Source organism: Tasmannia lanceolata, unplaced genomic scaffold, assembly GCF_043159265.1.
Source record: "Tasmannia lanceolata isolate RefF3 unplaced genomic scaffold, GAP_Taslan_0.1 ptg000006l, whole genome shotgun sequence".
Taxonomy (NCBI): domain Eukaryota; kingdom Viridiplantae; phylum Streptophyta; class Magnoliopsida; order Canellales; family Winteraceae; genus Tasmannia; species Tasmannia lanceolata.
This window is the reverse complement of record NW_027518683.1, coordinates 26,969,981-27,042,069: the sequence shown is the minus strand read 5'-3', so window position 1 is coordinate 27,042,069 and position 72,089 is coordinate 26,969,981. Positions and strand designations below refer to the sequence as shown.

The following is a 72,089-nucleotide window of genomic DNA, read 5'->3' as shown; positions in this document are numbered from 1 at the left end:
TGAAGCCCGAACTCTAATTTGGGCTGAGCTTGATTAAGGGTCGTCCAACCCGTTATAGGCCCGGACCCGATAATATATTTACTATATAATTTTTCAAGATTTTTTATGCCCTTAAAAATCAGTAGATATTAATTAAATAGGTTACTTAAACATTAATATCCTATAGGCTATAATTCGACATTAAATAGGTTTTTTTTTTTCTTTATTTTGCCCTTCAGCCCACTCCATATGAACGGTTTGGATAATCATATCCTATAGGCTATAGTTCGACCTCAGATTTATTAAATGAATAAGACAAAATCTGGCAAAAAATCAATCGGTGTGGCTTTTCTCACATGCCAAAGCCAACAAGTTTAATGGCTTTCTATGAAATTGGCTTTTCTGTGCTTGACTTAGTCTTTTCTCGTGCAGAAAATAAGAGGTGATGGGCAAGCCTGAACTCGGCCCGAAGCCCGTTGTGGAGTCTGGGCTGAGTTTGGGCACGCAAATTTTCTAATTTAGTCAGGCCCGAACTCGGCTTGAAGCTCGTTGTATAGACATGGGCTGAGCTTGAGCACCTCAGGCCCGCCCAAGCTCGGCCCGATTGACAGTCCTAATCACCTTTGGATAATCTAATATTCCAGGAAACAAATTCAGGATACCCAAACATGCCTTAAAAGTAAACTCTTGAAGCTTGAAGATGTCTATGGAACATTTAAATATAGTGCTTGCAACGCCTCCAATAACTTGTTTTTCCCATTGAATTTTTTCTTGGGATCTCCAATTATATTTGTCGTTACTGATGCATGAGGCTTTAGCCTGATCCCTCATTGATTACTACCCAAATATAAGCCCTGCAATATTTTTTTGTTACACAACGCATGTCAATGAGTTAGACCTGTAAGAACTTTTAGATTTTGACGTCTAATCTTGTCCGGGTAGTAGCACTCACAAATATCCAATGCAATCCATTCTCGGGTGGTGTTCAGAAGCATTAGCTGTTAGGCCTATAAAGGCTTCTCCAGTCATGTGGGGCAGATCGATCCAGCCAACCGTAATTCGCAAAAGTCTTTGGATCAAAAGCCTTATTGGAAGAGGGGGAGGGTGGGTAAGGGTGAGTGAACAACATGTTTTGCTAATAAAATTTTGGGGAAAAAGATACAAAATCCCCCAGGAACTCACTAAAATTAGTAATAGATTGAGAATTTTTTTGGGAAAAAAATGCAAAACTCATTAATACATATTGGTTCATATGTCATCTGATACCACATCTGTTAGGCCTACGTAGATTAAGGAGAGCCTTACTTATTGGGGGAGTGTTTAATACCTTAAACCTCCTCGTATACGTATTAAATGACACCAACTAGATACCTGTCCGCCTTTCTCTAATCAAAATTTAGAAAATGAAGCATCTTGGTATATTAAACTCCTCACCAATGGATTATACTTACCCACCTCCTTCACATGGACTAATGTCACACCCCTAACCCGATCGTTTGGGCATTTGCTTGTGGTGGTACCTTGCATCCTTGCCAATAGCCAAGAGGGCATATAGAGATATGCCAAAGAGAAGGCAAGGTGGGAGAAAGACCATGCCATGCGGCCATGGGAAAAGTCCATGTGTGGAAGGGCATGGCAACGAGGCATAGTGAAGACCTCGGCAAAACTGCGCATGTGTGCGAGGCAAAACACAATCAATAGTGGGCAGTGGCATCAAGCATAGCCATGGGTAGGACATGGCTAAGAGGGTTGGCATGCAAGGCATGCACGCAAGGGCTGGTGGACTTGCGAACAATGGTGGGAAAACAACAAATGGTGGGCTTGGGCATTGGTGGGAGCGGTTTTGAGTGCAGCGTGGCTGGGCGGTTTCAAGTAGTGGTGCCACATGCTGGCTTATGAATGTAAGTGCATGAGCACATGGCCCTATTGGCAGATGTAAATTAGCCAATGGCCTATGAGTAGTTGCCGTAGTTTCAGACCTCTATAGATTGGACGGCTAGGATCATCCTGTGGAAATGATTTTTGGGGCACAACCTATTTACATTGTGGCCAATCAAATGGACGGTTTGGTTCATCCTATTGTGTGGGCTGTACCGTCCATTTTGAAAAATAGGGGGTGGATATTGTAATAGAAGAGGGTGAATTTATCACTGCCCTTGGAGAAGTGTTAAATAAAGTGAGGAGTGCCTTTATAAAAAATAGAATTATGGATATCAATTGGTTGTGTTTCTCATCGTTATATACATATGAATTAGTTCGACAATCTAATGGATGTAGTTCATTTAGCTAATTCGAAATTATCATAGATAATATTGCATGTAATTTACAAATCCGTGGAAATATCAAACCAGGCATACTCGAAATTAAAAAGAGATATTAGTGGAAGAGACACATTACTGATTTAAAACTAGAGGAATGCTAGACTCACAGGAGCCCTTGCAAAAAAACAGGGAAAGGGCGCCCTCAGGTCAAAACTGCTTTATGGCAGTTATGACCGTAATTTTCTGCGCATCCTAAATTGGTTTTGACCAATGAGGGCGCCCTTTCCCTATTGTTTTGCAAGGGCTCATGTGAGTCTAGCATTCCTCTTAAAACTATCCTTAAAGATATATTATCGCCTCCACCTAGGGGTGCTACTTGGGTCGGGCTCAACCCGAACCCGACAGGTTCAACCCGATTTTGGCTCGGGTTGGGTTGGCATTTTCTCAGGTTGGGTTAGGAAAAGCCAACTTGATTTATTTTCGGGTTGGGTTAGGGTTGAGGCCTTGGCAACCCGACCTCCCTCCTCTATTTTTCATGATTTTCTTAGGATTATGTTTTTTTCCTTTTATTTTTTTGTTTGGCCCTAGATGAACCCGAACCCATCCCAACCCGATTTGGAGGCGGGTTAGGTTAGGGTTGACAAACCTCAACCCGAGGCTCGGGTTGGGTCGGGTTAGGGTTGAGGAAATGCTATCTTGGGTTGGGTTAGGGTTGGCCTCAACCCGACCCAATCCGACCCAAGTTGCACCCCTACCTCCACCACTGTTGTATGCAATCAGTTCCGTGCGACCTAACTACATGATACAACATCACTTGAGGACATCTTTGAAGTTGTGCACCCAGTAGCTCGGACATTATGAATGCGATCACACCGAACAATTTGCTACATTAAAATACTTATAATTATGTACTTTGCTTAGAGCAGAGCTTTTCTCCATATAGTTACAATCAACAATTACCTGCGCTCCAACGCAAAATATAGTGTGGGCCCATATTTTTGGCGTGATCCAAAGCATTCATGTGGAAGGCCCTTCCATAGATAGGGTGTGTACCAAAAATCAGATCCATAGGATCATCCTAACCCATACAGAAGTGAAGGGGAAAATGGACAAACATTGTTTGTCCACAAATCTGCCCTTTTTTTCCCTCAACTTTTGTATGGATTACGATGATCCTATGGATCTGATTTTTTGTGGACACCCTATCTATGTAAGGGCCTTCCAAATGAATACTTTGGATCATCCCAAAGATATGGGCCCACATGATTTTTTTGCACTCGAGCATAGATAAGCTATCTGCGCTCGAGCGTAGGAACACTTTTATGTACATATTTATATATCTTAGGGAGAGACCTAGAGAAATCATTCGGTCTCTTGAACATTTAAATATAGTGATTGCAGCGATCACTCAAGTAACTTGTTTTTCCCATTGAAATTAATTATTGACATCTCTAATCATATTTGTCGTCATAGTTGATTTTTTGTGATAGGCTTTAGCCTGATCCCTCATTGATTACCCAAATATGTAGGCCCTGTAATATTTTTTGTTACACTATGCATACCAATGAGTTACTAACGCAGGGGCAGATAGGGTTGCGGAAGCAAAACGGAGGGGTTGTGGAAAATTTGAAAAAAAAAAAAAAAACTTGTATTGGGAACATTCAACAGTAGGTGGTTGAATTGGGCGGCATGCACAAGCAACAGGTGGCTTGCGGATACGCGGTGCGGCGATGGCACCAGCAGATGGCTTGTTTATTGGGCAACAATTCTGGCAATAGCAACGGAAAAATCCGAGGGACTCAATAATTTTTTATTAATCAAAAGCTTGTGAAATAGTTACAATGGTGTTGTATTTATAGACTTTTGCATAAGTAATCCTAATCATACTAAAACTTCTATCCTAATTTCAACTAAAACTAGAAAATAAAAGAAACTCCTAAAACTTCTCCTCACCTTTGGACGTTCAAGAGTGAAAAGCCCAATTTAAAATCCTAAAATATCTCCTAAATCTTCTCTAATTTTCGTCCAACATATAAAACTCCTAAACAAACTCAAAGTCCCTAAAAACTCTAGATATGGATGACCAAGCAAATCTCTAAAATCTGCAAACTTAAAATACAATCTACTTTAGGACTTTTCAAAAGTTGTAATCAACGTGAGCCGTTGATCGAGATGCCGTCTTATATCTTCCGATCTGATGGTATTGGACAATCTAATTAAGGTTTTGACGATCTCGACCGTCGATCTTCGTGAGCGTGTAAGATGCAGGTGTTTGGAGTACCAATTGATTCCGTCAAATCCGTTCTGTGTTTTGCTCCAACTTCAAATTGGAGGCCTTTCCAACGAATTAGATACTTACACGGCAATTATTCTAGCATTCTTCGACTGGAGGTGGTATTTGATTCGGTTGGAAAGTAGGACCTCGAAGTAGTCTTCGAATTTTGGTGGCGAAGGCAGAAAGTAGCTTTCACTTCGATCAGGATCAAGGGCTTCGTATTCATCGAGGCGGGATGGAACTTCTTTCATCTCCGTGGCAAGATCTCTTGGTGCCACTTCTACTTGACACGTTGTCGGCATCTTCATCAATTTTCTCTTCTTCTTCGAGGGAATTCTCAATGAGGACTTTTTCTAGAATCCACGAATTTTCAATAACAGATGGAGAAAAAGCTTTGCTCAAGCTATGTTCCTCAACATGCCGGTTTAATCCATCATTACTCGCCTTGATTTGCTCGGTGAGGGCATTGATCTGAGCTTGGATTCATTCATCGCGAATTCGTTATTGTTCTTACATCTCACTTATAATCTTCAACATCTCGCCAATTAGATCCTCTCGTAATAGAAACACGGTGACGGCTCTTTTTTTTTTAACCCAAGATTACAAGAGAGTTAGGATCTCTTGTTCCCTATGCTCTGATACCAAATAACGTAGGGGCGGATAGGGTTGCGGAAGCAAAACGGAGGGGTTGTGGAAAATTTGAAAGAAAAAACACTTGTATTGGGAACATTCAACAGCAAGTGGTTGAATTGGGTGGCATGCACAAGCAACAGGTGGCTTGCGGATACGCGGTGCGGTGATGGCACACAAGCAGCAGATGGCTTGTTTATCCGGCAACAATTCTGGCAATAGCAACGGGACAAATCCGAGGGACTCAACAAATTTTTATTAATCAAAAGCTTGTGAAATAGTTACAATGGTGTTGTATTTATAGACTTTTGCATGAGTAATCCTAATCATACTAAAACTTCTACCCTAATTTCAACTAAAACTAGGAAATAAAAGAAACTCCAAAAACTTCTCCTCACCTTGGACGTTCAAGAGTGAAAAGCCTAACTTAAAATCCTAAAATATCTCCTAAATCTTCTCTAATTTTCGTCCAACATATAAGACTCCTAAACAAACTCAAAATCCCTAGAAACTCTAGATATGGATGACCAAGCCAATCTCTAAATTCTGCAAACTTAAAATACAATCTACGTTAGGACTCTTCAAAAGTAGTACTCAACGTGGGCCGTTGATGGAGATGCCGTCTTATATCTTCTGATCCGATGGTATTGGACGATCTAATTAAGGTTCTGACGATCTCGACCGTCGATCTTCGTGAGCGTGCAAGATGCACCTGCATCAGTTACACATATAAGAACTCTCATATTTTGAAGAATATGAGTTAGAGGATAGTGTGTTTACTATTGACATATTGCCAAAGTAAACGGATAATCATCTGGAGTCAGAGGCTAGTGTGCAAGGTTACTGTGCTTGCCGAGATTATTTCAGTGGAGGCCTAGGAGACTCTTTTTCAGAATGATCAGGAGACTTTGGCATTTACAGGCATCATTCTGATTGGGCCAGATGAGGAGGACACCATTGAGACTTTTTGCAGAGCACTGTCAGAGGACATCTTTACCGAGGATGACCATTTTGAGCATGATTCTGGATTCGAGCTGCCCATTGTTATCATGCCCATCCAAGATGAGTACATTGATATTTTCCCATCTTCCTTGTTATTCAGGACATATTTGCCTTAATTTGACTTTACATTGATGATACTTGTATCAATGACCCGCCCTTCTATCCGATCATATTCATGGGTGCCTATACCATCAGGCGGTATGGACGATTACGACGACATTGTGATTCTGAATTGAGCAGGGGTCATTTACATCTTTGACCCCGATGGACACTTTTACTTGATGGGAGGGTGGGAAACTCAAGGACGAGTTCTTTCAAGAAGGGGAGTTTGATGCAAGAACATCCCCTCACTTTACATCAGCCCATTGATTGCTCGTTAGTTTAGGATTAATGTTCATTTTTCCAGTTTTTTCCCATGTCTCTTATTGTCCTTCTATCTTAGTAGCGGCATTTTGGTTATTTTCTTAGAGGAAGTGGCATTTTGGTTATTTTATTAGAGGTAGTGGCATTTTTGTCATTATAGAGTAGCTAGGGGTGTTTGTCATTTCATTTTGTAATTAGCTATAAATAGCCCTTCCCTCTCATTTTTTCTGAGGAACTTTAGAGTTGTAAACTTTCAAATTTAATTTGAGTTTGAGTTAGATCTAAGATATAGTTTTTGAAATTTGGAGGGAATTTCTCCTTTGGAGAACTTTCTAGTTGAAATTTTCAAAAGCAAGAGGATTATAGACTTAGATCACAAGCTTCCTCCGATCTTCAGTTCGTATCATTGTATTTGCAAGGTCCAATTTCAATTGCAGCTTGAAGATAGGGTATCCCCTTGCCCAATCAAGTCATTCATTGCATGTTCTTCCAAGAAAGAGAAGTTTCTGCCGTTTCAATTTGTGCTTATTTTCTGCTATTGCTGAAGGTTGATTTCAACATTCTTGCACCAGAATTACTTGTAGATCTATAGAAATGATCGGCTAAGATCATCCTTTGATCAAGTGAATTTGATTTTGACAAGGCAAAGAAGTTGTATCACTTCTAGTTTCTGTTCGTGTTTTCCTTGTATGCATATTGTTGAACTCATCAGAAATTACTTCTAATTTGTGACGGATCTTGATATCTGGTAAGAATCTTCCTCTTTTGAATGTTAATTCTTGAGTTACATGATCTATGAGATTGACATTCAATAGAAAAGATCGAGTACGGGCATTGGAACTATTCTCGGCTCTGATCTGTCAGTTGTTGGCAGCAATGAAACAGATCTGAAAGTTCAGATTCGCACCTCATCTGATCGTTTATTTGATTTTCTCTGTTCGAGTGAACTGGAAAGTGGAATTGTGAAACCTTGAATTAGCATTAGCTAAATTTTGATCCTTTTCAACTAGTAACATTAATGAGATACCTTGTTGAATTTTTATTCCTTTACACTTGGAATGCTCGTAGTAATTTCCAGATTTGAAAAGAAATGAAGCAGCTTTGATTCAGTGCTATCTCCTCTGTCATTTGCTCCATTATAGCTACCAACTTCTTGCCTATAACACTGAAACCATCCAATCACTAACAGACATGCTATACACATGCTATATTCCAATTTGATACACCTGTCTATGCATGAATGCACACCTTTCACACAATATCATACACATGCATATTAGTGACCTACTACCAATTCCATATGTCAACCTCTTATGTGGGTTTGTTGCACATTTGTTTACAGTTTTGCACTCTTGAATACATGAGGAATCACTGACTATATTTTAAAAAGTGGATTTTTGCCTTGGATCGCCACATTACTGTTAATTACACATGATTGAGCATGAACTTCCACTAAAGGGCTAAACAGTACACATTGTTTAACCCCTGAGAGCATTTGAGGTTCTGAATTGGATGTTCCTTAGAAAAGCTTGTCTTCTCAACAGCCAAGCAATACTTGAGTGCATAAATTTGGATTTTGTGACACAAGGCCAGTACCCATCTACTTCAAATTTTGACTTGCCACTAAAATTGGACACCGCACACCCCTACCACACTTACTATTATGCTTCCACTCCGTTACCTTGCATCAAAGTGGTATCAGAGCATTCCTCCTCTATATAGACTAAGCACTACCTGTATTTCTCCATTCCTCTTCTGAGGTAGGTGCACCATTATGTGGGGGGAGTACAGACCACTCATCCAAATGACTAAAGCAAAGATTATGCAAAAAGGGAGCCAAGCAAAAATCACACACCAAAAGGGAATACATGTGGACTGGCTTATAAGGACTTGGGCACCTCCTCTTAATGGCTTAGCTTCTAAGGGTGAGTTCTACCTGGGTCCAAACAAGTGGTATCAGAATCGGCGCCAGTCGGGGGTTGCTAACTCCTATGTGCCCTTGAGGATGGAGAAAAATCCTCAAGGAAGATCTCGATAAACCTGGTGTGCTCTCGAGGATGGAGAAAAAGCCTTTGGGGAAGATCTCGCAGTTCCTACGTTGCCACTCCCAGTCCCTCCTCTTAATGGCTAGCTTTTAAGGGTGAGTTCTACCCGGGTCCTAATAGGAGCCCTAATAAGTAAGTGTTGGAAAATTAGATAATGGATCTGATCTATGGTTTATTCGAATACAAAAAATCTGTAACTTGAAATGAAAAAACTCTTTCTGTTTGGAAACCAGAAATAAAATAGAACTTATCTGTTTGGTTGAAAACCCTTTGGAAATCAGATTGAAAAGAATAAGGCTGAGTCGTGCCACTGGTCACTCTCCTTAAGAATCGTATCCGCCCCCTACCGGTGCAACCGGGATTTGCGAACCGACGCTCCAAGATAAAACAGCCGAAATTGGCCCCAGTCCACGTGCACTCGCTGACTGGTCCAGCCAGAATCACCAACGGAACTGTGCTCAGAATGAACGGAACGAAGGAGGAAGAAGAACAGAACAGAAAGCATCGAGTTATAAATCTCAGAATGTGCAAAAGCGTATGTGTTCAAAACAATCTGTCTCGTCCCCTTTTACAGACTTGAAAGTGTCTGTTGGGGAGAGCCACCATTAAAACACACCCTTAAAGGCCTGTAACGTTTTTTCTCCCAAGAGTCATTTTTGTGACCGTTGAGATTTTAAACGGTTCTTTGCAATTAAGGTGATGTGTCCATATCAAAACCAAAGGGTAAAAATCAAAACGGTTTATTGCAATAAAAATAACCTTTTCATTTAAACCCAAACCCAAACCCATACCCGGACCTCGGACCACGGGCCACGGCTCGGCCAGGCGAGGCGAGGCGCGCACGTGTGTTTTTTACACATGGGCTTGTGCTCATCTAAAAGCCCATGACCCAACAAATTCTAAAGCCCCTTGAAGGCTCAAGCCTTTCTCCAACTCTCCATCTTATATGGATGAGAAAATTTCTCTCAAGCTCCTATGTGGGACTATTTATTTTGCCTTGGTTTAGAGAGCACAACATTCACACACACATCAAGGTCTTGGGTTCAAGTCCTCATTCATGCAATTGATTCTAGTTTTCAAAGAAAGAGGGGGAGAACTTTAATTTGAATCTTCCCTCCAAATTTTAAACACAAAGCAAAAGCATCTTTGACTTTTCTATTTAAAATATTTGAAATTGTCCAACAATCCCCCACAAGATTCAAAATACAGTTACAGTTTTGAAAACGGAAGTATCTGAGCACATTAGAATAATAGAGCGGATTCATACCGGTGTCTTTTGGACTTCAACCGATATTTAGGATAAACAGATTACGTTACCGAGTACGGGTAGAGTTACACTCCTTCAACCTTTCCTCGTAGGTGTAACCGACTAACCTGTCACCCACACTCTACCATCGATTCATTGGTGATTCAATCACAGTTTTGGAGCATTTTGGCCTTGTTCCCCTCTTGGTTCTCATGAATGTTCTAGATAATTAATCTTTAAATTCTCATAGGAGGCGGCCTTACTTCCACATTCACTTAGGTCAGTCATCAAGTATGCACTGCAAGTAACATACCATCCAACATGGGTTATGAACTTATTAAGAGCCTATAACTCATCCTTTCTCATTTGCAGTGAACACTATCTTCCAACATTTTGCATCTAGGAGTAGGGGGTGATAGTGTTAACAAACTATCCGGTAACTTGTTAGTACCCATTGAACCAAATTCCAGGGATCTCCTTTCACATTGGTTGGGTGTCCATCACTAATGGTTCATGCTACGAGCTTTAACCCCATTCCTTGCGATGCCTCATAAACTACCTTGTTTATCTGTGGCTTTGTCAGAGGATCTGCTAGATTCCTCTCCGACCTTACAAAGTCGAGTGCTATTGTTCCCTCACTCAAGTATTGCTTTACCAAATTATGCCTCAGGCGAATATGCCTTCTTTTGCCATTATAGGTCTTACTTTTGGCCTTGGCTAAAGCAGCTTGGCAGTCACAGTGTAGAAACACCGAGGGAACTGGCCCAAGCCATAAAGGCACATCTGCCATAAAATTCCTGAGCCATTCGGCTTCAGCTCCTACTAGGGCTAAGGCTATAAATTTTGCTTCCATAGTGGAACTTGTACTACATGTTTGTTTAACCGATTTCCAAGAAATCGTACCACCACCAAGGGTGAATACATATCCACTGGTAGACACTGAATATCTTGAATCAGAGATCCAATTCGCATCACTATAGCCTTCTAAGACAGTAGGAAACCCCCTAAAATGCAGTCCAAAGTTTATTGTACCTTTTAAGTACCTCAACAACCTAGTCAAAGCCTGCCAGTGTTCATGTCCTGGTCTATGTGTGTGTTGACTGAGTTTTCTAACTGCTAGTGCAATGTCAGGTCTAGTACAGTTCATTTAATATGACATTGAACCTATAATACTTGAGTATTTCTTTTGGGATATCATCTCACCTTTATTTTTCTTTAGGTGAACCTGACAATCTAAAGGTGTCTTTGCAGGTGAACTATTATATTGTCCAAACTTCCTAAGAATGTTCTCTACATAGTGAGACTGAGACAATATTATTTCATTTTCTTTTCTAATGATTTTCATTCCTAGAATTACATCAGCATCACCCATATCTTTAGTTTCAAATTTTGACACTAAAAATATCTTAGTAGATTTAACTATGTCCAAACTAGTACCCGTAATCAGTATATCATCTACATATACACACAAAATTACACCTTTATCACCATTAAACTTACTATAAACACATTTATCAGATTCATTTATCTTATAACCATTTGTAATTAAGACACTATCAAATTTGTCATTCCACTGCTTAGGTGCTTGTTTCAAGCCATACAGTGACTTAATTAATTTACAAACTTTATTTTCATGCCCAGTTACAATGAATCCTTCAGGTTGTTTAATGTAGATTTCTTCATCTAAATCTTCATTTAAGAAAGCTGTTTTTACATCCATTTGATGTATTACCAATTTATGAATAGAAGCTATAGCTAATAATATCCTAATGGTGGACAACCTAGCAACAGGAGAATAAGTATCAAAGTAGTCTATCTCCTTTTTCTGTCTAAAGTCTTTAGCTACTAGCCTTACTTTAAACTTATCAATTGTCCCATCAGGTCTTAGCTTCTTTTTAAATATTCACTTGCTATCTAGTGCTTTAGTTCCAGGAGGAAGGTCCACTAGTTCCCAAGTGTGATTTTCTATTATGGAGTCTAGTTCAGTTTTTATAGCTTCTTTCCAGAATACAGGATCTGGAGAAGTTACAGCTTCAGTATAAGTTACAGGATCTTTATCTATTAGATAGGTGAACATCCCAACTCCTAGATTTGTTTCTTTCCTTTGTCTTTTACTTCTTCTGAATTCTTGAAACTCAGGGTCCAATTCCTTTTTAGTTTCAGTTTGATTTCTTGAAACATTATTAGGTTCTTTAGGAATTTCTTTCTTCATAGAGAAATGATGTTCAAAGAACTCAACATCCCTAGATTCAATTATAGTGTTATATTCTAGGATATTTTCAATTGATTTTAAAACCAGAAATCTATAGGCAGTACCATTTTGAGCATATCCTATGAATACACAGTCACAAGTTTTAGGTCCTAGTTTTCTTTTCTTAGGTTCAGGTATTCTAACCTTAGCCAAGCAACCCCAAACTCTTAAGTGAGATAAACTAGGCATCTTGTTATGCCATAAATCATATGGTATTTGACCCTTCTTCTTTGAAGGTATCCTGTTATATATATAACACGCCGACAGAAGTGCTTCCTCCCACAAGTTTAAGGGTAAACCAGAACTTATTAACATAGCATTGAACATATCCTTTAAGGTTCTGTTCATCCGTTCTGCTATACCATTTGATTCAGGTTGGTATGGGGCTGTGGTTTTATGGATAATACCATTATCATCACAGAACTTAGTTATAGAGTATTATGTTCCTCTATCTATTCTAAGTCTTTTAATTCTTTTATCTAACTGATTTTTTACTTCATTTTTATAATTGATAAATGCTTCTTTAGCCTCATCTTTAGATCTAAGAAGGTATACTTTAGTGTACCTAGAGTAGTCATCTATAAAGGTTACATAGTACCTTTTACCTCCTCTAGATTCAAGATTTCTAAAGTCAGCTAGATCACTATGAATTAGCTCTAATAATTCAGTTTTTCTTTTAACACTAAAGGGAGGTTTCTTAGTGAATTTTGCTTCAACACAAATTTCACATTTTTCTTTACTAGGTTCAATCTTTTCATTTATTAAAACTAAGTTGCAAAGTCTTTTAATATAAGGTGCACTTCTATGACCTAGTCTACCATACCATATATCAAAAGATTCAACTATGTAAGCAGAAGAAAATAATTTTTCATTTATAATTTCAAGTACATTCAGTACAAACAAACCATTGGCATTATAGCCCTTTCCTACAAATACATTATTTTAACTAAGGATCGCCTTGTCTGCTCCAAAAGTGAGCTTCAGTCCATTTTTGTTGAGGAGCGCGCTAGACACCAAGTTCTGCCGTATATCCGGCACATACATCACTTCTTGCAATGCAAGTATCTTTCATGAAGTTAACTTCAGAAGGATTTTGCCTTTGCCCATGACTTTCGAGGTCTGTGAGTTGCCCATATAGACCTGATCTCCTCCATCAACTGTAGTGAAGTTGTAGAAGGAACTTCGGTCTCCACATATGTGCTTTGTAGCACCTGTATCCAGCACCCACTCTTTTGGATTTTCCACCAACTTCACCTCAGTCACAACTGCTGCAATCATATCTGCCTCGGTTAGATTAACCTTAGCATTGGATGAACCAGTCTTTCGGTGTCGACAATCCTTCTTGTAGTGTCCGGATTTCTCACATTCAAAACAGACTCCTTTCTTCTTAGGTCCAGATTTCTTGAAGTTCTTATCCTTCTTCGGTTTCAGATTCTTAGACCCATTATTCTTGGTTTCAACAATGTTTACCTTAGAGGTGTAATCTTTGGCCTTTAGTTGCTTATCCTTAAGTCTGTTTTTCTCTTCAATTTTAACCCGAACAACCACTTGGTCTAAGGTCCATTCCTTTGTCTTATGTTTCATTCCGATTTTAAAATCTTTCCAAGACAAAGCAATTTCTCAATGAGAGAACCAGCCACGAATGTATCAGGTAATTTCATACCTTCCTTAGCCAATTCACCAATAATAAACTCATACTCATCTATTTGGGCAGAAATAGGTTTCCCATCTTCCATAGTAAAGTCTAAAAATTTCCTATCACATATTTTCTATTTCCAGCATCCTCTAATTCATATTTAGTTACTATGGCATTCCAAAGATCAGTAGCATGCTCATAGGAATAATAGACATTATAAAGTTCATTTGACAAACCATTCAACAAATGATTTTTGCAGATATAATCTGCATTATCCCAATCAGCAGTTTCTTCATTTGGTTTTGGTTGGGTAAGGACAAAAGCAATACCAATTTGTTGCAAAGCAAACAAGATCTGTTGTTTCCACCTTTTGTAATTCAAACCAGTTAGTCGTTCGATTTTGGAAAAATCAGGAACAGTATTGAGAATTCTGTTCCCAACAGGTGTTCGAACAACAGAATTTGGATTGGAATTCTCACCAGAGATGGGAAGAACAGAAATTGGGTTTGGATTATCAGAAGCCATAAGATCAGATCTGTTTTGTTACGATTCTTAAGACTGTTGGAAAATTAGATAATGGATCTGATCTATGGTTTATTCGAACCCAAAAAATCTGCAACTTGAAATGAAAAAACTCTTTCCGTTTGGAAACCAGAAATAAAATAGAACTTATCTGTTTGGTTGAAAACCCTTTGGAAATCAGATTGAAAAGAATAAGGCTGAGTCATGCCATTGGTCACTCTCCTTAAGAATCATATCCGCCCCCTACTGGTGCAACTGGGATTTGCGAACCGACGCTCCAAGATAAAAAAGTCGAAATTGGCCCTAGTCCACGTGCACTCGTTGACTGGTCCACCCAGAATCACCAACGGAAATGTGCTCAGAATGAACGGAACGAAGGAGGAAGAAGAACATAACAGAAAACCTTGAGTTACAAATTTCAGAATGTGCAAAAACGTCTGTGTAATTTCTGTGTCCAAAACAATCTGTCTCGTCCTCTTTTATAGACCTGAAAGTGTCTGTTGGGGAGAGTCACCATTAAAACACACCCTTAAAGGCCAGTAATGTTTTTTCTCCCAACAGTCATTTTTGTGACCGTTGAGATTTTAAACGGTTCTTTGCAATTAAGGTGGTGTGTCCATATCAAAACCAAAGGGTAAAAATCAAAACGGTTTTTGCAATTAAAATAACCTTTTCATTTGAACCCAAACCCAAACCTGGACCCGGACCTCCGGCCACGGCCCGGCCGGCGAGGCGCTCGCCAGCGTGTTTGTGTTTTTTACACATGGGCTTGTGCTCTTCTAAAAGCCCAAGACCCAACAAATTCTAAAGCCCCTTGAAAGCTCAAGCCTTTCTCCAACTCTCCATCTTATATAGATGAGAAAATTTCTCTCAAGCTCCTATGTGGGACTATTTATTTTGCCTTGGTTTAGAGAGCATAACATTCACACACACATCAAGGTCTTGGGTTCAAGTCCCCATTCATGCAATTGATTCTAGTTTTCAAAGAAAGAGGGAGAGAACTTTAATTTGAATATTCCCTCCAAATTTTAAACACAAAGCAAAAGCATCTTTGACTTTTCTATTTAAAATATTTGAAATTGTCCAACAGTAAGGGACAGATGGAGGAATAATAAGGAATCATTGAGCCTACCCGAGGACAGGGAGTGGATGGGAATGCACATCTTCCACCCTAGTCAAATACACTCAAGGAACAAAGAACGGTAATGGAGAACAAATGACCATTAAATGTGTATATCAAGATCTAGCTACGCGCCTCATCGACTTCCCTATCGATTTTTGGTATGGAGCCTAGAAGGTGGGCACCACTTATATTCTCCACTACTCAGGATCCATTTTTCTCGAATTGACCCCTTATATATATTCTACTACGCAATATCCCTTATTCCTGAATTGACCGGCTGCCTTGCTAGATAATGAGATAGAAATCCCTCCTAATCGGTGTTATGCAATCCATCCTCCTATATCCCAAGATTTGAGCCAAAGCACTAGTAAGTATGATAGAAAGGCCATTAGCCCCACCGAATCTTGAGGTCAAACCGTGAGAATTAGATAGGTAGTGGTAGTTGATCCTTAAAATGATCAAAGTAGCGATGAGGACCTGAATCTCATTTAGTGAGCAATTTTAATTGTCTTGAGTCCAAATACCAACAATATAAGTTGGTGGTTACGATGTCAGAATTACTGAACAAGCTTCAATCGGCAGAGGATCTCCTAAAAAGGAATCACAATTCTTCCATCATTGCCGATGGTAGTGTACCTTTAGCACCCAAGCCAAAAGGCAAGGGCAGAAAGAGGAAAGGCAAGAGCTCGAAGAACACTCCTCCAATGGGTAAGAACAAAGGTGGCTTAAAAATGAAGTCAAAGAAAGGCAATGAAGGATGCTTCCACTGGGCATTGAAAGTGTTGGGCATATTTGGCAATCCAGCAGGATGGCAAGCGTTAAGAAGACATGTGACAAATCTTCGTTGTAGAAACCATTGTGATTGGTCCTAATTTTTCCTGGTGTGTTGATACTGGTGAGATCTCATATGCTTGCAGTATGTTGCATGCTTTTCACTAAAAGCAGAAGGTTGATCGAAGGAGACCTCTACCTACAAGTTAGAACAGATGCAACAGTTTCGGTCCATGATGTAGGAAATTTTTTGCTTACATTCTCAGGTGGCACTAGTTTATTTTTAAAAGACTATTTATTTGTACCATCGATTCAAAGGAAATTGATTTAAGTTTCAAAACTTATTTCTAATTGTTAATTTAGACAAAACATTTTGTTCCACTTTAGCCGACGATGACCTATATTAATGTGATGATAATATGTGGAAATGCACGAACCGATAGCCGTGATCACCGATCTTATGATCTCATAGCCAAAGATTTTCAAGATTGGCCGTTGGATCATTTCAATCTCATAAACTTGTTGGTTGGAAAGTATGAATTGTTTAAAATGGAGTAAAATGAAAATATTTCAGAAATTGACACCCAATTTACCAATAGTGTGGATGAATTAAAGTCTCTTGGTAAATCCTTTACTAACAATGAGTTGGTGAGCAAGTTGCTTAGGTCACTCCCTTCTAGTTGGGATCTAAAGGTGACCTCCGTTCAAGAATCTAGGGACCTCACCATGTTCATTTTAGAGGAGCTCATGGGATCTCTTATTACTCATGATATGCTCATCAATGGCCGGCAATATGAGAAGCGAAAGAAAAAGAAGTCAAGACACTTGCATTCAAGGCGACGCCATCATCATCAAGTGAAATGGATAGTGATGGAGAAGAAGCAATCAAAAAGTTCAAGAGCTTGTGGAGAACGAAAAATAAGAAAGAAAGAAGAAAGAAGATGGAGGAAAATGAAAGCTGAAAGGATGATGACACTTGGTGCTTCGAGTGCAAAAACTGGGTCATATTAGGCCGGATTGTCCTCTCTACAAGTTATCCTCCTCAAACTACAAAAAGAGAGATTGAAAGAAGAAGAAAGGAATGGTAGCAACATGGGATGACTATGGAAGTGTGAGAGGATCCTCAAGTCCAAACTCAAGTGAGAAGGAAGATGCGACTATATCTTTCATGGCACTTACCATTGAAGTTGAGGTAAATTCTTGTTGCTTTAGTAGTAGTAGTAGTGTAAATATTTCTTATGATGAGTTATGTATTACACTACATGATCAAATTTCTAAAAGTAAACTTTTGTAAAAAATCACTGTCAAAAGCTGAAAAAGAAATTGAAGTTTTTAGAAATAAAAGTGAATCTTCTACTGAAACCAACTTGAAGAAGAATTTGAAAATCTAAAAGTTGAAAATGAAGCCCTTAAGGGTGATATAGATGATCGTTCTTACCAGATTATTGAACTTAGAAGTTACAATGATAAATGACAAGTTCTTCCAAAAAGGGAAGTGAAGATGAAATAAAAGGTTTTAAACTCAAATTGAAAATGTTCAAAATGAAAATGAGAGATTAAGGATGTCTCTAAATGGATTTATAAATATTGATCAAACTGTAGATATTATTCTTAATGAAACAAGATGCAAGACAAAGAATTATACTTATCATTACCCCATGTTCTCTTGGAGGGAAATTTTGGTAACTACGCATATTGGGTTCCCTTATTCTCACGTTGTCCATTGTCTAGATGGTTATCATCCACCTTTGAATTCTAGTCTAGGGCAACCACGAGGGGGGGGTGAATTGGTTGGTGATTAAATATTTTAACCTTGATAACCAAATTAAAATTAATTCACTAGCTATTATCCTTCTTAATTTATTAGCACAATTATAAGAAAATAAAACTTAAACAATTACAAAAGAAAGTAAAATAGAAAGATAGAGAGAAGTGAACACACCAAATTTTACTTGGTTCGGCCTTCAAACCCAAGGCCTACTCCACTCTTCCCTAGTTGTTATCCTTAAGGTGTTCGACTATTTGGATGCCACACTACGTCCGGATCCAAGGCTCTTTACATGCTCCAATAGGTTTAAGAACAGTGCTCTCCCACCTCTGTACAATAGCTTACAATGAGAAGATTGCTTTGCCTCCCAATGGGGATGATTGCACAATGATTTGCTCTTTGAAGTCTATCCAAGTAGATTACAAGAATAGCCTATATTCAAACTCAAATGTTTTATTTAAATCAAGGCACAAGTTTAAATGAGAGAAGATTTTTTAGCTAAAAATAGATTAGCAAGTGTTTATGGTGGCTTTGGATGGTTGGTGAGTCATTAAGAAGAAGGTAAACCCAAATGCCCAAGTATTTATAAGCCTACCCAAGAAACTAGTCGCTTTCACTTTACAACGGTCATATCGGAAGTCTTTCGGAAGGCATTCGGACGCTGGACCAGGGATCGTTACATATTTAAAAATTTTGAATTATTGGCTTCGGATGCCCGAACGGGTCTATGGACGTCCGACTCCGATGCCTGAACAAGGCTTCGGGAGTCTATAAAATTTTGAACTCTTCGGGTAACCTTTTTTCTTTATGTTCGGACGTCCGAACACTTTCCTTGGACGCCCGAGCAACAATGCTGGGATTATTCAGTTTTGAACAGTAAACTTGTAAAATTCATATCTCTCTCGTTTCTTATCGGATTTCTATGTTCTGGTTCTCTCCGGATATGAAAAGAACGAGAGCTATCTGTTAAAAATAATTTCAAGAAAATTTAAAAGTATTTTGTACTAATTATTATGGGATTTATGTTCAATGGTCAATGCAAGTGCCAAATTAATCAATTTTCATTTTTGATCACACTTTGGCACTTGGGCTTTGGGTTCACTTGGTTTTTAGGTCTATTATGCCTTGACTTGAAAGAAACCAAAGGAGAAGACTGTACATTCTAAGTTAAAATCACACTTCTCTTGGTCTTGGTCTTCAATAATCTTCCTTTGCATCTTCACTTTGCTTGGGGTGCTTGAATTTTAGCTCCACCCTGATTGTACCGCCAAGGCATGATGATCCAAGAATGTTCCAGCTTTTTTGACAGTTGAATGGTTCTTCCTCAAGCTTTGACCATATGTGGTGATGTGCTAGGATGGATTTTCCTATGAATAACCTGTCTATAACACAACACTCCAAGGCAACTCATTAGTCCTTAAAACTTAATCAATTTGTGTTTTTTTTTTTTTTTTTTTTAATTTTCTTGAAAGGTATCAATTTGTGTTTGTTAATCATCAAAACAAGGTGATTAGATGAGCCCTTTGGAATCCTTGGGCTTACAACCTTCCCACTATTGGCTATTGTTGTGCCACATCCTTGAATCAGTCCAACCAGATGGTGTCTTGATAAGTCGGCCTCACTTGACTGATTGGCTCTTTAGAGGTAAATGTGTTATGATGAAACATCTTCAATAACTATCCATCCTTTGAGGCTCCAATATATGCATGCTGCTCCACACGTCCGTGTGACATATAACTCGTTCACTCAGCCCAAATGGACTGCCATTTGATATTTCGGTCGTTTATGGCTGATTAATCCCCAAAATGGGTGGTAAACAACATCTGTCTCAAGATCTTTCTTGAATTTGACAGCTCCTCAACTCATTCCCTTCTCGAATCTTCCAAGCAAATCTCGAGGTCGCATTTCTCCAGCCCTTTTTGTTAAAGTAAAAAAGATTAAATAATGCCTTCTCCAACAACTTAAGCTAGCTTGTGGAGTAATTGGTTGTTTCACATCGGATCATAGCAAAGGTCCTTAGTTCAGAGCTCCTTGATATTTAAAAAAATCCACATATAATGGCCAACCCAAAACAGGGGCCACATGTGTGACATGTAGGCCAACCCATAAAAGAGAGGCCAAACGTGAGGGGGAATGTTAAAGTATGAAAGATTAAACGACCCCTCTTCCAACAGCTTAAGATGGCATTTTAGTCATCAGAAGGGTATTTGGGCGTACTCCTTTTTCCCCAGGGTATGAAGTAAGGCAGAGGTGCAATTAGAATGTATATTGGTCTTTCGTTTCTGATCCATTCACACTAGAGAAGCACTTGATTGCCAGTGGTTACGTGTGTGATGATGGGCTGGGGGCACTGAGATAAGCTGCCAAATAGAAAGACTTAGGAAGTCATGTGATTCTACCAAGTCCAACATAGCACATGGTTAAGGACTAGAAATGACTTGGAGAGTGGGGCTCATGACCTGCATTGTTTCCTTTCCTTCACTTTCCTTCCTTTTCACTGACCTTGTCTTGGAGCCTCTTTTCCTTTCCCTCACTTTGCTTCCTTGTCCCTTACCTTGACTTGAGACCGACGACTGAGAAAGCAACAAAGAAAGTTGATTTTAGTCATTGCACCCATAGCCCGCAGAATGGCTTACATCTCTTCATATAAACAGGTAAACAGTAATCCCCTCTTCCTATGGCTATCCATTCCCAGCTCATCCTCTTCTCCTTGCTCTCCACTTACCTTCTCTGTGCCTTTGGATTAGGAGCCAAGGATGGGAAAAAATTTCGTGTCATCAAACTAACCTCTCTGCTACCATCCCCGCTCTGTTCTACACCCAAAGGTTAAAATACATACTCCCCACTTTTGATTTTACTCATATTTTTTTCATCACTGTCCCTCTCATGCCTTTATAATCGTTATAAATAATAGCTATTAAATTTTTTTTACAATGCCTTCCGTTCTTTCAACGTAAAATAAATTTTGTCTATTTTTAGAGTTTTTATATGGTGCCCAAGCATCAAGTCCCGTGTGGGCGGTACCACCCTTGATATTTGATCCAACGGAAGCAGCTCACTTTGAAGAGGCTGTTGTTGGATCAAACATCAAGGGTGATCTTGATATTTGATCCAACGGAAGCAGCTCACTTTTAAGAGGCTATTGTTGGATCAAACATCAAGGGTGATACTTCTGTCGTATCACCCATACCACCCACACGGGACTTGGGACTTGGGACTTGACGCTCGGATTCGATATAATTTCTCCTATTCTCAAGTGAAAAAATAATTGACGTTGTTTTACCGCCGTTTGACATTGTGGCTCGATTTATTTCAACTTAAAATGGGCGTAAAACAAATTTTACGGGCATAAAATTTGTTTTTTGCCCATTTTACATCGAAAGAGACGGAGGCTCAAAGAAGGGAAGCCTAAGCAAAAATCACCCAATAAATTCTCATTTTTCCAATGATCATGAGAATAAAAAAGGGATGCTGAAACTAGACTACCATTACGGACCTTGCTCACCCTTTGGCCATCATGGAAAGCCCACTCTACGACAAATCCTGAGCCAAGATCAATCCCGAGTCAACTCACTCCAAACCCGATTCAAGGCACGAGTCCACCAAGTGGAGGAAACCAAGAAAACTACCCTCCTAGCCCAAATGGAGGGTAGCAACGGAGATTCCCATTTGGGCTAGGAGGGTAGTTGTCTTGGTTTCCTCCACTTGGTGGACTCGTGCCTTGAATCGGTTTGGAGTGAGTTGACTCGGGATTGATCTTGGCTCAGGATTTGTCGTAGAGTGGGCTTTCCATAGTCTCAACTACATCGCCACCATCGGATTGGGCACCTCTAAAAGTGAGTTGAGGGTAACACCGGAAAGCCCACTCTACGACAGGCTTGCCTGGCCCCATCAAAGACTTGCCTGGCCTTTGCAGGCAACAACTATACAAGTGATGGGGCCATCATTGGGAACCATCAACAACAGACATTCCAAGTGGTTTACGATTTGACTGGGGAGAAGGTCGGATTCGGGGCCGCAAGTTGCAGCTAATAAAGGAAAGAAAGAAAGAAAAACATATGCCCTTTCTTCCTTAGCTATATTATAGATAAAAAAATAATAAGAAAGTAAAATGTAATAAATATTGTTATGTAGTCCCATCTCTCATAGAAGGTAAGCGAGCAGTACAACATAATCGAGATTCTTATGCATCTCCTCTGAGTGAGAGAAGAGATGAGTCTATCCGCCTTCAACCAAAAAAATCTACCAGGGGGCTACTAACACTTGAATATATTTCCATGGAAATATATTTTTCATATTTTCTCCCTAGATCCAAACACCTCATTAAGTCTGCACTTTTAAAATTTAGAGGTAACACCAAATTGAATTTTTCAACTTTTAATTGTTAGGCTTTCCCTACCAGCTATAATTACGGTAGTTGGGGATTTTAAAGGGGGAGTGACAAATCGATTCCCTTACATCTTAAATCGACTCCCCATGTGTCTTTCTCTCACCTCCGGGTTAGAGAGAGAAAGAGGAGAGAGATAGACACATGGGGAGTCGATTTAAGATATTTGGGAGTTGATTTATCACTGCCCTTTTAAATCCATAGAGAAATACACCATATCCCTACGGTTGTTAATTTTTCCGTAGGGATATAGCTTTTACCTATTGGATGTGTAGTAATCTGTCGTACCACCAACACGGGACTTGGGACTTGACGCTCGGGTACCATATAATTTCTCCTATTCTCAAGTGAAAAAATAATTGACGTTGTTTTACCGCCCGTTTTACATTGTGGCTCCATTTATTTCAAATTAAATGGGCGTAAAACAAATTTTACGGGCATAAAACTAAAATTTGTTTTATGCCCATTTTACATCGAAAGAAACGGAGCCTGAAAGAAAGGAAGCCTAAGCAAAAGTCATCCAATAAATTCTCATTTTTCCACTTTGGAAATGAACGAGAGACCGCATGCAAAGAAAACAAAGTCAAATTAATTTTCTTTTGGGTCGTCACAGGTTCCAATCATCATGAGAATCAAAAAGGGATGCTGAAACTAGACCACCATTATGGACCTTGCTCACCCTTTGGCCATCATGGAAAGCCCAATCTACGACAAATCCTGAGCCAAGATCAATCCCGAGTCAACTCACTCCAAACCCGATTATTCAAGGCACGAGTCCACCACGTGGAGGAAACCAAGACAACTACCCTCCCCGCCCAAATGGGAGTCTCCGTTGGAACTCTCAACTACATCATCACCATCGGATTGGGCACCCCTAAAAGTGAGTTGAGGGTGGTCTTCGACACCGGTAGCAACCTCAATTGGGTTCAGTGCCAGCCCTGCGCAGTCCAATGCTACCCTCAACAGGACCCCATCTTTAATCCCTTAAACTCATCTACTTATCTCAACATATCGTGCGCCTCCCCAGACTGCTCCCAGCTCTCTTCTGCTACAGGATTCTCCCCCCGTTGCTCCTCCGCCTCTACTTGTGTCTACACCACGACCTATGGAGATGGCTCGGTTTCTCTTGGCTACTTCGCTCGCGAAACGCTCTCTTTAACACCCTCCGACATTTTCCCAAATTTTGCTTTCGGTTGCGGTCAAGCAAACAAAGGTCTTTTTGGTAGAGCAGCGGGTTTGCTTGGTCTCGGGCGAAACACATTGTCTTTAGTTTCTCAGACGGCTAAAGAATATGGCAAAGTTTTCTCTTACTGTCTCCCCTCAACGTCGAGTTCCAATGGTGGATATCTCAAATTTGGGGCAGGGGACGTCCCCTCTGTGAAATTCACTCCGATGTTGACAAACCCCACTGATAACTCCCTCTACTTCCTCCAGATGGTCGGAATAAGTGTGGGGGCACAACAATTGAATATCGCCCCGTCTACCTTTGCATCTCCTGGAACCATCATAGATTCTGGTACGATAATCACTCTCCTGCCAAACATCAGTTCGAATTATATCTGAGTATTATATTTACCAACAATCTTAACAATCGTAATATTATTTCCATCAGGTACCATCATCACTAGACTCCCAATGTCGGCCTACATTGCCCTCCGATCAACTTTTCGGCAATTCATGTCAAATTACACAATGGCTCCGGAGTTCGCGCCATTCGACACCTGCTATGACTTCAGCGGAAAAGATACCATGACGCTTCCAAAGGTTGTGTTACATTTTGGGGGTGATGTGGAAGTGGAGGTGGCGACGTCGGGAATTTTTGCCTTTGTCAACCCATCACAGACTTGCCTGGCCTTCGCAGGCAACAACGACACAAGTGATGTGTCTATCATTGGGAACCATCAACAACAGACATTCCAAGTGATTTACGATTTGACTGGGGAGAAGGTCGGATTCGGGGCTGCAGGTTGCAGCTAATAAAGGAAAGAAAGAAAGAAAAACATATGCCCTTTCTTCCTTAGCTATATTATAGATAAAAAAATAATAAGAAAGTAAAATGTAATAAATATTGTTATGTAGTCCCATCTCTCATAGAAGGTAAGCGAGCAGTACAACATAATAGAGATACTTATGCATCTCCTCTGAGTGAGAGAAGAGATGAGTCTATCCGCCTTCAACCAAAAAAATCTACCAGGGGGCTACTAACACTTGAATATATTTCCATGGAAATATATTTTTCATATTTTCTCCCTAGATCCAAACACCCCATTAAGTCTGCATTTTTTAAATTTATAGGTAACACCAAATTGAATTTTTCAACTTTTAATTGTTAGGCTTTCCCTACCAACTATAATTACGGTAGTTGGGGATTTTAAATCCATAGAGATATACATCATATCCCTATGGTTGTTAATTTTTCCGTAGGGATATGGCTTTTACCTATTTCATGTGTAGTAATCTGTAGGTAAAGCCTGGGATTTATCCCTACGCTATTTGTGTACCTACGGAAATTAGTATCTTTCCATAGGGATTGATATGCTACATTTTGACTACGGCTAAGTAATTCCGTAGGGATTTAAAACCTGTAGGGATATGCTAAACCATATGTATTATGCACGTTGCAGGAGCGGAGAAACGTAAAATTATGACTTATTTTTCCAGTTATGCCCGTACCATTTTATTGAAATGACAAAAATAACACCGAAAAGGGGTAAACCCATCTTGCTCTCCCGTTCTCTCTCCCTCTCGGATGGAGGAGCCCTGGAGTGGATACGGAGCCACGAACATTGGTATGTGATTTTAGTACGGCATTTCATCCTCAAACCGATAGAAAGTCAGAAAGAACGACACAAATTCTGGAAGATATGCTTCGAGCGTGTGCCATTGATATGAGGTGTTCTTGGGACGGCCACAGGGACGGAGCCAGGAATTTGGTCTGGGGGGGGCAAAGAATGGTTGTTATAGCTAACATATTGGGCCCCACACTTCTACACTTCATGTTTCGATAGGTGAGGCCCACCATCATCCCCCTTACCCATGCACTAGGGGGGAGCCCATAATTTATACCGCATATTTTGAGGCATTGTGGCCCAGTATTTACACCTCATGTTCTAATGAGTGGGGCCCACTATTTTACACCTACGCATAGCATGGCCCAAGAATGCCAGTGATTTAACAAATTCAAGAGGTTTCTTAATGGGTAACCCATTCTAGATCGGATAGTTAAAATAATACTATGGAGATATTTTATGTGAAGCGGCCTATTTACATTGTGGTTCAAGGTGAAGCGGCCTATTTACATTGTGGTTCAAGAAATGAACAGTTTAGATCATCCTAGTGACCTCCCCCTATTGTTTCTGCTTTTGCCTCTTAAATCATACATTCCCTCCCTTGACCGGTTAGCCTCTATCCAGAAATTAGAGAGAGAGAGAGAGCCTCTATCCAGAAATGAGAGAGAGAGAGAGACAGAGAGAGAGAGAGAGAGAGAGAGAGACTTTAGGTGGGTTGTTGAGAGCTACTTATCAGGGGGGAAAGGCTAGCTTTATGAGAAAAACTAACATTCTTTACAAAGAAAGGCATTAATTAGTACGAATTTCAAAGGAGTAAATCCCGAATTTAATGGGGGCAAAAGTATTAATTACATGAACTCTACGAAATAATACAAGCTTTATGAGAAATTTTCGAGATTTGAGGGGGGCAATTCCCCCACCTGGACCCCCTGGCTCCGTCTCTGGATGGCCACCTACCCCGGGTAGAATTTTCATATAATAACAGTTACCAAGCCAGTATCCAAATGGCGTCGTTTGAAGCTATATGTGGTAGAAAGAGCACTTCCTTGCGAATCTGGATTCCACTCTTTTGTCTGGGTCCGAGGGTGACCCGTAATGGGAACCAGGGTATTGAGGAGGAATGCAAAGCTGGTGATTTCATTGTCTTTTAGCTGCCTTCGCAATCGAATGTCCTAGAAAATCCGCCTATGCTCTTCACCTCTAAGCATGTATTCTGATATTCTTGTGATGAAGAAGGAATGGCGTTGAGTTGCTTTAGATAGAAGATGGAGAATAATTGGTAGGGAAGTATATAGGGTTGCTATTCGTAGATTTTAACTCTCTATATTATGTAATGGCATGAGGAAAGAAAGATAGAGATTGAATAAAGTTATTTTTGGGACATCAATTGTGAAGAGAGCATTTTCTCTTTCACGTGAGTGAAGGAGCTTCGCTCTTTTCACGTGTTATATTGGGGTTTTCCTCCAAACCGTAGCCTGAGTTTTAAAACCCCCACGAGATTATTTTAGTTTCTTCTTGTGTTGATCTTCATCTTGGTTTTGCCGCTCCACGCGCCCTACATCAGTTGGTATCAGAGCGCAAGAGATCTTCGACGACTGCATGACGGAATGAAGAAGCCGTTGCACCTAACGTCAGCCAGCCAGATCCAGCCCGCAGAGAATGAAGAACTCCAACAACGGGTGAAGACTTTCACACAGTTAGTGCTACTCGAAGCCCGCATCCATGAGAAGACGGCCATGGATCTGAGAGTGCCTTCGAGAGCCATTTTCATGGCTATGCTTAATGTAAGGGATCATTATCAAAAAAAAAAAAAAAAAGAAGCTTTATGTAAGGTATCAATCAAAGATGAAAAATGAATGGAAGGTTGGTGCAACGCCGAAAATCAGATTTGGAAGATGGTGGCCTCAGAATTTGTCTTTTTCAACAGCTGGTCACGTGTGATGGTCCCTAGCAAATGCCTTTCTTCTCCGACTTTAGTTTCATCTCACTTTACCTTTAACTAGTAAGAATCCCGTGCAATGCATGGAGCCGGCAAAAAAAATTTAAAAGACAAAAGCAATGATATAAAGAATCATTAATGCGAATATTCTAGAAATATTAAAAGTTGGTAAATTTAGCTACTACAAAGACTAAAGATCCTGTGTAATGGAATGAATAAAACAAATAGTAACCCCCTGTTTTGATACATGGATGAATCTAGGTTTTAGTTTGAAAATGTTGTAAAATTCTGGATTTTACAATGGAAATAGGTTGTAGGTCTGGGGAAGTAGGTTGTAGATGAAGGGTTTAAGTAAGAAATTCAGGTTTTAGAAATCTCTCACCCATCCTGAGATTTCTAAAATCTAGAAACAGAAAATAAAGACAGTCACCTTCTCTCTTCTTCCATCCGTGATTTTGAGGAAATCCAAGATTCTTAAATCCGCATATCCAAACGGTCCCAAAAGGTTATTGTTCCCTATTTTGGACTTCAATTTATCATATTCTTCCTCAAGAAAAATACACAGTTCATCCAATTTTTTACAAAATTTATCAAACTGATAAAATCAAACCAAAAATATGGGTGGTTTCAATCAAACTGGGTTTGATCAGCCGCATCCGTATGCTGTTTGAAAAAACGGATTATATCATATAAAATTTTCATAAATGACCTCAACAGTATAGCATTTCATGTTATCAATTAAAATTATTCCATAATGCATTCAATATGGTTAGTATGACGACTTATTAATATGCTGGAAAAGGTACAAATATTGAAAGAAATGGCACAAAAAAGAAGAAGATTACAGTAGCTGTTTGGATACCTGGAATTTAGAATCCAGGATTTTAGTTTGAAAGTATTGTAAAATTCTAGATTTTACAATACATTAACGAGAAATCTCTCCCACATCCTGAGATTTCTAAAACCTGGAAACGGGACGATCTCCTACTCTCTAGCTTGAGGGAAAGAAGGGCTAGAAATCAGAAAATGATGGATGGTCTCCTTCTCTTGTATCCCATCTTAGATTTTGAGGAAATCCAAGATTCTGAAATCCGCTTATCCAAACGGTCGTGAAGTCTCCAAACAAACAGACCAGTGTAATTTTTCATAATTGATTCTTTGAAGGTTTAATAATACTCTATGAAGTACTTCATGCCAGTACCAAATGAGAACTGACGGATTTTTTGAAACAATTACAGTAGCATCTGCGATGCACCCAATGATCAGACTTTTAATTCAATTGGAAACCACATGTCCACTCGATTACCTCTGAGAGTAGCTTGATTAGATATAATATGTCATTGATCCATTAATTCATGTTTAGGGCTCTGCTAAGAAGAGCTACATATGAATTTCCCTACAATGAGGTGGATGGATCCTGAACATTCGGATCGATAAATGAATCACGAAATAACTCGAACAAAAAAGACAAAGCAAGGGATCAATGGTGAAGATAGGGCTGACATTTCTCTTTTTAAAATTTTTCAACCGTGCGATGCATGGGAGGACAAAAAAGCAAATGATTTATAAAAAAATGTTTCAAAAATGTTGTAGTAAAAGAAAATGCAAGTAAATAATTAGTGAATTTTATGTAAAATCTCCAACTCTGAAAAGAATTTCTCCTCAAACACCCACAATTCACAAAAGATTTTCTAGTCAATAACTTCATATTATGACAAAATATTTGAAAACCCCCTAAAATAATAAAACACCAATACATGACAAAAAGGAAGGGAAACTACGGTAAGAGAGAGCGAGGCAGTAGCGTTGAATCACCAAATTTAACAGAAATGTCATCTATATATGAAGCAGATGCCACAATAAACCATGGGCAGTGATGAATCGACCCCCATATATCTTAAATTGACCCATGTCGAACCTATCTCTTGATGAGCATAACTTTTACAACAATTTGTTTGCAGTGCAAGCCGGACCTTCTGCAAAAGCACCGAAACTGAGGAGGAAAAAGCAAATTTCCAAGTAGTAGGAGAGATTTAAGCCGATTAGGAATTGGCTTTTATGATTACGGGAGGCACGTTACTGCTTTTAAGGAGAATGATTTTATGAGAACGGTGAAAGTTGATGATTTTAAGGGAAACAAATTTGCAAGAAATTAGGAAAGCTGATTTTAAAGAACAAAAATTAGCAAGAAAGTAGGAAACCAAATTGGAATAGGAAACCAATAACGTTTCGAAGGATTTCTTGGGTCTTTGGAAGGACGGTGCCACGTTGGATTGAGGCCGGGTGGGGAGACTGTCCACGTGGGTGTGAACACTGAAACCCCATCCTGCTATATTATAATAGATGATATTAGAAATGTACAACCATCAAAGAGTGTTGTATACGTCATGTTATCAACCTCATAAATTGGATGACATTTGGAGAAGAGACGAGAAAAAATGAGTCTAGATTTCTTCCCCTTGTGAGAAGGCAAAAGAGTGCGATAAGAACTCACATAACAATTTGTTCTACTAGTAGAAAAGAATATAAAGTAAGCCAAACTTAAATACAGATATAACAAATTAGATTGAGTGGTTGTAACTTCGTGGGAGGCAATATCAATCCTCTACTCTAAAACCAAAAATATCAAAGGATTTATTGACAAAGTCCTAGATATATCTTTATTCTTTGAAAGTAAGCAAATCGAGCTTAATAAATAAAGGGAAATGTTATCAGCACTACTCAGGGAAATGTTATCAGCAATACTGTATTTTGATGAGGGCACTCCTCACTTTATTAAAAGTACGGTATGGCCCTCACCATAGGATGATCCAAACTGTCCATTAGATGGGCCCAGCCTAAAAAGGTTGTGCCTCAAAAATCATTTCCATTGGTTGATCCTAACCCTCTGATCTGAATGTTAGAGGGTTGATCCTAACCCTCTATAGATCGGAGGGTTAGGATCAACCTATGGAAATAATGTTTGGGGCACAACCTATTTAGGCTGTGACGCATCTAATGGACGGTTTGGATCATCTTATGGTGCGGGTCATACTGTACTTTTAATAAAGTGAGGACTGCCCTCATCAAAATATAGTAGTGCTGATAATATTTCCCTAAATAAACCATTCAAATCTTATAAAAAACTACACCCTAATAAATAATAACACAATCTTTAAACTTGAAATGTTTTGGAAATAAAAGAATTTTTTATTTTAGAAAATGGGTACTTTTTTAAAGAGGTGAAAAGTACTTGTGGAAAGACTTAAAGTTTAGTCTCATTGTACAGTGAGACTGAGCATGGCATGTTATTAGCAAAAAAAGATATAGATATTAGGTAAAAGCATTTCCATCAAGTTTCTTAGTAGTTACCGAGGTAAGATGAACCTTCACCCGGTAGTAAGGCCCAGCACCAAGATATCGGTCTCTGATCATATTCATTTCCTTTGCAACATCTGGTTCAACTGAAGGTGCTTAAGCTTCGTTGAAGTGCATTCAAGAGATTCATTGCTGAATGGAAGTCTTGAGAAACATATTACACTTGAGAAACATATGATGCAAATTCTATGGGGTAATGTAATATATTTAATAAGAAAAATTCCACTAAATAATATAAACAAAAGATAAGTGTGTTGATTTTGAAATGAATATGAAACAATTTTAAAAATAATAGTCTTTTTCTTCGTCTGGAATCTCAAATCCAATCTCCTATTTTTTCCTTCTCATCTAAACATTTTCTTTATTCGCCATTTAGGCCTTTGTTGAGGTAGATGAGTGGTGGCTATCTTGAAGGTCCAATGACAGGTGACATCAAGAGGCCTAACATACAGAGGAAGCCCAAGATATAACAACTGGCCCATGAACATAGGAGGCTCACGGTGAGATGAGGTAACACCAAGAATGACCATTTTTTAACCTGAAATTTATCTAGGAACCCGGGGCAGCAACTTAGATTTTATTTATGAGAATAAAATATACAAGAGGACATAAATAACCCATCATAATAGAAGAAAAATAATTAAAAAAAAAGAAACAATTATAACGTATAAAAAAAATACATAGCTGGTCGCGCCTATCAGCTCCTCTAGAATCCTTTGGTAGGCTGTCCCAATCCCAAAAGACTGAATTTATGCTGGTGTCACAAATTTAATTTTCCAAGAATGAGCATGGGATGTTATTAGCAAAAGAAGATATAGATATTAGGGAAAAGCATTTCAATCAAGTTTATTAGAAGTTACTAAGGTAAGATGAACCTTCACCCGGTAGTAAGGCCCTATTTTGTATCTCTCTCTCTCTGGATCCCAACACCAAGATATTTGTCTCTGATCACATTCATTTCCTTTGCAACATATCCCATCTCCATTCGTTCTCTTTGCGATTCTACAGAGCACACAATTCCAATCCTCACTAGTAAAACCAAGCACTCCAACAGTTGACGTTTCTTATCTATGTCATTCCCAATATTGTTGGTAGCTCTGAGTTCACTCTCTAAAAGAAGAAATGGATCTATAATATCCATCACTTGTTCGGGAAAACCCAACTCAACAAATTTCCGAAGGCTTAGTCCATCCTTGAACATGTCACCCGTGGGGCTCTTTCCGGTGAACATCTCCAATAAAAGAATCCCATAACTATACACATCTCTGGCCATAGAGGCATGACCACAGTTCCATATTTAAACAAATTTACACATATACTATGCTTTTTATATATAGCAAGCCAAACTTAAATGCTGATATAACAAATTAGATTGAGTGGTTGTACCTTTGTGGGAGGCAATATCAATCCCCTGCTCTAAAACCAAAAATATCTCTTACGGCAAAGATTTTGTTGACAAAGACCTAACTATATCTTAATTCTTCTAACCTAAGCAAACCAAGCTTAATAAACAAACCATTCAAATCTTGTAAAAAACTACATCATAATAAATACTAACACAATCTTTAAACTTGAAAATGTTTTGGAAATAAAAGAACTTTTTATTATAGAAAATGTGTACATTTTTAAAGAGGTGAAAAGTGCTTATGGAAAGACTTAAAGTTTAGTCACATTGTACACTGAGAATGAGCATGGCATGTTATTACCAGAAAAAGATATCTACTTTGAATCTTGATTTGCTAGCCACCTTCTCCAAACGCTATGTCTCGACTATCCTTTGCAATTGTATGTATGCAGAGATTTGTCTTATTAGATGTGATGAAAAGCTGCACAGAAATACTATTTCTTAAAAGGTTGCTAGCAATAATACCTAAAGAAAGAACCTAGCAATAATAATCATTACATAGTAGTTTGTGAGGGAAATTACGGACAACGGGTACCTGGATATGACAATTACGAAAAAACTACAAAGAAAGGTTCAAAATATGACAATTACAAAAAAACTACTTTTCCTTATTAATTTTTTGAGGATATTACAAATTCCGCACACCTGTAAAAATATTTACAAATTCCGGGCACCTTCAGACGAACAACAGATCATGGAAACCACTATAGATTGGAGGGCTAGGATCAGCCTATGGAAATGATTTTACGATCACAACCTATTGATGTTGTGTTCCATCACATGGACAGTTTAGATCAACCTAGCTATGATGTGGTCCGTACAGTTCTTTGTCGGCTCGTGCATCACACGGGGATTTTTACTAGTGTGTGTGTGTGTGTATATATATATATATATATATATATATATATCAGGAAACTGTTGGTGAGCTTAAGCGCACCAAACTTATGGTGCGCTTAAGCTCTCCAATCACATGGGTCCCACTTGTTCTGTGGTGATCCAAACCATTCATTTGCAAGGCCTTATGATAGATAGGGGGTGTACCAAAAATCAGCTACATAGGATCATCCTAACCCCTCCATTTGTGGAGGACAAAAAATGGGCAGATTTGTGTCTGTCCATTTTGTCCTTCACAAATGGAGGGGTTAGGATGATCCTATGGAGCTGATTTTTGGTACACCCTCTATCTATGTAAGGGACTTTCAAATGAATGCTTTGGATCATCCTAACAAAGTGGGCCCCCATGTGATTGGGCGCTTAAGTGCACCATAAGCTTTGGTGAGCTTAAGCGCACCAACAGTTTCCTCTATATATATAAGCTTTGGTGAGCTTAAGCGCCCAATCACATGGGTCCCACATTTTCTGTGGTGATCCAAACCATTCATTTGCAAGGTCCTATCGTAGATAAGGGGTGTACCAAAAATCAGCTCCATAGGATCATCCTAACCCCTCCATTTGTGAAGGACAAAACTGGACAGATTTGTGGATGGGTTAGGATGATTCTCCAAAAATGGATGGGTTAGGATGATTCTATGGAGCTGATTTTTGGTACACCCCCCATCTATGTAAGGACCTTGCAAATGAATGGTTTGGATCACCACAGAAAATGTGGGACCCATGTGATTGGGCGTTTAAGCGCACCATAACTTTGGTGAGCTTAAGCGACCAACAGTTTCCTTTTATATATATATATATATATATATATATATATATATATATATATATTAGGGAAAAGCATTTCCATCAAGTTTCTTAGTAGTTACCGAGGTAACATGAACTCTCACCAGGTAGTAAGGCCCTATTCTCTCTCTCTCTCTCTCGATCCCAACACCAAGATCTGATCATATTCATTTCCTCTGCAACATCTGGTTCTATTGAAGGTGCTTAATCTTCATTGAAGTACATTCAAGAGATTCATTGCTGAATGGAAGTCTTGAGAAACATATTACACTTGAGAAACATATGATTCAAATTCTATGGGGTAATGTAATATATTTAATAAGAAAATGTCCACTAAATAATATAAACGAAAGATAAGTGTGTTGATTTTGAAATGAATATGAAACAATTTTCAAAATAATAGTCTTTTTCTTCATCTGGAATCTCAAATCCAATCTCCTATTTTTTTCCTTGTCATCTAAACGTTTTCTTTATTCGCCATTTAGGCCTTTGTTGAGGTAGATGAGTGGTGGCTATCTTGAAGGTCCAATGACGGGCCGGTGACATCAAGAGGCCCAACACACAGAGGAAGCTCAAGATATAAGAACGGGCCCATGAACATGACACCAAGAATGAGCATTTTTTAACCCAAAATTTATCTAGGAACCCGGGCAGCAACTTAAATTTTATTTACGAGAATAAAATATACAAGAGGACAAAAATAACCCATCATAATACAAGAAAAATAATTCAAAAAAATAAACAATTATTACGTATATAAATAATACGTAGCTGGTCGCGTCTATCAGCTTCTCTAGAATCCTTTGGTAGGCTGTCCCAATCCCAAACGACTGCATTTATGCTGGTATCCCAAACTTAATTTTCCAAGAATGAGCATGGCATGTTATTAGCAAAGAAAAGATATAGATATTAGGCAAAAGCATTTCCATCAAGTTTCTTAGTAGTTACTGAGGTAAGATGAGCCTTCACCCGGTAGTAAGGACATATTTTGTCTCTCTTTGTGGATCCCAACACCAAGATATCGGTCTCTGATCATATTCACTTCCTTTGCAACATATCCCATCTCCATTCGTTCTCTTGGCGATTCTACAGAACACACAATTCCAATCCTCACAAGCAACACCAAGCACTCCAACATTTGACGTTTCTTATTTGTATCATTCCCAATATTGTTGGTAGCTATGACTTCATTCTCTAAAAGAAGTAATGGATCTATAATATCCATCACTTGTTCGGGAAAACCCAACTCCACAAATTTTCGAAGGCTTAGTCCATCCTTGAAATGTCACCCATGGGGCTCTTTCCAGTAAACATCTCCAATAAAGGAATCCCATAACTATACACATCTCCAGCCATAGAAGAATGACCGCCAGTTCCATATTCTGCAAATTTACACATATATTATGCTTTTTATGAAAAAGGAATCAAGATTCCAATTAGAAACTAAAAGAAAATAGAAGATTTGAATATGAGAACAAAGAAAGAAATTTTTCTTAAGTAATGAGAGATAATAGAATGGTCTCTTCACATTAGAACCCTTAGTAGGGAGGAAGGAGTTTAGTTGAAAGAAATGCATGGCATTACTAATCACAAACTATGGGTTAAAGGGGACTAGTGACTTAGTTTAATAAAAGAAAAGCATATATTTATTACGAATCAATGAGTAAATGGCTAAGGTTTTATGTCGTTGGAGTAAAATTTAATATATGTTAAAAATGAATTCAAGAAAAACATTTTAATCATAGCATTATTTTAAAAAGGAGCCGCTACCTAAACAAGAATCTGTTTTGTAGAAAACATGACATTCTCTATTATGAAAAGTGCTCAAGAAAACAAAGAGGAGCGCCTGAATCCCTACAAATGCCAAAATTACGATGAAAATGACCTAATCATTGGTCATTTTCACTCATGTCTTTCATTTTGCTTATATGGGTGGCCCACAACCCAAAAGTCTTATATTCTTAGGGGAAATTATCATAAGCCTAAAAATTATCAGCAAAAGCCTCTAATTTATGAATAGCTACAAAAATCATCAACCAATTGTCTAAAAATAATTTAAAGTTTATTTTACTCATTTTACCTTTTTACTTAAACAACATCATAGACCCAAAGGGGCCATTAGGATACAAGAAGTTTATAATCACGGATTCTACAAGTTAAATCTGGATTCTATAAGCTAAAACTAGGATTGCACATTTTTAGGATTATAAAATCTAGGTTTTAGCTTATAAAATCCAAGTTTTAGTTTCTAAAATCTAATATTTTACAATCCTGGATTATAAAATCCATGTATCGAAGGGCCTCAAGATGTAGGAACAAATAACGATGGAATATGTGAAAATACATGGTAATGCTATTGTTGACTTGGTAACATTGTCAACTCCCTTTTAAATGTGACCCTTTGAGGTGAAAGGGTCCATTACATAAATCTATTGATCTAGTTATATTTCTGTTTTTTTTTTTCTTTTTTTTTGAGAAACTTTATTTAATGGATGTTTTGGTTAATTTATAATTTTTTTATTTTAGAATTTCCCATTTCTTTTAATAATACGCGAAATTTTCTTGATTTTTGAGTAATTATCTAGTTGGATTTTCCTCAAATACCAAGGGTATATAAATAGTTTTGAGGCATAGGTAACAAAAGAGTAACCCTTTTTTCATGTTACTTTCTGGTCTTGATATAGGCAAGTCTACATTTCGGAATTATATTCACCTTGATGAAAAATGGACAACTACTTATCAACTTATAATATTGTTTGAGAGTTGCTGATTAAAGGCCCCTTTGGATACCACCAAAAGTACCCCTTATTTGCAAATAAGATTGCTTAAAATTAATCTTCTTTGTAAATGAGACATTAGTTCACTTAGAAAGCCATTAATTAAGTGTAGACACCTCATTTTGTCAAGACTGGAGTAATGATAGGTTGCTATGATGATGAATCCTATGATGAGTCCTGAAGCTTCTGTGGTCTTTCTCTCGATATCTTTCTCATTATTTCCCTAGGTTTTTCCAAGTCACGGTTTTACTGAAATCAATCAAACAACCCAGACACCCAATACCCGAGACAACCAACAACCAAGCCTACATCTGGAACCATCTGAGTTCACCACAACTTTGCAAAAGAGCCCTGAATTGGTCAAGCAAAGGTCCCAAGGATAAAACCTGATAGCTCGGCACCCGCTTTTTATAGCAAACACAACTTCTTGAAGATCCAAACACCAAAACTTAGCAAAATCTCTACCGGAAGCCATTTATGGGAACCAGAACCGCATTTCGGTCACCAGAAACCACTTTTTGGGAAGTGGAAACCACTTTGGCTACCGAAAACAACCTTCCTAGATCCAAAGATCGCTTTTCAAGCAACCCACAGACCAGAACCAAAAACTGGAAACTCGGTACCAACTTCCAAGGACTTGGAACCCATTTCCAAGACCAGGAAAACACTTTTGGTCACAAAAAACCAGTTTTTGGGAACTAGAAACTACCCTCGGTTACCAAAAAATACTCCTTAAGAAACAAAGGTCACATTTGGTTACCACAGACATTTCATCGAAAAACAGAAACCACTTACTAGCAACCCAGAGCAATTAACTGCTTTTTGGTCACCAAAAGCCATAAAGTAACTACCAAAGTTACTTTTTCATTGCTCGGGACCATTTTCTGGAAACTAGAGATCAGTTTGGGACATCAAAACAACTTTTTTGGAATCACAAAGCATCTCTACATCCAGAAAACCACTCCTGGAATCCCGAAACCCATTCTCAGTGCCCCGAAACTCGATCGGAGCTCCCGAAAACAGGACTCACCCCTCAAAATTGTAGGAGAGAGTCCCTGGGACTTTAAAATTGCAGGGGACTCCTCCCTCCAACGGTAGATCGATCAATTCCCCCTCCTGAATAAAATTCGACAATCTTCTCATGCTCGTGGGAATCCTTCCAACTCTACTTTTCTCCTGAGGATATCGAATCGTGTTGAAATCTCCACCTGTTATCCACAGCCCGTCCCAGCACTTTTCCCCAGATTTTCTTCCCAAGCCCACTTAACGCAGGCGTTTCAATTCCCGCGGCTCCTTTCCTTTCCTCCTCGAGAATGGACTGGGGTCCTTGTCCCGATTCTCTATCTCCAGATAAATATTTCGGGTACTCTGTTCGTCCTTCTCATACCTGATTCCAAATTCTTTTCCCATCTGTAACATCTTGTTGAATTCCTCAGGTGGATCAGTTTCCCCGTCAATGTCAACACCATCACCTCGATTGAGACAAGAGTTGATCTTGTTCTGCAATTCTTTCTCAAGAGTGTCCGCCTCTGGACCATTGTTACTGTCTACAATGGATGTTTCCGGTACCACCGTGCCAGAGCAACTCTCTTCCGGTTTTCCCGTGAAATCCACAGACTGTTTCTCCATTTCCATGTCCCTTTGCTCCATTTTCTGGGGTGAGATCAGTTCATCTGAATTGCCTATCAACATTTCAATCTCCAGTATAGCCCCAAATCTCATTGCCAGGGCTTCCACCTTCTGCTTTGCCCAGGTGTGGAATGGAATTCCATGTAAACGGAAATATCTTGATACTGCACCAGTTCGATGACCAGGGTTCCACGGTTCTAGTTTGAGCAACCATTCACCCACCGCATTTCCCCCCTTTCCCAAAATATAGTTTTCTTGTTGTTCAGATGTGAAACAGAATAGAACTTCCTTCTTCCCCAATTGGCAGGGATTTGGTAGTTCAGGGATGTCCCAGAACCATTTTGACCATAACTGGATATCCTCATTGTTCCATTGTTCTCTCTTCACTATTCCAACAAGGGATCTGTTGAGAAATTTCATCTTTCATCGATCTCCTTTCCATGGATATTGACAACCTGCTCACCACCTTCGTTTATGATGTCCATTGATAAAGGCTCCCATTTGCTTTAGGTTTTTGCATAGCCCCAAGAAGACGATCTTTTTCCTTTTTAAACCATCGACATACCTCTCTTCTTTTGAAGTTACGGTATCCACAAACCGAGCAGGGACAATCGCAACGTAACATTTCCATTCTACTGGGTGGTGGCTTCGGAATAGTCTTCCTCTTCGTCCTACTCCTTTGCCACCCATCCTCATCCTTCGATTTTCGTTCCTGTGGCACATCTCAAAACTTTCATGGAAGTTTTTGATATTTTGGCCATCAGCTAGTCTGATAAGATTCTTCAGACAACAATGTTTCTGGATTTCCAGGGCTTCCAGACCTTCTTTGACGGAGTAACCACCTTCAATAAGCTCAAGATACACATCTTTCAAACTATCAATCTCATAGCCACAGCTACAGTTTTTTCTTCCGATATCCCCTCTCAACACCAACACATCGCCATCGCCATCGACTTCCCTCTTCATCATCCACACTTCTTACAACCAACATCTATATATTTCCATGCATTGTATAGTTTTTTTTTTTGGATATGGAATAAAGAAAGTTTCAGGTGTTTGGGTATCTCAGTTCAAAGAAGCAAGTTAAAGGTTGTTCTTCATTAAAACTTTTCTCTGTCTTCAATATTCCTACCGCTATTTTTGCAGGTTCAGTTCATCATTTTCCATCACCATTGGATCTTGTTTCATGCAAGATCAATGCCTTCCCAATCCAACCAAGAAGCAGTTACATGCCTGCTTCATCCGCGGCTAATCCAACCACTGGTTTCTCAACTGAGAGGCCCTAAAACTCGTAGGATTTTCTGTGTTATAGAAAGCGCACGCCCAACCTCCTCTCTCTCAGTTCAGCAGCCATCTTCCACAGCCGTTTAACAACCTGTTTTGTCAACAGATAGCCCTGTGGGTTTCATGAAATTCCTAAGTCCTTCAGCCACACTCAAACCTGACTCTGATTTTTGTGCGCCACCCAAAACCAGATATTGGTTTCTGTCGCAGCCACAAACTGTAGGAATTTAGATAGGCCACAACCACGACTATCACCCTTAACATCAACATTGGTGATTTTCAGCCACTCACAAAACTTCCCCTTAAACTCAACCAAAAAACCTTAAACTCTCAGCCACTCGAGACCCTTCCAAAGCCTTATTCTCAGTCCAAGTTAAGACCCACGCACCCACCCCTTCTGTTAGACAAGAGCACCTGGTTGACCAGCCACTTAGTGAGACCTCATCAGCAAGAGTCCCAGCCAGGCATAGGTCTCGCCCGCGTCACCTAGCTGACTATGCGCACATGGGCTGAAAGCCCAGCTGCTCTTCATTCCAACCATTACCTGCAAGGAAAGGCCTAAGTTTGTTAGAAAGGAACCAATAAAAATAGGACACCTGTTAGTTTGTTAGAGAGTCTGATGTAAAAAGGGATCAATATTATAATGAGAAAAACCATCGTTGAGATGGGCAGAGAATTAATTCCCACTAATTTCTTCTTTTACTCATCTTCTTCCTCTATCCATCTTCTTTTGGAGGCCACTCAACCTCGAATTGAGTTTTTCCCCTGAGATTTACCCAACAATTGGTGCTTTCATTTCCTTCTTCCACCCCAATGGCAGAAGGTACCAGATTCAAAAAAATCGAAGACACCATTGCCAAACTCCATGAATCCACAAGCTCCCACCATTCCCAAATCCATTCCGTCACCACCCAACTCTCCACTGTAAATTCTACTCTCGCCGACCTTGTCACCGCGGTTACAACCATCAAGGGACAACTCGATCAGCGCCAATTTCATTCACCACCACCATCTCTGCCATCGCTCCCAAACCCAGATCCACCATATCACCGCTCCATCAAGCTCGATTTCCCTCGCTTCGCCGGCGTCGATCCCCTCGGGTGGAGCTTCAAGGCCAATCAGTTCTTCTCTTACCACAACACCCCAGATGAACAATGGCTCACCATTAGCTCCTTCTACATGGACAGCCCCGCCCTTGCTTGGTTTCAGTGGATGACCAACAACAACCAGCTCACCTCCTGGTCTGCATTCACCGACGCACTCATCGTGAGATTTGGCCCTTCAAAATACATCGATCCACTAGGAGCCCTATCAAAGCTAACACAGACAACAACGGTTGAAGCTTACCAGATGGACTTCGAGGCTTTGGCAAATCAAACAGTGGGGTTGCCTCCTTCTTTCATGCTGAGTTGCTTCGTCTCCGGATTACGACCGGATCTTTGCCGAGAAGTACAATCGCGATGTCCTTCTTCCTTGTCGCAAGCCATTGGTCTCGCCAAACTCCAGGCCGACAAATACGCAGATGCCCGCCTTTTTCCTTATCATTTTCAACTTGCAAACCCTTCACCGCCCCTTCTACCACCACCTCCAATCATCCCCACCATTCCTCCTTCTCCTCCATCCAGCCCTCGCTTACCCGTCCGCCGTCTTTCTCCCGATGAAATGCAGGCCCGGAAAGATAAGGGGCTCTGTTTTAACTGCGACGAGAAATTTCATCGCGGCCATCGCTGCAAACTAAATGGAAAATTTCTATTACTATTGGCCGATGAAACGGATGGGGAATTTCCACATACACCTGAAGCGCAAGTTTCTTCCCCAACTCCCATTAGCAATTCATCACCCGACCCTGTGGATACACCACCCCCTCCAGAAATCTCCTACAATGCTCTAGCCGGCCATCCATCTCCCCGTACCCTCCGCATTGCCGGCACACTCCACAGCGCCCCTATCCAAATCCTCGTGGACAGCGGAAGCACTCATAATATCATCCAAGAAAGAATGGCGCGCCATCTTCGCCTACCCATCCAACCAGAATCCTCATTTTCCGTCACAGTTGGTAATGGCAACACTCTTCTTTGTATTGGCCGTTGCTCCCAAATCCCACTCGTAATTACAGATCATGAATTTCTCTTAGACCTATTCGTACTTCCACTACATGGTGCAGACATAGTTCTTGGTGTTCAATGGCTACTCGAGTTGGGTCCGGTCACTTTTGACTATTCCAACTTAACAATTTCCTTTCTCAAAGACTCCAAACCAGTCACACTTACCGGAGAACCAATCCCAGTTCTCCACATGTTGCAATCCTCCCAATTACATCGATGCCTCTCCACATCTTCCATATCCACCTATTACCGACTCGAACTTGTCCAACCCAACCCGACGACCAATATTTCCCTTCACCCAGATATTGCCAAAATCCTTTCCAATTTCCCCTCAATCTTCACCGCACCCCACGACTTACCACCTCCCCGAGCCTTTGACCACAACATACACTTGCTCCCTGGCTCGGCACCTATGAATGTCCGCCCGTATCGATACCCACACTTCCAAAAACAAGAGATTGAGAAGCTAGTGTCTCAAATGCTCCATGACGGTGTAATCCGCCAGAGCACAAGCCCTTTCTCATCTCCGGTCCTCCTAGTAAAGAAAAAAGATGGCACTTGGCGTTTCTGCGTAGACTACCGCGCCCTTAACGCCATTACCGTTAAGGATCGATTCCCTATTCCAACCGTCGACGAGATGTTCGATGAATTGCACGGCTCTCATTTCTTCTCCAAATTGGACCTCTGCTCCGGCTTTCATCAAATTTGTGTCAATAGCGCATCTATACCCACCACCGCCTTCCGCACACACGAAGGCCATTACGAGTTCCTCGTGATGCCTTTTGGGCTTTCCAACGCTCCTTCAACATTTCAGGCAGCCATGAATTCCACCTTCAAGAACTTTCTCCGCAAATTTGTCCTTGTATTCTTCGACGACATTCTCGTCTACAGCCCAACTTGGGAGCTTCATCTCCAACATCTCACCCAAGTGCTACAACTCCTACAGAGCTCTGCTTTCTTCCTCAAACAATCCAAATGTCAGTTCGGGCAAAAATCAATCGAATATTTGGGACATGTTATTTCAGCTGAGGGCGTTCAAGTTGATTCCTCCATAATTCAAGCAATACTCGAATGGCCGCGCCCATCATCGCTCACTGCCCTCCGTGGCTTTCTAGGCCTCACAGGTTACTACCGCCGATTTGTTCAAGGATATGCCTCCATCGCAGCTCCACTTACGGACCTTCTAAAGAAGGATGCTTTCACTTGGTCAGCGACAACACAATCAGCCTTTAACTCCCTTCAACAGGCTATGACCACCACTCCGGTACTTATGCTCCCAAACTTCAACCTTCCCTTCACTATCGATACAAACGCTTCCGGCGTGGGCATCGGAGCCGTCTTGTCCCAGCATGGTCATGCAATCGCCTTCTATAGCCGGAAACTTTCACCCCGTTTACAATCATCATCCACCTACATTCGCGAGATGTTCGCAATAACGGAGGCAGTCCGAAAATGGCGCCATTACCTTCTTGGTCGAGAGTTCCTTATACGCACAGACCACCGCAGTCTGCAACATTTGATGGACCAATCCATCCAAACACCTGAACAGCAATATTGGTTGCAAAAACTTCTTGGTTTTCAATACCGTATAATCTACAAACCAGGCAAGGAAAACATAGTAGCCGATGCTCTCTCCCGATGTCCCCAATTCTCCGCAATTTCAGGCCCACAATTCGCCTTAACAGACCAACTCCAAATTGCCTTGCAATCTGACGAGGAATCCCAAAAGCTGATCCAACAAATCCAACAACAACCAGGTCAATACCCATATCACAGAGTTCATGACAACCTCCTCTTCTACAAAGATCGCTTGGTCATACCTTCCCATTCCTCGCTATGCCTGGACATCTTCAACGAATTTCACACGAGCCCCATTGGAGGCCACTCTGGTTTTACACGAACTTTGGCTCGCATCCAACAAAGCTTCTTTTGGACTGGCATGCGCACACACATCCGAAAACTAGTCGCCGAATGCCAAATTTGCTAACAAACTAAGTATGCCACTTGCTCCCCTGCTGGCCTTCTTCAACCTTTACCCATTCCAGACAAAGTTTGGGAGGATATCGCCTTGGATTTTATCACCACTCTGCCGAATTCGCATGGAAAAACAGTCATACTGGTAGTCGTTGATAGGCTCTCCAAATACGCTCATTTCTTACCATTACCACCACACTACACTGCACCGTTAGTTGCAGACCTCTTCGCTAACAACATCTACAAACTCCACGGCATGCCCCGAAGCATCATCAGCGATCGCGATCCTTTATTTCTCAGCAAATTTTGGCAAGCGCTCTTCCGCCAATAGGGGACATCACTCAAAATGAGTACCGCTTACCATCCACAAACGGATGGCCAGACAGAAGTAGTCAATCGCTGTCTTGAACAGTACTTACGCTGCTTGTCATGGATCAACCGCGCCATTGGTTTAAATTTATCCATTGGGCAGAATACTGGTACAACACAAGCTATCATTCGGCTACTAGTATGACCCCATTTGAAGCTTTATACGGTCGCAAACCTCCGTCCATCCCTGATTACATCCGTGGATCTGCTAAGGTCGACCAGGTTGACTGTGCTCTGCTACAACGTGATCAACTACTCCAACTACTAAAAGCCAACCTTCTACGTGCCCAACTTCGAATGAAGCATCAAGCAGACAAACATCGCACTGAACGCGAATACACGGTCGGTGATTGGGTCTTCCTCAAATTACAACCTTATCGACAATCCACCATCGCCAGCCACACATCCAACAAGTTCTCTCGCCGTTACTATGGTCCATTTCAAATCTTGGAACGAATTGGTAATGTCGCCTATCGCCTCAGCCTCCCTGAAGGCTCAAAGATCCATCCCACCTTTCATGTTTCCCTCCTCAAACCATGTATAGGTGACCCTTCTACTCAAGTCATCCCTCTACCACCTCTAACCACTGAGTCCCATCCATTGGTGCAACCCTCTCAAGTACTGGCAGCTAGAACAATTCAACGTGGCCAGTCTCTCTGTCCCCAAATGCTCATTCAGTGGTCTGGAATGCCACCTTCAGATGCTACGTGGGAGGATACTGCGGAAATTCGGCGCCTGTTTCCTACACTGAACCTTGAGGACAAGGTTCCTCCTGATGGGGGAAGGAATGTTACACAAGAGCACCTGGTTGACCAGCCACTTAGTGAGACCTCATCAGCAAGAGTCCCAGCCAGGCATAGGTCTCGCCCGCATCACCTAGCTGACTATGCGCACATGGGCTGAAAGCCCAGCTGCTCTTCATTCCAACCATTACCTGCAAGGAAAGGCCTAAGTTTGTTAGAAAGGAACCAATAAAAATAAGACACCTGTTAGTTTGTTAGAGAGTCTGATGTAAAAAGGGATCAATATTATAAAGAGAAAAACCATCGTTGAGATGGGCAGGGAATTAATTCCCACTAATTTCTTCTTTTACTCATCTTCTTCCTCTATCCATCTTCTTTTGGAGGCCATTCAACCTCGAATTGAGTTTTTCCCCTGAGATTTACCCAACACCTTCCCACCCCCTTGCTTCACAGCTGCAAGCTTACCCCAACAGCCCACCTTTTGTCCTTGGTTTTCACCAGAAACCAACCCCCAAACCTCCTTGTATTTAGGCGTATTTTACACTTCCAAAACCAGCCACGAACACTCTCTTCTAAGCCGAAAACCCTTCTAAAACCAGCCATCCAATTCCCTTTTATCTCAGCCCTAACCCATGCAAAATCAACCCTTCTTGTTTTCTGTAACTTCTCTTGTAGGTTTTCTTTAATCACCCAACCTCCCATAAGTTCACCTTGATAAATCCCTATACAGCCATCCATCAGTCCCTTCATTTGAATGACTAAATTTATGTCCCTTTTCAGTTTTCACCCTTAATCCATAAAATTGCATCCCCTTTCCAAAATTCAAACTGTCATTTTCAACAATATCGTCCTTTTCCATCCCTTTATTTTACCTAACCTAACTGCACCACCTTGTACTTAATCTCTGCATCAAACTAGTATTAGACCTTCCACAATGCCACTGCATTAAACTGTCATCACAATAATGCGATGAGGAGAAGATAAGAGATTTGGTTGATGTTGTTGACGTCCACCTCATCTTCAAGGAGATCTGTAAGTGAGGAGGGACATGCAGGGTACAACCAACTGTATTCATAAAAGAAGAGGGAGTCTATCTATCTTTTCCTATCTCTTTTATGTTTATCTTTCAAATAAAATCCATCTTTTTTCTTTCTTTCTTTTTTTACATAAAAAAGTGTTTCTAGCTGTGGCAGCCACTACCATCGCATCCTGTTAATGAATGTAAAAAACCAAGGGTAAGGGTGGGATAGCTTCTTACGAATATCATTTCCCACCCATTCACACACACAGAGACAGCCTTAAAATAAGGCATGACACCCTACACACTCATACACACACAGACAACCTTAAAATAAGGCATAATAGCCCATATCAATTTGACCTAGATGTAAAGAAGGAAAAGCAAATCTAAATAGAAAACTAGCATACATCATTGATGCATCATATTGCCATGCTTCCTGGTTTCTATTGTATGTATGTGTGGCCCACGGCAGTTGACCTAGAAAATTCATGTGATTGACCTCAGCTTTGATGGTTTGCTATTGAAATGTTATGCGATTAGGTTACCATAATTGTTCAATAGACTTCTATGAAAAGAACAGTAAAAAAATACAACATGCATCGATCCAGATTCAGCGGATGAAAGAGCTGTTGAAGAGAAGGCTTAGATGGTTGATATTTAGAGCATGGGCAATCTATGGTGAAAGCCACCGAATTGTTCATATCAATTAGGGTGGCCAAATGCATATGATAGAGTTAAAAAACAAGTGAACTCTTTGATAAGAACAGCTGATCTTGACCGAGCAATAGTCACAGGAAACACTAGAAGGATGAAGATGTGATATGTTATTTTTGTCTGCATTGAAAAGTTGTGGGCGGCTGCACCAGATCACCTACCACTTAAAAAAAAGGTGTCTAGACCAAATCATTCCTCTCACCCAATTGTGGAATGATAAAAACCAGAATCATTAATCAGCATACTGATGGCTTAATTCCCGTCGAAGTGTCACTCTGGGAATTCATCCTGCTTCACTAAGTCTTGTTAGAAGATGAGCAGTGGGAACAGGTAAAGATCAAGAAGAAAATCTTCTGCTGGGTCCATAACGCGGGTTGTGAGGAAGGAAGCTGAGCCACCCAAGGTTTAAAGGCATGCTTACGGATACAACATTTGGCCCAGACAAATTGAGTGCAACCAAGATAAGGATGGTGATGTCTAACAAGGTGCCATGCCGACTTCAAGGACAACAAACCATCAGTAGAAAGAGTCCAGACCAGCTTATCAGAATTAGCAATAATTGATATGTCATACGATCTGATTTGGTTCCAGGATTCCATGAGGTGGGTAGAAGATCGGGGGACACATGTTCCATCGTTGGTTCTCGATAAATAAACCCTAAGATTTTGATCAAACCCAAGGTCATATATAATTCTATCGCCAAATTGATCAAAAATGCTACCAAGAGGAAGCCAAGGGTCAAACCAAAAGTTTGCTAACAAATTATGCTTTTATATCCCGTTGACAATCGTCCACAAGTCAAGTTGCTGAAGCAAGAATTCCATCTTTGTCTTCCATTGTAGATGGAAGCATTCAACATTCCCGTTAGATCTTCCGGATTTGCAGGACCAAATCCCGTGATGGAGGGAAAGAAGTCAATTTAAAGTAATAATTCTGCTCTTTGATTGGAGGTCTTGGAGATCTTCTTCAGTGCCTTCTTACTTAATACTAACTCAGCAATAGCGTTCAACAGGATGGTTTGTTTTGGTTAGCCAAGAAAGCCTGAAGGCATCAATTTTAATCAGTTGGTCAACTTAAATGAAGAAACAAAGCCAGAAAAAATCAAGCATAGATTCACACGTCCTTTTCCATTGACGAGAGAAACTATCACGCCCCAAACCCCACCCTGGGCGAAACTATCACTCCCCAAACCCCACCCTGGGCACAGGACGTGGCAGCGTCGTACACCTGCAAAGCAAGCTCTACAAGTATATAAGGCTAGCAAAACAATATCAGAACCACTCATAACATAAACTAAACAATACTGTCTGACAAAAATTTAGAACAAAATCTTACTATCACAAATACTCACTATGCTAGATTTAATACACTCAAATAGTTGATGATGCAATTGCACTTCCCTGAGATTCCCATGAGGATTCAAAAGCTGCAAATTGTTAAACCACAGTCAACTGAAAAGCTCAGTACATAATGACCACAAAAGTGGGGTCAAAAGTATGCTACAAAGAGAGATTCGTAGCAGAATAAAAGGATATAAGCCACAAGTGAGATAGATAACACAAGTTCAATATTAAGGAGTAAGGTCCATAAAGGCATAGGTCAAAGTGTCACAACAAATGGGTCACAATATTCAGAGGATCACTGAAGATAATCAATAGGTAAACGAAGATGGCAAAAGCTACAGATGAGGTGCTTGGTACAAATACAATAACTGAGAAACAAAGTCCTCAAAATCATTTATCAAAGAGTCACATCAAGGAGGGTCCCAATAGAGTGAAGTCACAAAGTTTCAAAAGATTACCGAAAACAATCTAAGGTACAAAACCAGCCAAAGGTCATATTCAAAAGTCATATATGAGAAACAAACTTACAAAGTCATATTCCAAAGTCTTAAGAGATCACTGAAAGCGATCAAAAGGTACAAAATCACCCAAAGGTTATCGGCTTAGCCCAAAAAACAAGTTATTTTATCCGACTGCCCACGGTTCGAAACTAGTTTCTGATTTCATATACCTGTCAACAGGGTCAGCGTATAGCACCCACTGACGGGACCCAAAACCCAACGTACAACCCCCATTGGTGCTGGCCCTTATAGTTCATATATAACCTAAGCCTCCACAAAAGGTGTTCACATATTCAAAAGGGTCCAAAGGTTCGTACAAAGTTCATACAAAGTTGTGGTTCACATTGGTTCCACAAGGTTTTCCAAAAATATTTGTGTATACAATGATCAAAATATTCTTATATCTGAGAGGGTCACAAATTCAATGCGAAATTCGTTGGCTATCAATGAGTTCAAAATTCAATAAATTGTGTTCAACAAAGGATAAGCATGCAGGACCCAAAATCAAGACTAAGGGTATCATAGGTTTCACATATTCAGATATTTGAGGACTACAAAACAAAAAGACATATCATTGAATGGCAGATCATATCACTAAAGTGGTACGAAATTATGTACCTCCAATGACGGATATTTTCCTTTTCAAATTCACCTTAATCACCTACAATCAATAGTATGAACATTTTTCATAAGTTTCATCCCTAGTTTAAGTCATATTAGGCACGTATGTCCTTCCACTAACACAAGACACCATTTGGTGTCCAATTGGAAAAGGCACGGTAACCCGTCTTATGATTCTTTTTAGTATTCTAGAATTATCATCATTATAGAGTCTTCAAAACTTTTTGAAACTATTTTTAACAGAATGAACACATTTCCGGCATGTCCGTGGAGTACAAGAGCATAAAAAATGGAAGAGAAACGAAGAAGTTATGATTTTTTGAAGTTTTCACTACATTTCAGCGTTCGGACGTCCCTTCGGAAGTCCTAAGATATGCTTTGGAAGTCCTAAGGTCGCAGACTAGGTTTAATAAATTCTACTGGTCCCCCTTCAGGAGTCCTAAGCTATGCTTCAGAAGTCCTAAGATCGTGGAATGGGTTTTTCCCAGCAGAATTTCAAACTCGTCCCGAAAACTTCAAAAGGCCATAACTTTCTCGTTTTAACTCCGATTCGTGCGTGGTTCGATCCGTTGGATTCGTATCGATGAGAGGAATCCCTAAATCCAACTTCACGCTTCGAATCGATACACATAATTATCAAAAAATTATCTAAACTTGTACTTTTACCCTCGAAGGCAAAACTTCCAGAAGTTAAAACGATCCGATCCTAGATTTGTTAGGGATTCTGGAACAAAGCGAACCCAAAGGAATTGAAGATCAATCCTTGAACATATCTTAAACAAAAATTAAAACCTTCACTTTTATCTCTTCGAGATCCCCTAATCCTTGTTTTTGGGTTTCTAAAAATATAACCCAAAGAAGAACATAATTCTTACCTTGTTCTTCACTTTCTTCTTCCAAAACTTGTTCTCCTTTTTCTTTCTCACGAAAATCCTCTCTTAGGGCTGTGGAAAACGGTTTAGGGTTTCTTAATGGCTATAAAATTAGTCTAAGATGTGTATTTATAGGCTTTCTTAAAGAAGCCCTAATTTTAGTCTAATTCTCATGGAGAAAAATGCCCTTCATTTTTAGAGGAGAACAAATTTTTGAAAGGGGACAATTCGGGTATTTACATTCTACCCTCCTTACAAAAATTTTGTCCTCGAAATTTACTCACTAAGAGAGGTTCTTATTCTAAACAATTCTTAAACTGAGTTGTAACACACAAGGCGGTATAATTCTATACTTGATTTTTCATATTCACTTTGAACACTGGATAATTACTAAGGGCCTTATCATAAGGCGACACATGATATCCTTGAGAGAATATGTGGCCATAGGCTAGGTTTCATACGATATTCACCGAGTTCTTTCCAAACAATTTCATTTAATTCCCTCACTAAGGTAGCTAATTCTGGCTTTCAAAGTACAGCTTAATAACGCACTTATAGGTTTCAAATAGAAATTTGTTTTCCTTTCTATGTTCATTACATTCCTGAAGGTAGAATCCAAAATGTGAATGGTTCTATAGTCCATAACAACGATAGAGGTCCCTCACTGTTTATCGAATAAAATTTTAAAATAGATTTAATACATACGACATAGGTCTCACTCTAAACACAAAACATGGGATAAAATTTAAATGGTAACAATCCAATAGAATTCGGAGGGTTCTTACCGAAGGCATAGATCAAATATCAAAGTCCACTTAGTCAGAATATGATAAGATGTAAAGGATTCGAACATGCATCACAAGTTGATTATCGGAGTTCACTTAATCACATTCTATTTAGATTCAAAAGGGTTTAGGTTCTGAACATAGACCACTTAGTCAAATTGTAACACCTTCACTAGATTTAGAGGGGTCAAATCTCACTGCTAAGTTCAAATATATTAGACGGTTTCTTTTGATTACAAATATACAAATTGTTCTCCTATTTATATATATATATATATATGAGAAAACGGTTCCTACACATATGTGTAGAGAGTTCTCTACACACTAGCTTAAAATATAGTGGGGGCCGACATTGTTTGGGTGATCCAAGCCATCCATTTTAAAGGCCCTCACATAGATAGGGTGTCTACAAAAAATCAGATCCATAGGATCATCCTAACCCTACGATTTGTGGAGGTAAAATGGATGTCTTTAAACCTTCACAAATTAGTCCATTTTTTGCCTACACAGTTCGAATGGTGAGGATGATCCTATGGATCTGATTTTTTGTAGACACCCTATCTATGAGAGGGCCTTAAAAATGAATGGTTTGGATCACCCAAATAATGTGGCCCCCACTGTATTTTAAGCTAGTGTGTAGATAACTTATCTACACATGTGTGTAGGAACCGTTCTCTCTCTCTCTCTCTCTCTCTCTATATATATATATATATATATATATATATATATATATATATATATTGGTCTGAGTTTTTAAAATCTTGGGTCAGAAGACTTAGCTAAATGGGTTCAATACTAAATTCTTTTATCTCGATTTTTGTTTTGACCCGGTTCAAAGCTAAATTGATTTATCCTGAGGCTTTTCTTTTCTCAAAATTTTCGTTTCACAAACAGAGACGAGATAGTCACCTAAGAGGTGGAATGATTGGCATACTACAATAACTTACACTAGAGTTCAATTCCAAAGCACATGTTCTTGTTTTTAGATTTACCAGAGTACTAATTTATCTCTTCAATTAACGATTTGAGATCGAAACAAAGTTTAGGGTCAAATTCAGATTATAATAACACACATAATATCATATGAGATTAATACTAACAGAATTTGGTTTCCCTAATTTCAAGGGCAAATTTTCCACGGAATTTATTTAGATGCCACACTAATAATCTTTGATCTTATTTTATTAAAGAAGTTTATCGGAAAGCAACTGAAACTTTACCACATATGGTAGGAAAATGTAAGGAAAGATATAGAATTCTTATTAGATCGGTGATTAACAATTAACCATATCTTAACGAGGATGCGCTTAAGATAGGGCAAATCAATCATATTCCCAATCAAAGAGGATTACAAGATCAATAAAGTGTATATTTGTGATTCGAAATAATCATAGAGTAAAATCAAACGGTGCCTGTCACAAAAAGTCAAATCCCTAACTCATTCTCATTCTTTAGCTTTGTCTTAGAACACTTGAACCAATTATATCTTTTCACACCAATACGCTGAATCACAAATTCAACCAAGGGCTTATAGTGCACACAAAATCAGCGCACCGTCCCTTACCAACATTGTTAACTTATATGCTAAACCAAATGCCTCTAGTCCAACTGAGCTTACTATATTGTCCTATCCCATAACTAATAAATTCTCATGTCGAACTAAGCACTCCAGATACATACAAGCTCACCGTGATGTGCCATACCAACACAACCAACTCACATGTGAATCCAAAGGCTCTATATCCTTATGACAGACTGAGCTATTTCACATAAGTACAACAAATCCACATGCTGAACCAAGCGTCACCGGTGCATACAAACTCATTATATTATCTCATTTCATTGCAACACGATTAACCCATATGCTGAACCAAGCGTCCCCGGTGCATGTGAGTCTATCGTGTGGTCTCTAAATAGCACAATTAACTCATGTGCAACCAGGCATCCCCGGTGCACACAAGTCCATCATGCCATCCTCTCAGTTATTCATCATTGATGCTATCTTCCTCAACATAAATGATAATCTTCTTAAATCCAGATGTTCAACTTTTACAAAATCATAGCCGATAGTCATTTGATTCTCCCATAGTCGAATAAACATTGCACATTTTCTACACTCTCAGATAATTATTAGAGTCAAATCAGGACTTATTAGCTCTCAATGTCACAAACAGGTTCCTCAAAATCCATAAGTTCAAAGATTAACTTTCAATAGCTTACGGGGTCATTAGTCTAAACTCTCATAGTGTACAGAATCAAATTTAGTAACTCACTACTTTCTAGTGTCATCAACTATGTTCATGACTCATCTACTATTTATCTAAGATTTCATAATGCACTAGATCCTGCCTAAGATTCCCTTAGTTTACAAAGTCATCGACAACTCCTTAAGTCTCAAAATGTCACAAACCATTTTCTCAAAAATTTGCTCTAACATCCAAATTTTCTAGTCAACCTCACTTTTCAAATTTCTAACACCTAGGACCTAAAACCTAGGCTCTAATACCACTTTTCTGTCACGCCCCAAACCCCACCCTGGGCGCAGGACGTGGCGGCGCCGTACACCTGCAAAGCAAGTTCTACAAGTATACAAGGCTAGCAAAATAATATCAGAACCACTCATAACATAAACTAAACAATACTGTCTTACATAAATTTAGAACAAAATCTTACTATCACAAATACTCACTATGCTAGATTTAATAAACTCCAATAGCTGATGAATCAATTGCACTTCCCTGAGATTCCCGTGAGGATTCAAAAGCTGAAAATTGTTAAACCACAGTCAGTTGAAAAAGCTCAGTACATAATGACGCACCACAAAAGTGGGGTCAAAAGCATGCTACAAAGAGAGGTTCGTAACATAATAAAAGGATATAAGCCACAAGTGAGATAGATAGCACAAGTTCAATATTAAGGAGTAAGGTCCATAAAGGCATAGGTCAAAGTGTCACAACAAAAGGGTCACAATATTCGGAGGATCACTGAAGATAATCAATAGGTAAACGAAGATGGCAAAAGCTACAGATGAGGTGCTTGCTACAAATACAATAACTGAGAAATAAAGTCCTCAAAATCATATTTCAAAGAGTCACATCAAGGAGGGTCCCAATATAGGGAAGTCACAAAGTTTCAAAAGATTAACGAAAACAACCAAAGGTACAAAACCACCCAAAGGTCATATTCAAAAGTCATATCTGAGAAACAAACATACAATGTCATATTCCAAAGTCTTAAAAGATCACTGAAAGCGATCAAAAGGTACGAAATCACCCAAAGGTCGGCTTAGCCCAAAAAATAAGTTATCTTATCCGACTGCCCGCGATTCGAAACTAATTTCTGAGTTCATATACATGTCGACAGTGTCAGCGTATAGCACCCACTGACGGGACCCAAAAGCCAACGTACAATCCCCATTGGTGCTGGCCCTTATAGTTCATGTATAACATAAGCCTCCACAAAAGGTGTTCATATATTCAAAAGGGTCCAAAGGGTTCGTATAAAGTTCCAAAGTTCATACAAAGTTGTGGTTCACATTGGTTCCACAAGATTTTCCAAAGATATTTGTGTATACAATGATCAAAATATTCTTATATCTGAGAGGGTCGCAAATCCAATGCGAAATTCGTAGGCTATCAATGAGTTCAAAATTCAATAAATTGTGTTCAACAAAGGATAAGCATGCAAAACCCAAATCAAGACTAAGGGTATCATAAGTTTCACATATTCAGAGATTTGAGGACTGCAAATCAAAAAGGCATATCATTCAATGGCGGATCATATGACTAAAGTGATACGAAATTACGTACCTCCAATGACAGATATTTTTCTTTTCAAATTCACCTTAATCACCTACAATCAATAGTATGAACATTTTTGATGAGTTTCATCATTAGTTTCAGTCCTATTAGGGACGTATGTCATTCCACTAACACAAGACACCATTTGGTGTCCAATTGGAAAAGGCATGGTAACCCATTTTATGGTTCTTTTTAGTTTCTAGAATTATCATCATTATAGAATCTTCAAAACTTTTTGACACTACTTTTAACAGAAAGAACATGTTTCTGGCATGTCCGTAGAATACAAGAGCGTCGAAAATGGATGAGAAATGAAGAAGTTATCATTTTTTGAAGTTTCACTACATTTCAGCGTTCGGACGTCCCTTCGGAAGTCCTAAGATATGCTTCGGAAGTTCTAAGGTCGCGGACTGGGTTTAAGAAATTCTACTGGTCCCCCTTCGGAAGTCCTAAGATCAAGGACTGGGTTTTTCCTAGCAGAATTTCAAATTCATCCTGAAAACTTCAAAAGGTCATAACTTTCTCGTTTTAACTCTGATTCGTACGTGATTGGATCCGTTGACTTCATATCGACGAGAGGAATCCATTAAATCTAATTTTACGCTCCGAATCGATATACATAATTATCAAAAAATTATCTAAACTTGTACTTTAACCCTCGAAGGCAAAACTTCAAAAAGTCAAAACGATCTGATCCTAGATTCGTTAGGAATTCTAGAACAAAGCGAACCCTAATGCTCTGTATGGTTGCCAGGTTTTTTTTGGTCCCGGGAGTTATGTGGGAGAAAAAAATACCCTGGGAGATAGGTGGGGAAAAAAAAGTCCTGGAAGTATCCTGGTAAAATAAAAATCCCATGTTTGGTTATGTGGGAGAAAAAAATACCCTGGGAGATATGGTGGGAAAAAAAAAACCTTTGTTTGGTTGCTTGATAGGTTGGGTAGAAAAAAATTCTTCTCAAACTTATTTTTGGGTTCCTGAGTTTATTTTTGTTCCTGGGGTTATCTTGGGATGGGATGAAAAGGCAATCATTACAAAAGTGGGATTAAAAAATTCACCCAACAAGTAATCATTACAAGAGTGGGATTAAAATAAACCTAGTGCTAAAAGGCAACCAAACATGGGATGGGACCAAAATTTAACTTACTCTCCCACAAAACTCCCAGGAACAAAAAAAACCCGGCAACCAAACAGAGCATAAGGAATCGAAGATCAATTTTTTGAACATATCTTAAACAAAAATCAAAACCTTCTCTTTTATCTTTTCAATATCACCTAATCCTTGTTTTAGGATTTCTAAAAACATAACCCAAAGAAGAACATAATTCTTACCTTGTTCTTCGCTTTCTTCTTCCAAAACTTGTTCTCCTCTTTCTTTCTCACGAAAATCCTCACTTAAGGCTGTAGAAAACAGTTTAGGGTTTCTTAATGGCTGTAAAATTCTTCTAAGATGTGTATTTATAGGCTTTCTTAAAGAAGCCCTGATTTTAGTTTAATTCTCATGGACAAAAACGCCCTTCATTTTTTGAGGGGAACGAATTTTTTGAAAGGGGACAATTCGGGTATTTACAGAAACCATAAGACATGGACCCACATCATAGATTTCCTCAGTTAACTGTTAGAGAGATGTTTTAACATTCAAACTGCGTTATTTTGCGAATTGAAATGGAGTGCATTTGGGAGAAACAATTGGCACAAACTAAGTTTTAATGACAATTTAGCTCCCTTGCCGAGAGTACATAAAACCTACTAGTACATGAGAATCTTCTAACTAGGATGCGATCATTAAACTTTAACTCTTGAAAGTATACTATGTACCATGGAATTGAAATGACAGAGACATTTCGTCAAACAGAGGACGTACATAAGGTATTGGCCAGAACTCGTGTGAACCACTCTTGCCGTAATTGTTCCAGCATGAGCTCCAATCCGGCCGGGGTTTTTCACAAATCAAGGGATGGATAATCTTATAAGGATACAAGAGAGAATAATATGAGAGGCACAAATAAGGAAGAAGAGAGCATACTAGATAAAAGGACAGGGTGCGTACTGCAAGAAGTGAGATAATTAATCATTGCTCGGGCATGAGTATTGTAATCCCAAGTGTTTTATCTTTCTTTAATTAATAGACCGGTAGGGCTCTGCCTAACCCCAGCTTACCCGTCAAAGAAAAAAGGAAAAATGCCAATGGGGACATCAAAGTACAAGAATTGCCAACAGGGGACGTACTTTTGAAAAATTGTTAAAGAGGGTTGATAACCCTCTTATGAGAGTTTAATAACCCCATTTAGAGGGTGATTTTTGAAAAATTGTTAAAGAGGGTTGATAACTCTGTTTTGAGAGTTTAATAACCCCATTTAGAGGGTTGATAACCCCCTTGTAGAGACTTGATGATAACCCCCATTTCGTCCCTCTCTAACAATTTTTTAAAAGTGTGTCCCCCGTTGGCAATTCTTGTATTTTGATGTCCTCCGTTGACAATTTTTCCAAGAAAAAAAAGAGAAGCGAGATACCTTATAGTAGGCCCCACTAATACCAAAAAATTGATGGTAAATGATAAATTCGCCCCATTGGACAGCCCCATCTAGTGTGAAAGAGTAGTAAAAAATGTTGTGGGGTCCATCCCCATAAAGTGGCCCCACCCCACTACGCCTCTCTGTCTAAAAAGAGAGAGTCGTGAGTTGGGCTTTTAAAGAGTGAAAAAGAAACAAAGATAGAATGAGAAAGAGAGGAGAGAGGGGAGAATAGAGAGAGAGAAAAAAGGGTTTCTCTTTGTGGTTCTTCTAGGTCTTGCCTTGGGGCAAAAAGAAAGCTAGGGTTTGGAACACTAATCCAAGGTTGAAGTCTTTATAAGGACAAGAAGAGGAGGGAAGAAAAAGAAGCCAAAGCTTAGGGTTTTGGAGTGGTTCTTGGAAAAGAAGAAGAAGATCTCTCACACTTGGTTGTTTGTAGTGGAAAAACATTCTCTTGCAAGGGGTTTTTGAGGTAACCGTAATTCCTCCAAGATTTCAATATTGTTCCTCTATTCTTTTTGTATTCCTCAAGTTTTCTCGAAAAACTTGAGAAGAAAGATTTTGTATTTCTCTTTCCTTAGTGGATTTCTTTCAGAATTTCTCTTGTGGTTTTTCCCTTCACATCGGAGGGTTATCCATGTTAAATCGTGTGTTCTTGATTTGTGTGGTAGATTGTTATTTTTGTGCTATGTAGTTTTCTTGTTCGTGACTACTTTCTTGATTCATAGATAGAAGGGGGGAAGTTTATTCTTCACGGTGTATCAGTGTTTTCCACAACAAACTGGTATCAGAGCCTTGGTTGGTGGTTGTTATTTATTTGTGAATCAAAGATGGAGGCAAGTACGTCATCAAGGATGATTAGCCTAAACGAAGGCAATTGGTTAATCTGGAAAGCCAAGATGGAAGATCTGTTATATTCAAAGAGACCTCTATTTGCCGATTGAGGGTATAGAGAAGAAGCAAGAATCCATAAATGCCGACGACTGGAAGCAGTTGGATATGAAATCTATCGCTTGTATCCGACAGTGGTTGGATGATGTTGTGTTCCACCATGTGGCGACAGAAACTAGTGCAAGTTCTTTGTGGAAAAAGTTCCATGATTTATATGAGAAAAACATGGATGATAATAAGGAGTTCTTGATCATAAAGCTTGTGAACTTTATGTTTAAAGAAAATGGGTCAATTACAGAGCACCTGAATGAGATGTAGAGCATCGTGAATCAGCTTTCAGCTATAAAGATGGTTCTAGATGATGAGCTCCAAGCACTGTTATTGCTAAGCTCATGACCTGATAGTTGGGAGACTCTTGTCGTATCCCTTAGCAACTCGGCACCGTATGGTATTGTCTATCATTTTTGCTCAATCTGTCTACTCAAACAATCATGAACACGATAGTTTGGAGATCTTAATGAAAACAGATTCAAATCAAAATGGAGACGTCGCTAGGTCAAAACTCAATCCTGTGAGCCAAGTTATAAGAAGTTTGTTGAATGAAGAAGTTAGAAGTGAATCTTTAGATTCCTCCCACTCTCAGGAATTAGTCACTGAAGAACAGAGGAGATCAAAGGACAGGAAAAATTACAGCCAAAGTAAATCAAGAAGAAGATCCAAGTCAAGAAGTGGATTGCTTTATTTTCATTGCAAGAAGCCTGGACATATGAAGAATGATTGCAGAAAATACAAAAGTGAGCAAAAGGAAGGAAAAATGGCTCAGGAACCACCGCAGTGGCATCTAGTGAAGTTGTAATATTCTCGATATGTGGTGAAGGTTGTGTTAGCACAACATCTAATGGGTCGAATTGGGTAGTTGACTCAGGAGCCTCCTTCCATGCCACCTCACACAGAGATTTCTTTACCATGTACAATTCGGGCGACTTGGGCTCGATAAGGATGGAAAATGATGGTGTATCAAAAATTATTGGCATTGGTAATGTTGGCATTACCACTCATGTTGGTTGTAAGTTGATACTTAAAAATGTGAGGCATGTTCCTAACCTTAGATTGAATCTCATCTCAACGGGAAAGCTTGATGATGAAGGGTATGTATCATAGTTTGGCAATAGACTGTGGAAGTTGAGAAAAGGCCCTCTTGTTATGGCATGAGGCAAAAAGGTGAAGGACAATTCCCTTCCAAAACTAAAAGGTGTGTCCTTAACCCCTTGTGTTCATTGTTTAGTTAGAAAACAACACATGTTTTCTTTCTTGCATTCTAAAGCTAACCAAAAACCTAACACCCTTGATTTAGTTTATTCTGATGTATGTGGCCCTATGACAGTAAAGACTCTTGGTGGTGCATTGTATTTTGTTTCCTTTATTGATGATGTATCCAGGAAAGTTTGGACCTATGCTATGAAGAGCAAAGATGACTTATTTGAAATCTTTCAGAGGTTTCATGTTATGGTTGAGAGGCAAACGTCCAAGACATTGAAATGTCTCCGCTCGGATAATGGCGGAGAGTACACCTCAAGAAAGTTCAAGGATTATTATGCGAAGCATGGCATTAGACATGAGAAGACCGTCCCTTACACGCCACAGCACAATGGCGTTGCAACAAGAATGAACCTCACAATAGTGGGAAGAATTAGAAGCATGCTTTCATTCGAAAAGTTACCTAAGGAGTTTTGGGGTGAAGCAATGTGTACAGTGTGCTATCTGATAAATACAACTCATTAAGGATTATAATGGCCCTTGTAGCTCATTTTAATTTAGATTTTTCATCAGATAGATGTGAAAACGGCTTTCCTCAACGATAGTTTAGAGGAAGAGGTATACAAGAATTAACCTGGAGGGTTTTCATCGGAAAGTGGTAGTCATAAAGTTTGCAAATTAAACAAATCTATATATGAACTAAAGCAGGCCTCCCGTCAGGTGGGCCTCAAGTTTTATGGCATGGTATCCTCTTTTGGATTCATTGAGAACACTGGGGACCGATGCATATATCTTAAAGTTAGTGGGAGTAAATTCATCTTTTAGTGCTATATAGAGATGATATTTTGTTGGCTACTAATAATTTAGGAATGCTAAATGAGGTGAAACAATTCCTAAATCAAAACTTTGATATGAAGGATTAGGGTGAAATCTCATATGTCATTGGCATAAAGATTCACAAAATAGATCTCAAAGTATCTTGGGACTATTTCAGAATGCCTAGATTAACAAAGTTTTAGAAAGGTTTAGGATGTAGAACTGTTCATCTAGTATAACATCTATCCTTACAGTAATAAACTCAGTGAGGTACAATCCCCAAAATGAATGATTTGGAAAGAGAGCAGATGAATAATATTCCTATGCTTCAGCGCTTGGCATTTGATGTATACACATGTCTATGTTAGACCGGACATCGGATTACTTAGTGATGATTGGATGTTCAATTTCTAGCTTTGTCAGGTGTCTTAATACTAGGAAGTTGATATTGGAATATATCTTCCTACTCGAAGGAGGCACCATTTCGTGGAGAAGCATAAAGCAAAGATTGACAACTTCTTCCACTATAGAGGCAAAGTTTATTGGGTCTATGAGATGACTATGCAGGCATTATGGTTATAGAATTTTATCACAGGGCTTACAATTATAGATTCAATCTCAAGTCATTAATGATTTACTGTGCTAATTCTGCTACGATATTCTTTTCTAACATGGAGTTCCTTAAAGTTTGAGAGAATTTTTTGAATCATCGAGTGGCTATCATGCACATTTCTACTATACAGTTGACAATGGATCACATGACTAAATGGACTTCTGCCTAAGTTGTTTGCGGAATATGTCGATCATATGGGTCTTGAAGTATTTGTGCTTAGTTACATTTGTCACTTTTGATTGCAACAGAAAGATGATGATTCTGTTCATATGTTTTTACATATATTCTGTCTTATATAAAGTTTATATACATCAAGGTTTGATAAGACGGATTGTCCACGAGGACAGAAAAAGTTGGACCCGAATAAGCATTTGAGGGCTTATTCAATAATGTTTTCAAACATGTATAAAGTGTACATTAGTGTGAATCAGTGTATGTGATATATAGAAGGTAACATTTCCAATTGAAGGTGTATGCCACTATGATTTGTACATTTGTGACATACTATAAGGGTGTACAATAAAGTAGGAGTTAAAGATATTTGGGATTGATGTTTTTCCAAAACAATGGCTATAAAGTTTTCAAAATTAATACTTTAAGACTCTAAGTTACTTTGTGGATAAATCAATGTGGACCAAGTGGGATAATGTAGGCTTTCTGTGGTGTGTCCCACGTTGTTGGATCCCACATAATAGAGAAACATTGGCTTTTCTCATTCCACTTTGTATTCTATTTACAAAGGGAGTCTTAGGGATGTATCCCAAGTGTTTTGAAACTCTAAAACACTAAAGTGTTTCTAGTGTGGAAGGACACAAATTCTTGTGTACCGAAATCTATAAATATGGGTTTGTGTTTTATGGGAACACTACTCATACGTTATAGCTAAAGTTCTATCATCAAGAAGGTCCCAGAAAATTTTTGCATGCGATTCCATTGATTGAGCCCTAAGGTCTTCTATATATTAGAAGATCGCTCTTTTCTTGTTCGTAGCGTAGCGGACGTGTTTGTGTTCATGGATCGCGAAAGCTCGAGGGATTTGTGATCTTCGATTCTAATTGCCATGGCTGGGGTAAGTTCCGCATTAATTTCGAATTAAATAAAGTTTACACATTCTTCATCAGACTTTAGTGACAAAAACGACACCAAGGCCAATCAGTAGAAATTATGCACAATGCCAAAACAACATAGCAGCCTCATATATAGAAAATAAGTTTAGCACCATGAGTCAAACATGATACTACTTTAGGGAAACAAAAATACGTAATGAGGAGAACCCTTACAACCAGATGTTAATCCCATCATAATTCATATGAATGACATGTTCGCCATGATCTCTAAGCCGAATATGTGCAATTAACTTAGCAATTGACTGAAGAGTAAAATAGAATAAGAAATATTCTAATGTATAGCATTTGACAAAAATAAGATGTTAGAAAATGATCTATGTCTGAACCAAAAGAAAGATGAATCACCGAAAAAATGAGGTTAGAAAAAGATCCATGTCTAAACCAAAAGAAAGATGAACCTAATCGGATGAATCAGCCCATAACCACAACAAATTCACCATACAATTCGACTTGCAATGTATAACAAGAACAGTAAAATGAAATCCGCTCAATGGCTTTTCCATCCTCTATAACCACCGCGCCCCCCCCCCCCCCCCCCACACACACACACAAAATGCAGAATTTTATAGGCCATGGAAACAGTGCAGAATCATATATCGAGCATTTCCATGTCTAATTAAATAATATTGAGCTAAATATTTCATCAACATGATATTTTACAAATGAGGCGACAAAATAAGGTGTTCGAAAATTATCCATGTCTGAATGAAAAGAAGGTCTAATTATCAATGACTCCGACGAGTTGATGATTGAGCCAGGGCATCTTTGAACATTTATATGTAGATTCAAAGGCTGATGCAAATCCAAGGCAATGACGAGATACAGGATATAGTGGTTGAGTGGGATTTCACTTGGAGAGAAACCAAAGGAGGATTACTATAAGCTTTCTTAAATAATCGAACTGAAGAAGTTGCTTCATAAAAAATGAGAAAAAGAGGAGAAAATGATGAGAAACCCTAATCAAAATGAGGTAAGAGAGAGATAGAGAGGAAAAAAAACTCTGAACTGATGAAAAGCCTTCTTCTTCTTCTTCTACCTTTATCTTTCCCTTCTTTCTTCCTCTTCTTCTCTTCTCTCCTTCTTTCTTCCTTCCACTAATCCACTCCTTCTCATCATCTTCGTCTTCAAAGGTGGCCGGCCAGTGCCGGAAATGGTGGTCGGAAATTCTGGTGGGCAATGCTGGCATGAGAGTAAGGGAGAATAGGAAAAGGAAAAGAGCGCACGAAGAATAGTGTTTCACGCGGGGCTGTGTTTTTATTTATATATACTACATAATTAGGAAGGGTTTGCAGATGACCGCCTGTAAATATTTATATTTTGGACCTATTTACCGACGGTTTTAAAAGGGCCGTTGGTTATTGTTTTTCTGATAGGGTCGGTCAGGACCGCCGGTGATACATTTCTCGGATTTTTGTTTTGGGTATGAAATTCTTACTTCTATAATCGCTGTCCAGTCCCATAAATGTGCACATTTGGGGGTGTATTTCACGACCACCAGTGGAAACCTTTGTTCTTGTAGTGCCCTTTTTTTTTCCGGGGAGTGATATATTCGCCCCTTTTGATTACTAGGGACACCTAGCAGTAGTGTATGTGGCAATCAGCGTCATTGAATCCTTCTGACATGAAGTACAACAGCCCCTCTGCAGTCATCGATTCACTGCTGCTGGATGTCCCTAGTAATAAAAAGGGGCGGATATATCACTTCCCTTTTTTCCTTATCGTCTAAACATTTTCTTCATTTGTCATTTAGGTCTTTTGTTGAGGTAGATGGGTAGTAGCTAGCTTGAAGGTCTAAGGAGGGATGACATGCAAAAGGCCTAACACACAGAGGAATCTCTTGATGTAATAATGTGTCCATGAACAGAAGAGGCTCAGAGTTAAGAGGACTCGAAACCAAGAATGAGCCTTTTTTTAGCCTGGAATTCATCTAAGAACCCGGGGCAGCACCTTAAATTTTATTAATAAGAATAAAAGATACAAGAGGACATAAAACCTTTCCTCTAACCCATCGCAATACATGAAAAATACAACAGTAGACCTCCATACCCCAAAAATGAAACAACATTATTCATTACGTATATAAGGATTACAACGTTGGTCTCATCTAGCAACTCCTCTAGAATCTTTTTGTAGACTAAGAATGAGCACGACATTTGTTATTAGAAAACAAAGAAACAAATATTAGAGAAAAAGCATTTTCATCAAGATTCAGTTACCGAGGTAAGATGAACCTTCACCCGGTAGTAAGGCCCTATTTTGCCTATCGATGTGGATCCCAACCCGAAGATAGCGGCCTCTAATCACATTCATTTCCTTCGCAACATCACCCATCTCCATTCGTTCTCTTGGCGATTCTGCTGAACACACAATTCCAATCCTCACTAGTGACACCAAGCACTCCAGCAATCGATGTTTCTTATCTCTGTCATTCCCAATATTACTAGTCTCTCTGACTTCTTCATCTTCTAAAAGAACTAATGGATCTATAATATCCATCACTTGTTCGGGAAATGCCAATTCAACAAATTTTCGAAGGCTTAGGCCATCCTTAAACATGTCACATGTGGGGCTCTTCCCAGTGAATATCTCCAGTAGAAGAATCCCATAACTATACACATCTCCGGCCATGGAGACATGGCCACCAGTTCCATATTCTACAATATAACACATATCTTATGCTTTATTTTATGACTAAGGAAGCAAGATGCTAATTAGAAACTAAAAGAAAATAGGAGATTTAAACATGAGAATAAAGGAATTTTTTCTTAAAGTAAGGAGAGATAATAGAATAGCCTCTTCACATTACAACCCTTTTAGCGGTGAGGAAGGAGTTTAGTTGAAAGAAGTACATGGCATTACCAATCACAAACTATGGGCTAAAGGGGACTAATAACTTAGCTCAATGAAAGAAAAAGTAATACTTATTGCCGATCAATGAGGAGATGGCCAAGGTTTCATGTCATTGGAGTACAATTTAATATATGTTATCAATTCAAGGAAAACATTTTAATCATAGCATTATTATAAACGAGTTTTTAAATTTCGACCGAAATTCGAAATTTCGGGTTTCGTTCAACCCCGAAACAGCCCCGAAACGGAAATTACATTTTTCCCGAAATTTCTGCTGAAATTTACGGAATTTCACCCAAAAATCTAGATTTTTTAAATTATTTAATACTTTCCCAAAATTTCAGCCGCAATTTTCTATGAAATAAAATATTACTTGATTTGGTTTCGTGGATTTCGCCCAAAATTTTGAAATTTCGGCTGAAATTTTCGGTTTCTGTGAGGACCGAACGAAATTTGAAACCATTATTATAAAAAGAGACTGTTAGGACATGGGTAGAACTCACCCTTAAAAGCTAGCCGTTAAGAGGAGGGTGCCCAAGTCCTTATAAGCACATCTACATCCCCTGATTTTTCCGATGTGGGATCTTTTGCTTTTGTGTGGAACCCCCAACAATCTCCCCCGCCACGCGGAAGCAACGTGGATCATCTCGCCCCTCCACGCTGCGGCAACATGGGAACTACTAGATTTCCCCGAGGGATTGCCTCCATCCTCGAGGGCACACCGGGGTTACCGAGATCTTCCCAAAGGACTTTTCCATCCTCGGAGGCACACAAGGGTTAATGCACCCCAGCTCTGATAGCACTTGTTAGGACATCAGTAGAAATCACCCTTAAAAGCTAGCCATTAAGGGGAGGGTGCCCAAGACCTTATAAGCACATCCACATCCCCTTATTTTTCCGATGTGGGATCTGTTTCATAAAAAAACTTCAAGATCGTCTATCGATGCAAGTGCTTAAAGAAACATAGAAGGAGCTTGAATCCCAACAAATGCCAAAATATTGTGAAAATGACCAAATCATCCGCCATTTTCACTCACGTCTTTATTTTCAGAACAGAATTCTGTTTTGGCAGTGTTTTCCTTAGAAATTTCGAACTTTGAACTTCTTACTGTCGAGAATTTCTTCTAGTGAGCATTTTATAACACATGATCCTAGCCTGCATTGAGAAAGTGGTTCTAATAGATAGACACACAGAGAGAGAGAGAGAGAGAGAGAGAGAGAGAGAGAGAGAGACATGATCCTATCCTGCATTGAGAAAGTGGTTCTAATAGATAGATATATATATATATATATATATATATATATATATATATATATATATATATATATGAGAGAGAGAGAGAGAGAGAGAGAGAGAGAGAGAGAGAGAGATGTTTAGTCACTCATCAAGGAAGTAAAAACAATGGGATACGGCTCTCATATTTCTTATATGGGTGGCCCACAATCCAAAAGTTTTATATTCTTAGGGAAGTTATCATAAACCTAAAATTTATCTCTATTTTATGAAAAATCACAAAAATCACCAACCAATTGTCTGAAAATAATTTAAAGATTATTTTTATCCGTTTTACCTTTTTACTTAATCAATGTCAAAGACACAAAGGAACCATTTGGATACAAGGAGTTTATAATCCAGGATCATCAAATCCCAGATGTTACAAGTTAAATTCGACTTTATAAGCTAAAACCTGGATTGTACATTTTTAGGGTTGTAGAATCCAGGTTTTAACGTCCAAGTTTGAGCTTGAAAAATCTAAGATTTCACAATCCTGGATTATAAAATCTATGTATCCAACCGGTCATAGGACGCAGAAACAAATAAAAATGGAACAGTGGAAAAATAAAATGGCGATGTTATTGTTGATTTGGTAACATTGTCAACGCCCTTTGAAATGTGACCCTTTGTGGTGAAAAGGTCCATTATATAAATCTGTTGATTTGGCAAAGTTTCTGGGTTTTTTTCTTAGAGAAATTTTATTTAATGGATGTTTTAGTTATTTTATAATTTTTGTTTTTATTTTTAGAATTTCCTATTTCTTTTAATAATACTTGAAATTTCCTTGCGTTTTGAGTAATTATCTGGTGGGATTTTCCTCAAATCCCAATGGTATATAAATAGTTTTGAGGCATAAGTACTAAAAGGGTAACCCATTTTCACGCGACTTGCTGATCTTGATGAAAAATGGACAACTATTTATCAACTGATAATTTTGGTTGAGAGTTGCTGATTGAGGGCCTCTTTGGATACCACGAAAATTTTCCCTTAATTGCAAATAAGATTGCTTAAAGTTAATCTTATTTGTTTATAAGACATTAGTTCACTTTGCAAGGCAGTAAATAAGGGAGCTATAATACTCTCAATAATCATTTGTGTACAAAATATATTTAAATGGTTTTAAGTGGTATCCAAAGAGGCCCTTAGGCTTTCTTGTGTTACATTACTGATTTTAAATTGCAAATATTCCATAAAACTCACCAAAAATAAAAAATAAAGAAAGGTAATGAAATTTTACCTGGAGCAATATACCCAATAGTTCCCTTTAACCCAATCGTACTACTTTGATCTTCAGAGGAGTTGCCAATAATTCTTAAAAGGAACCTCGCTAACCCAAAATCGCCTAAGTGAGCATTCATGTCTTCATCAAGAAGAATGTTGCTTGGCTTTAGATCACAATGACTGATCGGTATATGGCAGTGATGGTGAAGATATTCCAGTGCAGAAGCTATGTCAATTGCAATGTTTAACCTCTTAGAGAAGTTTAAACTTCTCAATTGATGTTGCGCATCCACTTCTGGGTGCAACCACTTTTCTAGACTCCCATTTGGCATGAACTCAAACACGAGGGCTTTGAAATCATTACCTCCAAAATCAATACTTGAGCAAGATGTTAAGATCTTAATAAGATTTCGATGGCGAATGTTTCTCAGTGCTTCGCACTCATCCATGAAACTCTTTGAAGCTCCACGTAATTGAAGGTTGAGTACCTTCACAGCAACAACAGTTTCATCTCGCCCAATAACCCCCTTATACACTGATCCGTAACTTCCCATGCCTATCAAGTTGGCCGTAGAGAAGCCATCTGTTGCTTTAAATAGTTCTGAATAAGAAACCTGCAAGTGTTGAACATCCTTTGCAGACATGGAAGACGGTTTCTTCTTTGACTTTCTTGTCCAGTAGAGAGCAGCAATGACACATATTAAGGCAACCAAACATAAAACCGAACTTATGATAGGGATGATTACTCTAGAAACAAAAGATTTGTCTCGTTTCTCATTAGCCAGGATTGGGCATGCAGGCAACTTTAATTCAGGAATACCACCACAAAGACTTGGGTTTCCGAAGACTGAAATAGCACTTGCATTTCTAAAGACCCCTTGTTTTGGTACTTCACCCTCAAGGGTATTAAAAGACAGGTTTATATATTGCAAAAATTGAAACCCCTCAAGATACTTTGGAATATTTCCAGAGAAATTATTGGATGAAAGATCAAGCACTTCAATCGAAGTTAAAGCATTCAAAAAAGGATGAATGGTTCCTTGAAAGGAGTTACCCTCTATATAAAGTTCTACTAAGCTCCTACAATTTGCAAGAGTACTTGGGATCTCACCCGACAGTTTGTTCCAAGAAATATCCAATAGCCCTAGATTCTTCAAGCTACCCACTTCCAATGGGAGGGAGCCAGTCAAAAAATTTTGAGACAAGTTAAGGCCACTTGACAGAGAGGAAATGTTGATAACTTGTTTTGGTATGGTGCCATGAAGGTTATTTTGACCAATTGACAGTACTACTAGACTTTGACAGTTTCCAAGAGTTGAAGGTATAATTCCTTGCAGGTGATTTTCTTGTAGAAAGAGTTCGTTCAATCTAGTAATGTTGCCTATGGAAGATGGGATTTGCCCTGACAAACTATTTACTGACAAGTCCAATCCATAAAGGCTTTGAAGCTTCCCGATTGAAGTGGGAATAATACCAGTGAGGAAGGTTCCATAGATAGATAAAACCTGTAACTTGAAGAGATTCCCAATCTGACTAGGGATGCTGCCAAAAATTTGATTTTCGCTTAGTGTTATCCAATGTAGGCTAGTCGAGAGATTGACTATGGAACTAGGCAACCTGCCCCCAAAATTGTTATTGTGTACGCTCAAAGTATGTAGATGACTGCAGTTGGTTAAAGAAGAGATAAAACCCAGATCATCATATTTGCCAGTTCCAAGATGATTATGCGACAACGAGAGATAGGTCAGATTCTTTAGGCTTCCAAGATTTTCAGACACCGGTCCGTGGATGTAGTTCTGTGCTAATTCAAGAAATTCGAGCCTTGAAGCATTAGATATTGACATTGGAAAGCGTCCGGTAAATTGGTTGCCTCCAAAAAGTAGATCAATGAGATTAGGAAGAGAAAGCCCTGTGTCGGGTGGAATGCTCCCGGAGAGTTGGTTTCTCGCCACGATAATTGTCTCTATAGATGAGTGATTATAAAGAGAGGAAGGAACTGTGCCGGATAGTTCATTTGCAGAAACTTTAAAGGTTTTTAGGCTCTCAATTCGAGCAATTTCATCCGGGATGCTTCCTTTCAAATGATTTCGAAGTAGAGAAAAATAGGTTAGGGACGAAAGGTTTCCCAGTGACGGTGGAATGGTTCCTGTCAGATCATTAGCACCTAGATGCAGCCAGAGAAGCTTTGACAGAGTGCTAAGCTCAACCGGAATTTTCCCCGTCAGGTTGTTGTAGCCTAAATCGATCAGTTGGAGGTGGGTACAATGGGTGAGATTGACTAGAATTTCCCCTTCAAAGAAATTGTGGCTCAAATTAAGATATCGCAGTCTGAATAGACGGCCGATTTCTTCGGGGATTTGGCCATTGAAGCTGTTTTCTTGGAGATAGATTCGCTTAAGGAAGGTGAGGTTGGATATGGCAGGAGATATGGAACCACCCAATTTTTTCCCACTAAGGTCCAATACAGTGACCCTTTGATGCCGGCGACCACATGAGACTCCTTCCCACTGGCAGAAATGAAGAGTATGGTTCCATGAGCTCAAGGCTCTGAGAGGATCGCTGCTTATCCCATCCTTGAAGGAGAGTAAAGCTATCCGATCTGTCTCGTTTCTAAGTAAGGAGGCAGATTCCAATGGTAATACGTGAATGAAAAAGAATAGATACGCAGAGAGGGTAAAGAAACAAAACACAGAGAGAGTCGTACCTGGTAGTTCCATTTGGGTTGGAGGTGTTCTTGTCGCAATTTCATTTCATCTAATGATATATATAAGAAATGTATGCCATCCTTCTCACTATCGAAGAACGAGAAAAACATGAGTCTAGATTTGTTCCCTTTGTGGGGCCGACTAAGTGGAGTCAAGTCATAAAGAAAGAGATAAGAAAAAGAGGAGTCTCCATTTCATAAAGACAACATAAAGAAAGAAAGAATCTAGATTTGTGGGATCGAATAACTCAAGTCAGGTCGTAAAGAAAGAGATGTGAAAAACGAGAGTCTACATTTCTTCCCACTGTGGTTTGAGTTGCAATTCGGGTCTGAGTTGGACTCGAGTTGTGGTTTGAGTCCGGGTTAGGCGAGTCCACTATGCCAAATGGGCCCTGTTAGGTTAGAGAGCGAGTTAGAGTCTGCTAACTGAGTTGGGTAAGTTGGGTTAGATCAGGTGAGTTACTAAAGGAGTTGGACCTTATGGGTGAGCCAAGTGGGCTCGGGCTGGACCGAGTTGGCTTGGGTTGGGTTAGAGTTGATCTCAGGTTAGGGTGGTGTTGAGTGAGGTTGGGTTTGGGTCCACCTCAGGTTGGGTGTGGGGGTGGATGGGATTGGACATGGGGTACAGCTTGGGTAGGGGTTGAGATCAGGTTGCGGGTTAGGGGAGGTCGGAGTGGGGTTGACATCAGGTTGCGGGTTAGGGGAGGTTGGGTTGCGGCTAGGGGTTGGGTTTGAGTGTGGCTCAGGGGAGGTTGGTTTCGAGTTCGACTCGGGTTAAGGTGCAGGTCCGAGTTGGACTCGGGTTGGGGTTTGAAATATGCCATCTTAGGCATCTAATTTGAGCTAAGTACATATCAGGTGCATACCCTATTAGGCACTGGACGCACGTCTCAGGCACTGAGTGCCTATGATTTAGGCACTGGTCCGCATCTCAGGCACTAGGTGCCTGCGATTTAGGCGCTGAGTGCCTGCGATTTAGGCATTGGGTGTGCGCCTCAGGCACTTGATGCGCGGCCTAGGGGTGTGGCTTGGGGTGCGGGTTAGGGTCAAGGCCGAGTTGGCTGTGGCTTTGGAGTGCGGGTTGGGCGTGGGGTGGGGGTGTAAATTGGGGTGGGTTTTGGGTCGGGCTTGGATTAGAGTGGGGCAGAGTTGGGGCTTGGGTTGGGGCTAGGGGTTAGTGTAAAGATTGGGTGAGGTTGGGTTAATGTAAGGGTCGGGTGAGGTTCGATTAGGAGTGGTGTCAGGATGTGGGGTTCAAGTAGGGGGCACAAGTTTGGGTTGGGTGTAGGTGGAGTTGAGCCGGGACTGAACCGGTTTGGGTTGGATTCAACCAATTCGGGTTGGGTTGGCTCGGGTTGCAGTTCGGGTCCGAGTTGGACTCAAGTCGCGGTTTGGGTCCGAGTTGGACTCGGGTTATGGTTAGGATACGAGTTCGACTCGAGTCGCGGTTCGGGTCCAAGTTGGACTCAAGTTATGGTGTGGATACGAGTTGGACTCGAGTCACGGTTCGGGTCCGAGTTGGACTCAGGTTATGGTTCGGATTCGAGTTGGACTCGAGTCGCTGTTCGGGTCCAAGTTGGACTCGGGTCAGACCGGGTTTGGTCCTTGGGTCCTTTGGGTCGTGTGCGCCCAAGGGTTAGAGGTAGCAAGGCTGAACGGGTTCTAAGGTTAGCTGCATGAAAGTGAGGCTTAGGGGGCGGCCACATGGACTGGAGGATGTGGATGGGTCTTCCTTAGGCCAGGTGGGCCATAGGATCGGATACATCTTTTTTTATCTTCTCCATGCAAAGTTACTGTTATGGTTTGTGTTACTCAATCATGTTCGTTCATCTTGCCCAGCTAATAAAGCTTCTATACAACAACCGTCAGTGTTGACATCATTTGATTAATACTGCATCCACTACTGTTTGCATCATATGAAACATATTTCGAACAAAAATCTTATGATAGCGTTTTTTGATATCATCCCAAAAATCTTAGCCAAACCAATTGATCATTAAATCAAAAACCAACAAACACAGCATGCAATTGGATCAAAGACCAACACGTTTAGGCTCAAGGCTATTGGATCCGATTAGAAGACACACACACAGCAATGTTGTTGAATTAAGAATTAATATATCATGCCATTGGATTATTAAAGTAACGTGAAAAGAACGTTGGATCGGATCAAAACAGCAAGGCTAACGAATTAATGAACGAACGCAGCATCTTATTGGATTATTTAAATAACGCAGCAAGGCTTATGGGATTAAAAACAAACCAAAGCTTTTTCTTCTTCTTTTTTAACATAGAGCAAAACAAGATCGTTTGACCGACTAACCTTTGGTGCGATAAAATTCGAGTAGATCTTTTTAGCTGATGGGACATAAATACGGCGCTACTCCCAAATCTCGCCACGTGTCGTCCATGCACCAGTGGAGCCTAACCATCATGAAGAAAGGTGCTGATAAACGGCAAGACCATACGATTACGACACGTGTCACCTTCTCGCCGTCCAAACCTCATCATCACAAATTATGGAAGGGTTTATCCAGCGAAACCACGCACACCGTCAAAACAGGAGAACGGCCCAATCCTGCAAATGAATGTTTTCTCTCCATAATGATGAAAAGGTCCGCACGCCACCCCTTAAAAGGGGGAGAAGGGAAGAAGAAAAGAGGATTTTGGAATCTCCCTCAAGACAACCGGAAAAGAAAGAAAGAGGCAAGGCAACAACAGAGGAGGTTGGGAGCTTGGGAGCTTAATCCCCCTCTCCCAGGTAGTCCCCTCCGACCCATCCACCCATACCCCAAGAAAAGAACCTATGCCTTGGCCTTAGTAAACCTGACCAAACCCTCGCCTCTTCTCGCTGTTCTTT

General features: G+C 39.6%; 3 protein-coding genes across 10 annotated transcripts; 1 reads left to right on the top strand and 2 right to left on the bottom strand.

Moving 5' to 3' along the window:
• The first annotated feature begins 20,526 nt into the window (after positions 1 to 20,526).
• Positions 20,527 to 24,325, top strand: LOC143878531 (aspartyl protease family protein At5g10770-like). The gene is made up of 3 exons (XM_077380802.1): positions 20,527 to 20,697; positions 22,873 to 23,775; positions 23,872 to 24,325. Exons 1-3 carry the CDS (start codon positions 20,550 to 20,552, stop codon positions 24,234 to 24,236), a joined length of 1,416 nt encoding a protein of 471 aa, XP_077236917.1. The 5' UTR covers positions 20,527 to 20,549; the 3' UTR covers positions 24,237 to 24,325.
• Positions 24,326 to 31,239: 6,914 nt separating this feature from the next.
• LOC143878883 (receptor kinase-like protein Xa21) lies at positions 31,240 to 31,617 on the bottom strand. Its single transcript, XM_077381096.1, has one exon. It carries the CDS (start codon positions 31,615 to 31,617, stop codon positions 31,240 to 31,242), a length of 378 nt encoding a protein of 125 aa, XP_077237211.1.
• A 2,453-nt stretch (positions 31,618 to 34,070) lies between these two features.
• LOC143880177 (uncharacterized) lies at positions 34,071 to 69,377 on the bottom strand. 8 transcript variants are annotated; one of them, XR_013251531.1, is made up of 5 exons: positions 66,542 to 69,376; positions 52,853 to 52,927; positions 47,394 to 47,468; positions 46,204 to 47,283; positions 34,071 to 34,808 (listed from the first exon to the last, which is right to left on the bottom strand). XR_013251531.1 is itself a non-coding variant. In XM_077382968.1 (3 exons), the coding sequence occupies exons 1-2, from the start codon at positions 69,240 to 69,242 to the stop codon at positions 47,413 to 47,415; spliced, it is 2,757 nt and encodes a 918-aa protein (XP_077239083.1). In that variant the 5' UTR covers positions 69,243 to 69,376; the 3' UTR covers positions 34,071 to 34,808; positions 47,394 to 47,412. The 8 variants fall into 8 exon arrangements, 3 of the variants coding, with proteins under 3 accessions (XP_077239083.1, XP_077239082.1, XP_077239081.1); XR_013251530.1 differs by having other exon boundaries at positions 46,204 to 47,269; XR_013251534.1 differs by lacking the exon at positions 52,853 to 52,927.
• Between the last annotated feature and the right edge of the window lie 2,712 nt (positions 69,378 to 72,089).

What these genes read in the sequence shown, in the direction of transcription:
- LOC143878883 (XM_077381096.1), bottom strand. Translation starts at nt 31,617, where the DNA reads ATGGCCAGAGATGTGTATAGTTATGGGATTCTTTTATTGGAGATGTTC.
- LOC143878531 (XM_077380802.1), top strand. Translation starts at nt 20,550, where the DNA reads ATGGCTATCCATTCCCAGCTCATCCTCTTCTCCTTGCTCTCCACTTAC. An exon ending in GCTCTGTTCTACACCCAAAG is followed by an intron (nt 20,698 to 22,872) that starts GTTAAAATACAT and finishes GGGTCGTCACAG; the next exon opens with GTTCCAATCATCATGAGAAT. An exon ending in TGGAACCATCATAGATTCTG is followed by an intron (nt 23,776 to 23,871) that starts GTACGATAATCA and finishes TATTTCCATCAG; the next exon opens with GTACCATCATCACTAGACTC.
- LOC143880177 (XM_077382966.1), bottom strand. Translation starts at nt 69,242, where the DNA reads ATGGAACTACCAGGTACGACTCTCTCTGTGTTTTGTTTCTTTACCCTC. An exon ending in TATTGGGTATATTGCTCCAG is followed by an intron (nt 63,833 to 66,541) that starts GTAAAATTTCAT and finishes GTTATATTGTAG; the next exon opens with AATATGGAACTGGTGGCCAT.